Source organism: Harpegnathos saltator, unplaced genomic scaffold (assembly GCF_003227715.2).
Source record: "Harpegnathos saltator strain DR-91 unplaced genomic scaffold, Hsal_v8.6 scaffold4, whole genome shotgun sequence".
Classification (NCBI taxonomy): domain Eukaryota; kingdom Metazoa; phylum Arthropoda; class Insecta; order Hymenoptera; family Formicidae; genus Harpegnathos; species Harpegnathos saltator.
Genome location: NW_020230205.1, coordinates 846,412 through 917,500, shown reverse-complemented (window position 1 = coordinate 917,500; position 71,089 = coordinate 846,412). Strand labels below are relative to the sequence as shown.

Here is a 71,089-nt window from a genome sequence, read left to right as displayed (position 1 = left end):
TCTTCATAGAACCTGATTTCGCATCTGCTGCTGTTGGCTGTTTTGTTCTACATAGGAAGCAAATTTGTTTGATTGAATGGAGAACAGATGAAAATTCGGTGACGAAGAGCGATATTTCTATTACCACGACTGGAAACACTCGTCAGCTCTTGAGATAACCAAGAACAATTACTAGACTAAGTAGCAACATCTTTGGGAAATAGGGATTTCCCTGTTCCTGATCGAATGGCTAAAGAAGAATTTCGAGTTTTTTTCGTCTGCTCTCCAGACGACAAATAGAAAATTCAATTACCGAACTGAATATCCTTTTTTCACGTATTAGATATCCTTAATACACTATCCATGATACTCGGATATCTGAATAATCTTCCTAGTGATCGAGTGTACTCGGATATTGACACTGCTAATTGAAATTGGCTCACTGATTAGCCTGAAAAATGCATACGTGCATATCTGTACTGACAAGAATGGGTCAGACACGTAGATGCTTATACTATTGTTATATCTGGTGAAATTCACAGGGCAGAACGATGAATCAAAGAGAATGCAGGCTACAAGCCTGTCATTAGTAACGTAGAACGCGGACAGAGCAGAAAACGAAGACAAGATATGATAGCCACGCGATACCACTGGCGGAATATCTGACCTGAAACAACGACAACTTTTAAGAGGCACTATCTTGTAGAACCGAACACGAGATCTTGAAGCCTTAGACCACCTAGGCTACAGAGATGCAATCGTAATTGCATAATAGCCACAGTCAACTGCTCGAGTTATTTATGAATCTCTTCTCTTCTTTTATCTGTAGTGTCAATGCTATTCGGATGTAGCCTGTGTCGGATGTTGTGTTGAACTAGACATTATGCTTATCACAAGTGGCGTTTACGTTGTAAACAAAATCGTCTAGTTCTCATTGCGCAATTGATATCCTCCATATTTCGCTGCTCGTTGCATGTGTATCGTCGCGTCTCATCGCGAATGGTCGAAAAATATCAGATTAAGGCGTGGTTGGATTAGGTTAATCGTGCTTCTTTAATCAGAACGCGACAATGAGTGTCTGTAACAAATTGACGTCTGACTGATATCTTTAATGACATCAGGACTCGAGACCACTTCCGCTGTTCATTACGTCGCGAAACTTACGAATTTTTATTGGCCTCTTTGGAATTCCTAAGTCGATCGCGCAGATGAAAAGAATTGATACGGTCGTGCTTGAACTCGTATCAGATAACCACTCAGATACGTTCCGTGGGTTAGGGGGTAGCAAGAATTCTATATATACTTTCTTAGAACTTGCTCCCGACCGATATACTGCGCTTATACATCTATACACAAATATACCCACACGCACTTGAGGAATGCAACAATCTAAATTATGATCTGTGTAAAAAATAATTATTATAACTGATATTATAAATTAAATGTGAATCGCACGAGTATCTAACAAATAAAATATCAAATATCGAGTAAATAAAATATTTATGAACTATTATTGCACTGTATTAATTATCCACACACATTTACAGATCGCGTCGCATGAAATTTACGTCAAATTCATATATCGCACAGACAGTGAAGGAAACCTGCAAGTTTGAAGATTAAACAAAGCACGGCGAGGAAACATCTGAATGTGTATTAAAAACCGAGAAGATCAATCAGACATACCGTGAACACTGTCGCGTGGGATTATCCCGGTCACGTGTTAGTCGGTCTTAACCAGCCGATCTGTCAGTCAGGCAGTCAAGGCAGTCGTCAGACTGGCAGTCGGTGACACGTTTGGTACAGGCTTCGGTGCAAATACACGCACGCTCTGCATTCTATTAAGAGCGAGGCACGAAAACGCTAGACGACACGAGGTGACATCAAGATGGGTGACACGACACGGCCCTGCGCTTAGCCTGCCTCGGTCTTACAACAACGACGACTACACGCGCACCCCGGCTTCTTCGACTTCTCCGCACATCTTTCATTGCACGACTAAAGATGCTAAACGTTTTTGTTCCACTTAAATTTTTATCCGTCTTCTAACACGTAACGGAGAGGAATTTAATATAATCGATAACTTTTACGATTGTGTCAAGAACTTGTGAAACAATAATTTATCGAGTAAAGATTTTTAAAGAAATAATTTTAGTATATTAAACAAATATTTAATATATTGAACAAACATCAAACAGCAAATCCTGAAATATTGAAAGAACAGTTCTCATCTATGTAGAAATATATTATTATACAACGTATCATGCATGTTTCGGATCCATCTTATGGCTGTAAATGTTTAAACGTCATGGTTGTTGCTCCTCTGAGATTACTGCACGGTATAAGTATAATAAATAACGTAATGCCAGTTAGCAATATTAGCAATCAGTTGCGACCGATTGACTGACAGAAAGACAGGTAATCAACGACTAAAAGTAATTTCACAAGATTTCCAAGCAAGTATGCGTGTCGTCGTTCAGCCGTTCATATCAGTGATGACAGTATACGGACATCCGGTTATAATCCAGATAAGCAAATCTTTCCGGTATTTTCCAAACATCTAGTTATCCAATGTCACCCAGGGATACTCGAGTACCGTAATTGGTGTCTTTAAACATGTATAGTATCTCAATTAATTATAGTATTATTTATTATTACGCAGTTATTTATTATTTTAGTACTCACAGTTTCTTAAAAGACGTAACAGACAAAATTAGCCGCTGCACAAAAAAAACAGTTTGATTAAATCAATGTGACGAACCAACGAACCGAATGCATTTTGACTGAAGATAACAGAGTTTCTAGTTCTTACCAAACCAAATTCAACCCTAAGAATCAGAAATTCTGTTCTCTTCATACAAAATGCATTTGGCCCGTTCATTCCATCGTGTTAATTTAATCAAATGTATTTGTTTGTGTGCGAGATTCAATAATAGATGGCAGAGATGAGCACAACTCGAGCGTCACCGCCGATTATTTGAGAGCTCGGTATTCGAGCAATCTGACGCAGAAGCTGTTCAATTTATACCGGCAACGCTGCTTCACACCGCGATGATTATTCTTACTTGGGCGATATACTTACGATGAGGGTGCCTTGAGCCTCTCCGTTGCTCCTTGACGAAGGTGAGAGTTCACCACGAAAATGCAAGAAGAAAATCCTTCGCGTCCTCACGAGAACGAACGTAGGAAGTGTTCCCATTGCATCTGCTTAAGATCCGATGCGATTGCGAAATTTATTACCTGGAGATATATAACGCAAGCCATGCGTATGATTACGGAAATTCACGTTACAATAACATATTGGCTCGTACTCCCCTTGATGCTTTAGAATTTATAGTGCGAGAATAACCACCAAGATCACACACGCCAGATAAAATCTAAATGCTAATTAAACAGGTGTGCCTGACACGCGTGAAATTTAATCGGGTCAGCGATTACCACGGCGCTTTAATGCATCGGAGGCATGATAATAATAAAAAGGAATCAATCACGATCGCATCGAAGATTAAATAATGTCCGACAATTCAACAATCCCACCGCACGCGCGCGCACGCTGGGGATTATTATCCTAGCACATATTTCTGCCGCGACGATAAAAACTCCTACTGCTGCGTCGTAGGCAGCAAGCAAAGCGTAGCGAGCCTATCCTGATCTCTCTTGTGCAGTATTAGCTGGAAGGATTAACACGGTGCGTCTAAGAGGCATATTTCAATCGCGTATGAGCATCGTCGGGAACTTTCTCACCAACCTTCACCGGGTACATTCCTTTACACATCAACGTGCGTTGTATCGATGTCGACGAGATACAGATAGCAATTTATCACCAGAAAAGATCAAGGGTGCACGCTTCAGAGAAACATATATTTGGATTTTTTCAGCCACGGTCATTTTATTTAACATCGAAAGAAAAGTGACGCATGCGAACGATAAAAAAGCTGGACGATAATAAATAATGGCGATTGGTTTGACTTTGTCTCAGTCAGTAGAGTTGCACGACGCAACAATTTCGGGTACTGATAAATCGATACTGGAAACACCGACTTAGCAATTCTTTTGGTCAACAACGCAACAACAACAGCAATGTCGTGGAATATAATGAGTGGATGAAAAAGGGAATTCGGTTTGTCGGTTACAAAGCAGACAGGTATGTCGGATAAACGATATGCAGACCGCACAAGTCCCGTGTTCAGACAGCCAGAACACTATTTATTAAAAAGTCACGTCGCGCGCGACCCAGCGACGTGTTACATCGGGAGGAAAGCGATAACGCCGGGTGAAGGGTCCAGTCATTAAGCCCGGTAGGAGCTTCGTTGTTCAATGTTCGCCGATTAACCATCCTCCGCGAAAGAGCTTTTCGCTCGCCCGGAAGTGTCCAGGCTCGTTGCTCAAGCTCGTGGAATAAATTTTCAGACGTATTACTTGCACTACCGTACGACTTATCGCTGATATCGCGCGCAGATGATCAAGATGCCGCGAGAACATTGGCTAATCAGAAATTACGCACTTTCTCAGCAATACTGACAAATATTTATTCATATCTGCAGCAGCGCGGGCTTCGATCTGCTGTACATCCTACTATCGTACATTTCCGCACGTGTGCTCGACTATGAATCAGCGAAGGTTTATATAAATGGCGCATTTGTTGCGCGACTTTCTTGCTGCCGTGCGCGCGCGCACGCGCGCATTCGCATGGTAGTACTTCCTGCTTAGCCGCATCTTTATCTGCACGACTCATCAACTTCTCTCCCTTGTCCCGCGCTATTAATAGCTATCCATTATAGCTGTAAATGAGCCGGCTCTTTAATATCCGCAATGACCCGTGCTCACAATGAACCTAAAAACGCACCCTTACTCGCGTAACACCTGCTGAAGCATCAAACCGGAGCCTATGTTAGTCGGAGGGGCACAAGTTATTTGGTATATTGGTCACGTCGACGATACAGCAGTACGGGTACCGTCTGAAATATTTTCATGAGAGGAAAATCGTAAAGCAGTGAAAAGGTGCGATCCATCTGCCTCACATCGAATTCAATTGTGGGATAACATTAGTTTTTTCCACCGTTCCATCCGTTCCATCCGTTTTGTACACATTATTCGAGCTTTTTGGATATTGCAGTATTCCTTATTTATTTCGGTGACTATAGTACCATATGTACATATTCCTTTTTACTTTATGCAGCGCAAATTGCTAATGGCTAGTTTGTCGTTAATATTACACTTCACTTTACCCAATCCCATTTAACAAATGGATCCGCCAATGCCAAATTGATTTACGCACACTACGTTGTCGCACAGAACAAAGGAATTGAGAGACTGAGACGTGGCTTATTTCTGATGTCGTTTGGCGACAATTTTTGCCACGCTCAGGAAATACGTGTAATAGCCGCGGTATCGTAATAATAGCGTTGCAAAATTATTTATGGTTGAGGCGTGCGGCGCAAATAGGTAAAGCAGCTGCCAAGTGACCAGTTTGCAATCCAGTAGCACTAGCCGAGGCATTAACCACGACTCGTTAAAATAATTAACGAGGGCGTCACGCGTCGCACGCCGTGGCTCTTAGTAATATGCATCGTCTCTCCCCCCCCCCCTCTCTCTCTCTCTCTCTCTCTCTCTCTCTCTGTCTCTGTGCTTTCAACCCCATCTTTTATTCAACCTTTCGCGCTTCTCCACTCGTTGCTCGCTCACGATAAAATCTACCTTTTGAGAAGTAGCACGTTCCAAACGTTTTACTTTGTACCTGCGAATTAGTACGTAGAGCTATTTCATACGCGCTGGAATTATGGACGCTGCGATTCGTCCGGTTGTGACTTATCGATTATTTCCACGAACTTCACGCTTGTTCAGCACCACCCGTGTCCGTTGTATCTCGCGCAATAACGAGTCCCTTTGACTTCCAGGTACGGTGAATGCCAACGGCGAGACGAAACGGCAAAGGACTTCGTACACCAGGTATCAGACCCTGGAGCTGGAAAAGGAGTTCCACTTCAACCGCTACTTGACGAGGCGGCGTCGCATCGAAATCGCGCATGCCCTCTGTCTTACAGAGCGTCAGATAAAGATCTGGTTCCAGAATCGGCGCATGAAGTGGAAGAAGGAGCACAAGATGGCGAGTATGAACATCGTGCCGTACCACATGTCGCCGTACGGCCACCCTTACCAGTTCGCGCCCCACCCTGGTCAGTTCGCTCACTTGGCCACATAGGACGAGTTCTCGCCCGCCGAGCTCGGAGCACACGCTGTCCGGTTCCCCGGGATGTACGGCGAGCAGAACTTCTAAAAGGCTTTTTCCGCCCTAGACCCTGCGCTACGTCACGGGCCTTGTCACGTGATTTGGACTGGGTCGAGGAGACTTCACTTCCAGTAGGACACGTGGTGCGTTCCGCTGATTCGCCGCTGATATGCAGCGACGCTGGGTAACGGATTGTCGTCGCAGCTGGAACAAAGAGGATTAGGGGCCTCCTTCTGCGTACGTTGACCTTGTATTTAAATTGTTTCGCATATTTATTGGCTCGCGCTGGCACATCCGGGAAATTAGGAAGGAGGATTCCAGTGAAACGCGCGCAAGAGAGAGGAAACGGTTCTGTCTCCCTTCCTTGATAGAGACAGACAGAAAGGTACAACAATCCGTTCCCATTCGTCTTCGGTCTGCGGACACGAAGTCACTGTCACTATATGACTATTCGAAGTTGAAGGGAAGCCAAAATTTTCTGCACATATAGCGCCGTACGCCCGATTTAATAGACTGGACGCGCTCCGAGGGGCTCTCACGCATGAGATTATAAAATACTGATACTAAAGCGAATGAGAGGCCACCTCAGCGGGTGAGATGAAACCGAATCTTTAGCTTAAGATGTAGAAATTTGCGGTCTAAGTAATTAATTAATCTAACAACAAATTAATCAGTTATCTTGTCTGGCTGCACACTGTTTCATTTTTAATGCATAACCGACGGAAATGAAGATCGGGAGAATGCCGCTCATGTACTTATTTATTGTTTCTTCTTCCGAGCATTATTCCCTTGTTCGGTCTTTTTTTTTTTTTTTTAAGATGAGAAACGTATTTATCGGAGAAAAAAGAAAGAAAACGAAAGACCAAAACAGCCCCAGGAGAAACACAGTTTCTATCTGCACGTCTTAAAGTCTCTATTTCGTAGCTCGTAAGACGCCAACTGATACTCGAACTATTCTCCGTTGAATTCTTGGATGCAGAGGTGACTTTGGCAAATTCACGTGTAAATTATGCTGGCTTTATGATATATACTAAAAAGTAAGGAACGGATGATGCGCGACGTTATATTAGTGAACGACGAGATATTCATGCAGCATAATTTACACGTAAGATTAAAACGATAATTACTACGAAGCTATAACAGAGTTATAGAGAATCATAATTACGATATTTACATCTGTATTTACATTTCCGCTATTCTGTTCTTCCTTTCGTATAAAATGCTTAGATATACCTTAATTCCTTCGTACATTAATTTACACGATACGAGAAGTCCGCGCGCGAAAAAGAACGAAAATTATAAATTCTGATTTACACGTACCGTTTTCTCACCGAGAAATGAACACTCGTGTCATAAAATGCGTTTATTTTACAATCCTATCTTACGATCCTATCGTGTGACTGACGAAACGGTGGGCAGCTGAGGCCCAACATTTTCTCTGTAAATAATTCACAGCGAAATGTAGCCAATGTCTCCCTGGAGCAGCCACGTTGTTCCTAAATTGTTGGTACGTAGACAAATCTTGCGCAGAACTTAACATTTATCTGTTTTTTTTTATCCTACCGCATCGAGCATTTTATCGCGATTGATATATCAAATGGACTACTATTGTTTCTCTCGACTCAAGATATATTAATCTTAATCCTTATAGAAATCCGATTAGTTTCTATAACCATATCTAAAGTCCGAAGTCTATACAGTAAAAAAAAAAAGAGAAGAAAAAAACAACGAGAAAAGAAAATGTTTTGTGCAGTCGAAACGGGATAAATGACACCCGCTATGTCGTGGGTGTTGTGTAATAACTTCGATGGTGCAATGTATGTGCATGCCGCGCTGGATATCTAACGCAAATCGCATGCACGTGCCACCTGATTGCGCGTACTTATCGATACACAGCATATACATAGGTGTGTGTTTGTGTAACAGAAGAAATGTATTACTCCGCATGAATCGGTAAAAAGCGATTGGATATTCACTAGTTAACCGGGAAGCGAGCGCAAGTATGTATACTAATTAGGTAGTATCTAAGTAACTGATTATCTTGTGATACGACAGAAGGAACGTTTAAAAGCAGTCGCTCTATGCTTATCAAATTTATCGTAACTGCGCATTACGCGATGCAAATTCGGAAGAATACAGGGAATTTAGTATGTCAAGATATCTTAAGCGATAGAAGCGATAGAGGGAGAAAGAGATAGAGATCAAAGGAAAACGAGGGGAGGGGAAGAGGAGGACACAAATAAAAAAAGAGATCTTTTAACTAGATTAGTACTGAATTGTACATAATTATTGAATATATATAACACGAATATCGAATGACGTTATTACTATGTACGAGGCGTTAATGAAAAAAGTCCTCTTTTATTCGTCCTCAAAGACCCTCTACAATTCGTCGTACGAATTATGAATTACCGAAAATTAGATTAAGCCTAGGTAAAATGTTACTGAAATCCGAAACTCTTTTGCGAATGAATTGTAATTGAGGAAGCAGACTGCACGATACCGGAATTATATTTGAGTCTACAATTTGGAGACGTCATCTGGAATGTAAAATAAGAAGAGAGATCATTCTTTCCTGCAACCAATGTATCTAGAGAAAAATGTAATTTTTTTCGTTATCGCCTGGTACATTATAAGGATATTTAAATAAAGTATATAGTGAGGATTTTATTATTATTATTATTATTATTATTATTATTATTATTATTATTATTATCGTCATAATGATCATTATTGAAATTCTTGATATTATCTCTATTATTGTATTGAGAGTGAGTCTGTTACTAATGACTTGGTCCAGTGTTAATATTGTATTTTATTTGTTTCGTTATTATTATTTTTTTTGTTGTTTACGCCGCGTGTCGTGCAACACGTTCCGTACCTATAAACGATGTGCATAAATGATGCGAGATTTGAATTACTCTTTTACACGAGATACATCGCGGGATACGTAGTTGTGCTATCTCGATGCTTATCGAAAATCGATTCAAAGTCGTTCGTAGTATGTGCTCGCGGTTTGACGTGAGAGGTGAAACGAAAGCTGCAGATATTTACTATTTACTCGTCAGGTGCAAAGGATGCGTTCTCCGAGTTAAATTAAGCTCAAATATTACGTTCGCGTAGCGTCACTCAAATGTTACTTCATTCCATGTAATATACGTAATAGTCTAACTAAAAATACCTACTTATTACATCTACGTAATCTAGAGCACCGTACGTGTAAGATCGTATAATTATATAATTTAAATTGTAATTATTAAATGGTATGACGTACAGAAATCATCGATGTTTCTTTCTTTCCGGATCCAGTAAGAGAATGGAAAAGAAAAAGCAGAAAAATATGTACCGCGAGTTTATCGTATCGCGGTTTAATGTCCTCATCACAACGTGCACAATCACGGTGTTATCACATGCGCGGCAATTTAAAAAATTTGTCGGATACGTGAATGCAGCAATGTAACAAAGGGAGTTACTGGCCCCGGCGGCATGAAGTACTGTCGATCATGACGCACGTCTTGTACGACGATAATTGTTGTGTTTATAATTGTCGATATGATATTTGGCGCATGTTTTTTTATTGCTCGTACGTAAAGCACGATAGTGTCGAAGTTGAAAGATTACGCAGTGGCTACGCGAGGGGTTATCTTCACCATGGTGCAGACTCTTCTTTCCTAATAACGCCTCTCGTTATTTCAGTTACACGCAAATATCTTAAATTCTACTGTGCTACTGTTATTAGTAAGATTCCGATTAGATGCTAATCCAAAATTACAGTGACCTTATTCATCTCAAATAACCAGTCCAGTCAATTCTATTATTAATACTTTGATTCGGTTTATTTGTCTGTGCATTGGCTGTATTTGTACAAACGCTTTCCCGACCGCTTCTACATTTATCATGTGCGATAAGCGCATACGCATAATTTTCTGATCGATTATTTCTGATCTGTGAAATTAATTGGCCTTCCGACCAATCGAACGATTTAAATGATATCGGCTTACGTTCGTAAAATATATTTATATATATATATATATATATATGCACTCGTCTAGTCCGCATTTTACTCAGACTGAAAGCGCCGTGATAAGAATCGCGTATCGGCTGTGCAAGGAGGCGTGTGTGATAAAGCATACTCACACCCTCGAAAACTACAGAAACAGACAGGAGTCATGTAACAAGAAGACAAGAGAAGACAAGGCTTTAACCGCAAGTCACGATCCGTCGCAAGGCTCACTGGGATGATCAGATCGTCTAAGCTACCGACGATGACGGCGCATATTCGATTGGGCCGTAGATGCACCTTTGTTAGAGGCTGCGAGAAGGTAACCGTGACTTTCAGTGTTTGGTCCGTAACGGAGTACCGTATAAATGAAGAGTAAACTCACTGTGGCGCCGGCCACCGTAAGGTCGTGACCTTTCGATCCAATTGGACTGCCTTTTTTATCGGAAAGTATCGGTCAAGACTGGTGGAGACTTAAGCTTTAAATGCACTTCACGTCACGACATTTAACTCGCTCCTTACCCTAATTGGCGTGCATGTGATCGTGTACAGCGACAAATTTAATTGCTTCGAGAGAGATCTGATTTCCACCTACGATTTCCACCTACGTGTGCGAAACGCGACGTGTGTTTTTCCTCTTTCTTCTTTTTTCTCATTATGTCGTGCTAAACATCGACATATCGGTCACATCGCGATAATTCATTCGCTTTCTTATCTTTTTCTTTAATAGGTTATTTTTTTTTAGGTATTATACGAGACAGCGAGGAAAAGCATAAGAAAGTTTTCAGACAAGATTCTCTTCGTCAGTTTATCAGGCACGAGAAAGATCCCCACGACGAACATCAGCGCATCGCGCGAACACCGTAGGTATATAATACCTCTCGCCTGCCGTCAGTCACTCAGTCAGTCATTGATACCACGGGGTGATTAATGAAGAGTCAAGGTTCAGGATCACAGTACCGTGTTGAGAGTAGGAGGGGGATCGCGGAGTCCCGAGCACGACATCGCGAAGAATGTCGATACCACGCGGCTCGAAGGAACGAGTGGGTGTAGTCCGTTCGTTGTGAAATTAAGGTGTAGGAGCAATTGTACTATGATTCGACATCGAGACGTATAACAGTACGAAACGAGATTTCGAGACGTCGCACGGAAAAAAACATACTACTCTCATCCATAATTTTATTCCCGCGTTTGCAAGGAAAAAAGAAGAGAGTGAAGAGAAAAATAAAGAACCAGAAGAGAAATCCTGTCCGTCACGTCGTACGTCGCGCGTTATATAAGATAAATTTTAATTTCTTCATAAGAGCTCATTTCTCTTGTCTTCGCGATATATTTCATCTCTTTCACGAGAAGCAACGTAGAAAAATATTCCAACTGCAGGAAACAGTTTTCCAAGTAAGCGACGAGCTGACTGCACGCGCACGCGTACGCGCACGGATAAGACCACTCTTCTACGTACTGACTGACAAGCGGAGCACGGACTTGAAGCAGGCTGTCCGCGTTCATCCATCCATGCTCGCGTTTGTTCGTTTCGTTTGTCCGTCTGTCCGTCCGTCCGTCCGTCCGTTCGTCCGTCCGTCCGTCCGTCCGTCCGTCTGTCTGTCTATCTGTTTGTCCGTTCGTTCGTCCGTTCGTCTGTTTGTCTGTCTGTCTGTCTGTCTGTCTGTCTGTCTGTCTGTCCGTCCGTCCGTTCGTCCAGCCGTCCGTCGGTGTCCGAGTTGTCGTCGTCGATACGCGCCCTGTCCACAAACGGAGCGGAGCAAGACTTCAGCACTTTTATGTACGGAGTCTGAATAACAAATCTGTCCAATTCACATGTCGACATCAAAGAAGATAATATAAACACTACATCGATACATCGTCTACAAAACCTTAATGTTTTATTAATGCGGCCTCCATTCTCTCCTCCCGTATCCACCAAGTACGTTCCATTCCATCCCCAGTTAGGCGACTCGGCGAAACCATGAAGACCTCCGCATTCACGGGCAAGAAGTGAGTTACTTGAGGAGCGTGCGGAGTAACGCACTAGCGGAACACCCTGGATCTCGCTCGGATCTACTGTCTTTCTGTACGTTTTGTACGTTTTGCGCCCATCCGTCCATTCGCGGCCGCCCGAAATGTTTTGGTTGGCTATCGCGCCGCGATATCAAGATCCTTATCTTGACACTCGGTATGTTCTTTGACGGTTGCACGGCGGCAAATATGAGACAAGGGGAACAAACGTTGAGTTATCGTTATCGAACTTGGAGATACAAATTACTAATTTTCGTTTCGCCGAGTAAGGAAAACGGAAATTTTGAAAATAAATAAACAAATTGCGATATATGTATGTGACTATGTTGATGCTGTAAAATTTCCCGAAAAATTCAAGAGCAAAATTCAAGGTCACGATAATTATTTGTGCAATTATTCGGCACTCGAGCCGTTTGTTCGACGTTTGCAATAACCGTCCGCTGAAATATCAGTTAAACAAATATTTATACAGTTCTTGCTTATATCGGATGTCTCGTGAAGTATTCCGTAATTCGGGAATCTGTGAACCAAGGCTATCTAGCGAGGCACAATTTTATTTGGAACAAGTAAGCATGAGTTGCGAACGAAACATGCAAGCACAGGTCCGTGTAATAGTATGCAGGAATGCAGGCAAGGTAGCGAAGATAGGGTGTAGGTTGCTTACTTGCTATGGGGAGGTTTAAAATTGAGAAAGAGGGAGAAAGAAGGAAGAAATGCCGAGAGAAAGAAAGAGAGATAGATAGATAAAGAGAAGGAAAGAAAGAGAGAGAGAGAGAGAGAGAGAGAGAGAGAGAGAGAGAGAGAGAGAGCGAGAGAGAGAGAGAGAGAGAGAGAGAGAGAGAGAGAGAGAGAGAGAGAGGAAAGGAAGGAAAGAGTAAGAAAGAGAGAGACTGAAAGAGGGGGGAGGGAGGGGGGAGAGAGAGAGAGAGAGAGAGAGAGAGGAAAGGAAGGAAAGAGTAAGAAAGAGAGAGAGTGAAAGAGGGGGGGGAGAGAGAGAGAGAGAGAGAGAGAGAGAGAGAGAGAGAGAGAGAGAGAGAGAGAATACTGAACCACAGTTGATGCGAGAGAAGACTGAGGAGAGTTCTGAAACTCTGAGTGACAGCCTCGCCACGTACGTGGGAGGTGAGTCCGCAACAAAGGAAAGACGATAGCCTTATGCAAATGCAACCGATATCGCGAGCAGACGCGTGCGTTCGTTGGTTTTACAGGATGGGGCCACCGGATGAGTGCGGATTTAGGATAAACCGAATAGTAGTACTACTTTCGGTATTATATCACGATTGTATCCAGAGACGTGCTCGCGCATATCTGTGCAACACACATACGTGCAACAATCGAATACATATACATTTGTACGTCATACCTAAAAGCAAGTATGATAATACTTGCAGTCCCACGTACATAATGCACACAAAACATGTACTTGCGTATGTATGCGCGACAAGAATTCGAGCAAGGATATTAACAAAAGCGGTGTCGAACACGATTTCCTTTAAGGTAAGAAACCGAGCTATCGGTTAAAGCGCCGGCCGCCTTTAGACGTCACTTGGAATTCCAAATATCTGCGAGTTTCTACGATGTAATAACGAATGACACGGGCGGAGAACAAACGAAACGAGAAAGTCTGTCGGTAGTAAGAAAGGTTCAGAGAGTTGAGAGGAATGAGGTGGTTGTATGAAGAGCGAGAGGAGGGTGGGCCGGTGTGGAATGAGAAAAGCGGGGGTGGCGCGGACGCTACAACCGAGTTCCAAAGGGTCTAGCGCTTTCCGACGAGAATTAATCATCTCTGGCAGCTCTCAATGTCCCTACCTACTACTTTCTTCGCACATTCCCAATTATACGCTTATCTACCAAATCCGCTTTGGAGCTAAAATATTAACAACTTTTCCTCAAACAATGTGGAATATCAGGAATCGCTATTAGATCCCTTATAATGAAAATGACCATCCACAGGGTATACTGCACAGTTGAATAAAAAATACATCAATTAATAATTCCATAATTATATGAATAATCTTGTATGCTTTTTTTCCCTTTCTCTCTCTCTCTCTCTCTCTCTCTCTCTCTCTCTCTCTCTCTCTCTCTCTCTCTTTCCTTTTCTCTTCACAGTAATATAGAGTACATAATATAAAATTAAGAAAATAATCTAATTAACTACAACTAATTGACTATATGATTATTATAATTTCAACATGACGACATGAGATTAAAATGTTGCATATATAAAAGTTCTACGACAAGCGAACGCTTTTTTTCGAAAGATTATTATTTAGCTGTGCGTACTATATTGCGATATTTATAAAAGAATAAATAAGTAGTGAAAAGTACGTTCTAATAAACATATTTATAGAACAAGAAGCAAGTGACACTTGGAAATTACATTGTAGAAACAGGTTATAAGAAAAAAAGAGGGTAAATAAGAAGTAACCACTTCTACACATGGATACAGGGAGGTAGTAGCACGGAATTTACGAGATAGCTACCCCACTTCATCCCCTTCGTCCAACCTTCCTCGTCCTATCCTCAACAGGTGGTCGTTTTGCTCAACTTCTGTATAGTAATTTATAATTTAATTGATTTATACTCCCAAGCATGCTCTTTGCAGTCTCAGGACGCGGTTTTAGAGGAATACATCATTTCGTTTATCGACAAATATAATAATCCTAAGCAACAGTGCAAATGCAATCTTCCTGCATGTTTTATACGTTATCGTGCTTTTCGACCTAACTTAATCTGTCAATTTTGTAACTGTCTCGTGCGTTTTAACCATTATCATAAGCTTGTGTGAAAGATTATATGCGACAACTACAATACAAATACTCATACATATAAACCTATGCTGTCATACCTTGTAAATTTTACTATATTTTGTATACACACGTCATGCAGATATATATGTATGTACATGTGAATATATAAACTGTACGTATATTTAACTTTCATTATGCGTGCACGTGTAGCCGTGTGTATGTGTGTGTGTGTGCACATACACACACATATGCATACACATACATACACATATATATGCCCGTGCACGTATGTGTATATAAATAGCAAGCATTTACTCTTATAATACTCACACATACAAGAAGAAAAAATATATAGTTTGAAGGAGATTTAAATTTACATTAGCTGATAGTATCTTTATCGATGTAACATCGGTAAATTAGAGATGCCCGCCATTCGCGACGGATTATTAGGGGATAGACAGAGAACGCTAGAATCATGAACGTCTTATCAGACTGCTAGATCGCAGCAAAGAAAATAAGACTTATCCCAATCCAACTTACTTGATGAACTCACCGACGAGTTCATAGTTCATAGATGCAGTCGACACCTGGAAAGTTTTAGGTCTTCTTGTTGTTTCTTAAGAATGTCTCCAGTTTCTCTTGTCGTAATTTGTTTGTACCTTATTCCTTTTACTGGTTTAAGGCTGGAGAAGCTCATTTCAGAAAATAACTTTACCAACTACGATATCCTTTTCACTCCTCACCCAACGCAGTATCATTAAACTATAAACATTTAAATTATAAACTTTTTATGATGAAACCATTTATATTGGAAATATAACGACTCAAAATCGTAACCAGTTTCCAGAAACCTTTAAATTATCTTAATTTTATTTAATTTTCTGTTAATAATTGAGTATATAAGTTTAAGTAGATCTTTTTACGAAAGAATGTCACGAGTAACAACAAGTTACAATCTCCAGGCCCTTGCGAAAGGGTTCGTTTGCCTTTCAGCATAACGCAAGACTTGAGTGACGGACCTCAACAAAAGCGGGGTCTTCCTTCATTCCAGAATGGTACGAACCAAGACAGAGCCACTTCGCCCGACCTTCGGGTTCTTTCTATTCTCGCGGGGGCGCTCTCGCACACCGCGTTAACCCCGCTAGCAAAACTATTACAATTCCTGGTGTGGCGAAGCGCGTTCCCCTCCTTTCTAGCACCCCATCCCGCCGCCTATCTGCGCCACCTCCCTTCTTCACCCTCGCAGTTCTCCGTAACCCACGTCCCGGCCCCTTCCTCGCCATGTTGGCATCGCGCCCGTCAAGGGAGATTTATAGCAACTCGAATTCCTCGACTACTAGTCGGCCGTAGTTGAAGGAAGAGGGGCCGAAGAGAAGCAAAGAGTGAAAGGGGGTGCTCCGTGGTTCCGGAGAACCCGGAGAGCCCTCTGAGGGTGGGTAGCTGGCGGTGGTGGCGTTGGGTGACGTTGGGCGGCCGACGGGTGGATGGGTTTGGTAGGTAGGTTGGAGGGGAAGGCACTCGTCACTCCGACGTGACGGCCGCAGAACTCGGCTGGTACTCTATCGCCCGCTCGTCTAACTCGCCGACGTTGCTGCTTGCGCTACCTGAAACCGACGTCGGTGATGGTCGGAGCGTACCAGTTTTCGCTATGCTTTTTCACAGAATAACATGGAAGAACCATGAAAACGGTTCCATCGTGTTGTTATATAATGCGGTGTCATTGCGACTATTTTAACATTCAAGTATTTAATTCTAAATGTCGGACTTAAAGGCGTTTGATGTGTGCGTCGCACACTGCATTCTTTGTTAAGTTAATTTTCCTCGATCAGGACCGGTTATTTAGTAGAAGCGATTGAATACCTCACCGCTTGATGAAAGTGGAAATTCGATTGCGAGACAAAAGTATGAAACGAAATAGTGCTCTCTTTCCGTGATGCGAATTGTACGGATGAAGGAAAGGGGAAGACAGATATCAATCACACAGGCAGTGACGGGCTGAGATTTGGTAGCAGCTTCCAAGCTGAAGAGTAGCACGGGGAAATTCAACACGCAAACGGCTCCGTCCATTCTATCATTCTTTATTTTCCTCCCACTTTTTTTCTTCTCGAACTCAAGCCATATTGATTCACGAGTTATTAAAATTCTCTATTTCTTCAGAAGAGTTTGATTCTTAAATTAAGAGAGTATTTCGATTATCAGCAGCAACGAATCATACAGTAACGCATAAATGACCTTTGTATATACATATAACTTCCACAATTTCCACATTTCATCGAAAGTTTGAAAAATGACGGTATATATGTTCTTGAATACCTTGTACATTGTGAATTCAACCAATGCCACCTTCAATGAAGAAGGAACCTCACTTCTACTTTGGCCAGTGTCAGTTACATGTCTCAGAATACTGCACCCATGGGAGTTCAAAGGTTAGGTAAGACATCAGACAGCGAGGTTGTGCACTATAACACCTGCAAATGCGATGTGACGTCTACACGCAGTGTGTCGAGAGGAATTATTATAATGCGATCTACAATATATATATATATATATATATATATATATATATATACACTAACCGGGCAATCTCACAAGATATTTAAAAGTTAGTTAAAAACTAAAAGATCCAAATATAATAAAAAATATTCCTTTTTTATGTAGTACTTTTATTAAATAACATTTATTTAGACAATAAATAACATTGTTCAAATTTATGTACCATATGAGAAGCAGGGAACAGCGTTACTGTTAATTATTTAATAAGACAGCAATGAGATGTTTTAAACTCTTCATTTCTATTTTTATATTTAATTCTATATTTTATGATACAGAGTGCCATTTTCTCAGAATATTTGAAATATCGTCGCTGTTTCTTCTAAATAATTCAATAATCTTGATCCGCAGATATGTGAACACGATATGAATGATCGAAAAATTCTAATTATCCTTTGTCTGGCACACGTATTTATATAGCCTAGCGTATATGCATTACATGTATGTTATATGATAGTTATATGAGCATATCATAATAGCTATACAGTTATTATATAATGTATTATATAATGTTATTATATTATGTATGTAACAATATATATTGGACTAAAAAAAATGGGGTTTTGTTTTTTTGTAAACTTCATTTTTTAATTTCTACGATCCATAATCAATCATTAAAATATGAGCAAATAGTTGCTAGTTAATTCAAATTAAACTATGTTAGGTTATCGGTTAATTCGCTTGTCGAATGTTCTGATCCTATTTTGTTACAAATCGGAAATTATGCCATCTGTGACAAGGACTAGACAACGTGTTTTAAATCTCCTGTAGAATATACAGTCGGTAACAATATATTAAAAGTAATATCTTTTATACCGATCAATAAATCTTATAACTTTATAGGATTTCTGAAAGATGGCGATAGAAGCAAAACGCAGCCATCATGAATCAAATTGTGTCCGGAGGAAGTGGGGGATGACGGTGACGAGAGGTGGTCCGTTGCTGGTTAAGCCTACTACTCAAAGGGTGGAGTTTGTCACACGTGACCTACGATCACCTGCAGTTGCAACATTGGCGTAGCATTGCAATTTTGTGCATTACTTATTAAAGCTACAAAAATATATTTTATATTTTATACCATCATATTTTTTTAATCAATGTGTATTTTTTATAACAGATATTCTTGCTTTTTTCTTCCAATATTAAATTGATATTTGTTGTTTTTGTTCCAAAATCATATTTTTATTTACTAAAATAAAATTTTTGATTGATTAAAATAAAATAACAATGGCTGCGTTCAGCAGAACAAAGTGATCAGTACTTCTGGATCTATGAAGAATCTAAAAAAATGCTCCAATCACAGACAATAATCACTAAGCGTTCACTGATCATTTTGTTCTACTGAACGCAGCCATTATCTTCTAAATTTACAAAAGACTTTTGTATTAGTAAATCCATAAATTTTGTTTCTAATTATTCAAATGTACGATAATGTACATTTCAGAAATTGGTTTTAAAATAAATGTTAAGGTTACAAAAAATATTTAACAACATTTTACTATATTTTTATCAGCTCAAATATATAATATTTTATCTCTTAAAAACTACTGCTGTTAATATGTATCAATTTGGCACACGTGAAAAATTGAACATTTTATACTATACATGAATTTTATATTTATACATTAAACGATTTATATTTATACATTAAACGATGTTTCTAGTAGAATATTATTATATCAATGTGTTCCACAGATGAACTACCTGAATATTATTCTTTGAAGTATGCTCATATGATATCTTAAATTTTAAATTTACATCCGTTGGTACATATGTACAGTTGCATCTGAATGTCGGTAACTTATCGTTAGAGATAAACCTTAGAACAAAGTATTTCTTGATAAATAAATCTAAGATACCTTGCGCGTTTATCGATTTCTTTAGTAACATAAGTTGTAATTGTAGAAACAACACTTAAGGGATTCTAATATCAATAATATAAAAGAAATATAAAAATTAAATATTCCTTGTTTAAAGTAATAATAAAGAATAATGAACAGTTATGACATATAATTATTTAAATGATATGTTTGGTCCGAAAATTTATCATACCTTAAATGTGATAAATATAAGGGTTTATTATCATATAAGAGTTCACATTTAAGAGTCTTATAAGGTATATATACCGACAGATATTTATTCACCTTTACCAGACGTAGGGTTAGTAGTAAGGTCACTAGTCATTAGAAATGTTTATCTGTATCGATTCTATTTCTGTTATATGACTATTAATTATTTAAAAAAACAATAATAATATTAACAAGAATAAATGCAGCACATGTTAAAAAATCAATATCGATCTATACGTACATATCGAATGTATATAGAACATATGTCTGTTTAAATAATGTGTGACTTTTCTGCGTATAATAGATGCATACGTGTTAAACCAGCATTATAAGTCGGCAACAACGCCTTATTACCAGTTTCAAGAGATGGGCTCCACGTATAGTCATAAGTGAGAGAGAGCTTATCGTAAATCAGCAACAGCGCCTTCCTAGAAGATTCGAGTATGAGCGGTAAGTGTATAGTCGGGAGCGAGAGCTCATTTTATACATGTCTAAATATGTATATATGTATATTGCCTTGTGGAATATGTGGAAATACAAATTGTTTCAACGGTTTACTAACAATTTTAATAATAAAAATTTATGAAATTTATTATATATAAACGTAATACCCATACAGCACAAAAGTTGCAACATTGCTGCAACTTTTGTTCTGTATGGGTATAATAAGTCAGATTTTGGTATTACAAAAAATAAAATTTGTAACAAATATCTTATTTTCTGCAACATTAAATTAATGTTAATATTTGTTACTGATACATTAAACATTTTTTCAATAATTTTGTACATAATTTTGTACATGTTGTAAAATCGTAGGAAAATAACGAATTCGTTCACAGTACTATCTTCTTTCGAAAGGAACTATTCAATTTCAGGTATACGAGTCTTCACGGTGCATTCCTGGACGAGATTTATGGCATGACGTAAATGTGTACTACGCCTTGACGAAAAAGTTTTTCAAGATGTTCCTAAGATGTTTAATGATGTTTAATGATGTTTCATAGATTTTTCAACGCAATGAAAAATATATATGATATAAAAATTAATTAATTATGAAGCTATGTGTGTAGCATCACGATTATTACTTTATTTTAATAAGTATGATATAGAATAGTGGTGGTGGCGATAGTGGTGGTGGTAACTGTCACCAAAGACAATTTATGTTAATGACTGTCCGTAAGCGAGGAACGCCGAGGTCGCTCGACAGAACAGTCTGCAGGTCGCCGTAGTAGCGGTCGGACACGAAGCTCCTTGCTCGACTTTCGAATTCTCCCCACTCCAGCCCTGAATTCACCACCTCACCGAGTCCTGGCTGTTCCATCCCTACGATGGCGACGCCCAGCGTCGATTCGTGCGCATTTCCATCCCCAACTCAGAGACTCATCCTCTCATGGACGTCTGTGCGCTTATCGAGAGGCAATTGTTTTGCGATAAACCAGTGTATCAACGTAAAATTGATAATGTGCTCGAAATATATTCGACTAGTATATTGGTGAGTTTGTGTATATGTTCTTATGGTTCTGTTAAAATTTATTTATTTATTGTTTGTGAGAGGAAGATGTGCTATATTTAGTGTCGTGTTGCCTCAAGGAGATTCGTTTAAAAATTCAAGAAAAATAAGAAACAATATTTTGATTCTTTCGTCAAGACACAGTGTCAGTTCAACAGATATTTTAAAGAAGAGACCAAGAAGATTTTTATCATATTTATTATGTGTCATGGAAGCATTCTATATGTCCTTGACACTGTCTATTTTTAACAGACGAGAACAAGGAAAAGCTACGCGGCGGAGCAATAGAACGATCTGCTATAATTTGTCAGAATCATCAGTTTGAAATGATGCAGGAATAATATAAAATACAATACCAACATCTCAAAATTTGAGCAAAAAGTCTCTTGATGCCGAGGTGGAATATTAGTTCGTATAGAATTTATTATTATGTATAATCATAGAAAGTGAGAGAGAGAGAGAGAGAGAGAGAAAATTCGGAATCAGATTCATTGTTGCACTTCTACTTCCAATAAGTGAGCTAATTTGCATTGAGCAACATTCGGAGCACATTTTCTGTAAAAATTATGGCAAGTATAGAGAAAGTCCTTTTTTCTTCTGTTTATATATATCTTAATTCAACAATGTAGTTAAGATATACACGATGGTACAATAATCTATTGTTTCTTTCTGTTAAAGAACTTAATATTTTAACGAGTATTTTCGGTTTAAATAGATTAAACAGATTAATAGTTAACAAATGTCAAGTCTCGTCGAATATCTAGCATAACATCTAGTATAAACATATACAGGGAGAAATCCTTGGAACGCAAATATCAGGCCGTTTTCGCGTTCGACTTCAATCATACGGGACAGCGAAAAACCAATTCAACGTTCTATTCTTTTATTTTTTTGCATAACACGTCTGAGCCGCTGTATCGACTTATTCAGATGAGAGAAATAGATATCATCGTCATTAGCATGATGTCGATAGCCGGTGAGTTACACTTCGGCACATATAAGGTACCGCCGCGGTGGCGCCGACGGTGGTGAATTTTGCGACTCCCGCATAGCCTCTTGCAATCTGGCGGGACGCCGATCGATTTGCACAGTGCTCCTCATCCGCGACACGATTCCATTTCGGTTCATTTCGTAACTCGCGAGACAGTACGCAATTGTACAATAAAAATATTCCGCACAGATCGAGATTTACGGCGCGGGAAGGTTTCCGACGGGCCCGACATGGAAGATTCGGCTCTATGCATCCTGTTGTCGCGGATAAAGAATAACTGGACTGACTGTGCGTACAAATAATATACGGCTATGTAAAATTAGTGAAATCTGATACAGATAGTGTAACCTTTGAAAGAAGCAGGAACTGCCCGTACGTTGTAATTTGCTTATCAAGTTCATTTAGATCCTCTATTTTTGTACGGTACTTGGAAGTAACGTTCACATATGAATTCATAAATAACGTGCTACGTTTCATTCATTTTCTTTTTTCACTGAACATGATAATCGGCGTTAGATAATCGCTCAGACATGCACGAAAGCTACGGGCCCAATTAAAGAGTTACTCCGGACGCATTCCATATCTAATTATCCGATCTCTAAACTTATTAGGTGTCTCCCCGCGGTAAGATTGATCTCTCCAACATGAATTCACGTCTATCAAGTAATCTTTTCAACAATCTCTAATGCAAACTACATGTATTATTCGAGAAAAATATATGCGATTGCAAATTAGTCCGAAATAATCTGTCATACGTTAATTAAATATTTCCATCGTATGTTTATCTTAAAAGTATTCATAGAAAAGAAATTTTGGAAAACCGCGTGCCGGGTACCGTGTCGTTTTGAATGTGAGTTAGGTATGTAGAAACAGTAGTCGTGAACTAGCACGTGGATGAACAAGAGACAGCGTGACACGACAAAATGTTGAATGATCGATGTCGTCCGTCTCCTTTCGTGATGTGTGCAGCCACTGTGAAGTAGCCGTGTATTTAACGCATAGCGTGGCAAGCTGATTTTACTAAGATTTCCCCCGCGGCCATGTAACTTTTTTCGTGCCCGAATATCCTTTTATACCAATCGTGTCATCACTTGTGATATTAAACCTTCCGAAATAAAAATATCAGTATCATTCATTCACTGGTCGAGCTGTTAGCATCATTTATTTATTTATGATATTTATTTATTATACGTTAATGGAACTATTATCACCAAATATTCGCACAACACGTGTCAGGTATACACACTGGTCTTTCGTTATTTAGTATTTACCAATTTTACGATTCTATCTAATGCAATTTATATTAGAATCCCGATGCATTGTACACTGATTTATACGGCATTTCATTATACCAGCGTTTGACACTTTTCAAACTCGAATACGGTAATTAAGGTTAAATTAAGGTACTGGTGTACGATAAACCAACACATTTCCGCAAGATGACGACACACTATGCAATGAGAGACCCAACGAGGCCTTGTTAATTTTACACCGGCGATCATACGGCCAACTATATTCTCACTACACTAGACTATCACATCGATATCATTCGCAGTTGACTATACAATAGTAGTAAAAATATTTCTATTCATAAATATCATACATAGGTTACAATTTCTTATCAGATGTAAATTTGAACGTATTATTTAATGTATTTTAATGTTAATATCAAATACATTAAGCTAAATGTTAACATATTACTATAAAAAAAGAATTCTGTAAACAATTTTGATGTCTAAAAATGTAAATTTAAGTAGCTTCGAATATGGAAATTACTAGAAGTTTCCTGTTTCTTCCATAACAAGAAGCGACTTCACTGTCGGCGTTTTTCTTTTCTCAAGATTGAGCAGGTATCACGGACCGTTGTAGGTAATAGATCTCGAATAATGGCGACCAATTTGACCTTCGGTTTTGTAGCCAACCCGCTGTGCGCATTTCCAGCTTCTTCGAAGTTTTAGTCTTTGTGTGACCTAACATGTAATTTCTATACAATTTATAACCATTGATGCTTTCTTGATCATTTTCGCGACACATAATAGGATTTGATTGTAACTATATTTTATGAACATATTCATACAAACTCTATAATTTTTTTAATAATTTTGATATTTGCATATAATGATATTAAAGTCAAATTACTATTCCATATAACTATAATTTCTCAGTCATTCATATCAAAGTGCAACAAGATAACATAAGAACTATATATACATAGAAAGAGAGAGAGAAAGAGAGAGAGAGAGAGAGAGAGAAAGAGAGAGAGAGAGAGAGAGAGAGAGAGAGAGAAAGAGAGAGAACAAGAAAGAGAGAGAGAGTAAATTTTTATATCACTAGGAAATTCATTGTTCATTTCTATTCGACTTATCTCGACCGAGCATTAGATTACTCTGATAAGAGTTTGTTATCATAGGTAGATTCACTTATTATCACGGCACAAAAGTCGTATATTCCCTATAGATGCTATGAGCCCTCACGTGAATTTCATTTCAGGATCGTATAAAATGGTGCTAAAGGGGACACAAGGGGGAAGACGAAGAGGAAGAAACACGAGGGGAGAAGAATGGTGCTATGGAATGGCTAGGGGAATGAGAGGAAAGGGAAAGATGCCGGCTGGCAAGCAGATGGTTGCCCCGTTTATTGGTTTATTCGTCGGTTCAGCCATGACGTTCCGTCTAGCCATGAAACAAGACCGGAGGTTCTCCTTGTGTTAGAGAGTATCAAGTAACAAGACCACGACTACTCTTTCTATTAAAAATGCATCCAAGAGCCATTTGCTCATGTTGCATGTAAGTAATTTTGAGTATAAACTATACGTAACTTAAACTTTATTTTTATTTATTATTCTTGATAACAGACGAGCAAAGCAAAAAAATGTTTTATTTATTCATTTTTATTGCATTTAGGAAGGAGAAGATAATGCTCATACATCGATAACTAGCATTTACTTATTTTACATATTTGTACCTACTTGGCGCCTGAGACTGTATCGATTATGATACACAGTCGCACTTTATAAAATACAAAGTGCGACTATACATCAAGATATAAAGTCGATATAACTAATGATATGATATGATGTTTATAAGTGATACCTGATCATATAAATAATTGATTTCACTTGCTTAGTAATTACAGCTTTAAAAACAATTTAATCATGATGATAGGTACTTTCATGAGGCATGCTTTTACCATTACTATGCATACCCACAATATTTATTACAGCAGTTAAAAATAACTTTGCATAAAATATCTTTTACATTACAAAGAAAAGTAATCAATTGATCATGCCCAAGGTTTGTGAAGTTTTTGATGAAGCACAAATATTCTTATTTTCATCTTTGCAAATTATCGTCGATATATTTTAACCATATTGTATATATATATATATATATATATATCAGGTTTTATATTATATACACACACATACATGTATATATATATATATATATATATATATATATATATATATGTAGGTATCATGCATATTAATTTTGAGATAGATCCAGCTATTTTGTTGAAAGTTACTTAACACAATTAGCCGAAAGTTTTTAATAGCATGTTGAAATAACGGCACTTATATTAAACATTATGTGCAGTGGCGAGGATATAAAAGCAATTTCGGCGGTGACGTGTAAACGTGCAGGAACATATAGATGAAATCCAGTAATGGCGTCCTAGGGGCGGACGAAATGTTCGGGTCGATAGAAGGAAGGCTACCCACGGAGCTCAAATACTCTCTCATCTTATTGCCGACAATCATCCCCACCAACAGCTCTTCAGCGACTCATTGTTAGAGATATAATCGGCAATTATCTGAAAGTGAGTATATATAACTTTAAATCTATTTTTATATATGGAATAATTTACGTAAAAACTGTTTATATAAATATATACCGACTAATATAATAGCTTTAACATCGAGTAACAACTATAATCTTTTAATATATCTAAATATACATGATTGTCATCATGCAACTGTTGATTATTCGACGAGACGACAAAAATACGTATAATTTTATCTCGTTTAATATACATAATTTTATGTACTTTTCTTATATAGGTTTTCTTTTAGATAATGATTAAAATATTCTTACCACTTCCTTGAACAATCAATAGTCATGATGCACGAATATGTCTACGCAATGAGAGTGGTTAAAAGACGTACTAAAGTGCCTCTAGATGTTAAAATGTTAAATTATGTGGGTCTGTATACAATTCGAAGAAAATTATGAAATATAATATAATGTATAATTTAGAATAGATTTAGAATAGTATAATTAGAGTAATTTAGAATTTTTTATCTAGAGAATTTTTATGTTCTCGTATGAAGATAACTGTGTCGGTAAAGTCAATTGCATGATAGCACAATGTTAAAAATAATATATCGTTAGTGATAAAAACTATTTATGAAAGTAAAGTAATTAAAATCAGTTTTCGACAGAATTTGCATAAACTTTGCTTATAATATTTATACGAAACGTTATATAGACCTATATTACTTTCTTTTTAAATTTTTAAAGAAAATTTCGGGTACATCTTCTGAAGTAGAGATGTTTCTATATGTCAATAGCTAAGTATGGTATTACAAGTTAAAAGGTGAAAATATTTTGAAATCGGATATTTTCATACTCCTTAATCCGGATCAAGGTCCGAAAGCCGTCGTTTAAGAGGATTAACATCATCAGCCAATTTGAGGGAACGACTGATATATTTGCTACAATGGGAAAATCTCGTAATTTTCCCCAGAGAAAAGAACAAATTTGTAAAATTCGTAAAATATTATATTATATTATTTCTTGCGTAAAATGATTATTTTTCATTTTTCATTTTATACTTATATCGAAGAAAATTTTTTTGCTTTTTGTTTTTTCCATGAAATATTTTTGCTAAGAAACACTTATATCGAAATATTATTGTTCATGAAATATACTCCGCATTATTACTCTATAATATTGTTAGTTTTCTTAGGATTATTTTTGCATTTCTTTTTTAGTAATTGCATGCAAACGATCTGCTCGCTCGTGTCATGACCAAGTAACCTGGAAATGAAAGGTACGTCGACACACGTACAGGAATAAAAGGAGCTGTACCGCTAAGAAGACGAAGAAGAAGAAGAAGAAAACCAAGGAGAACGCGACCTTGCTACATTCAGCTGTGTCATTCTCAAGCCGTTAACGCTCAGGTGGTTTCGATCCCAGGGACGAGCATCAATCATCATCGGTAGTGCAGGTGTAATGTGATCATTGTCACTGAGATAACCCAGTACGATATTCATTTATGAAGCGTGTTAAGTGACATAACAGAGTTTATCTGTAACAGCGTATCTAAATACTTTGTGAAAGAAGCGACTTCAATATTAGTACCTTGATAACATGCAATTTGTTGGGGCAGATCGTTGTCGGATCAAAGCCATTACGAAACAATTATTCATTCATATTTAACGAAAATGGAAAGGTTTTATGATGTAAAAACATAGTAGCGGAGATACGCTAATTAAAGTTAAAACATAATTGCGGTCACGCGAATACACAGAGTAAGGAAAATAAAGAATAGCAAATTTTTCCGATTTATCGAGAAGATCTAAGGTAGAATCAAAACTCGACATATATTTATTTATATAGTTATATAATTGTTAAATTTGCGCGTTAATACAACGAGAAATGTAAATATAACTTTTCTCTAATCCTTTATAAAGTTCTTCTTCTATAAAGTAACTTCTTCTTATATAGAAACGAAAATTACGATTAAATAACAATGAAAATTATTATGACACTTATATAAGAACGAAAAACAAAAGTTGAGCGAAAATAAATCCTGCCCTGCTTTCTTGACTCGGCATATCTAAGCTATGACCATGCATTTCGTAAGCTCGCGAGCATACTATTTTGAAATTACATTCTGCCAACGATATTTATTCCTTGAAAGCAAAAAATACAATACAAAATAATAAAATAATATAATAAAATAATAAAAAATACAATAAAAAAATGTTAAAAAAATAAAAATATATAAATTTGTAAAAATGGTTACGCTATAATATCGATAAAATACGTAATATATTTCCAGTTTAAATGTTTGTGGTAATGTTTATTTTGACATAATAATGTGTGATATGTTATAAATTTATAACGAAAGCAGATAAAGTTGTACAAAATATTACAATCATGAAATTGTTTCAATCAATGTCAATAGAAATTAGTATTAATAGGGAAATATTTTCAGGTTCCTAAATGGTACCTGATGTGATGTCTACTGAAGATCACATACTGGGCGGACAACGAAGTTAAGACCGGCACGTATATATATACATATTTGTATGCAGTCTAAGTATTTTTAAATAGATAAAAAATTAATGATATTTAAACAATGTGCCACACAAGAAAGCCCAGTTAATGCTCTACATCTACCCTGTAGATCCGAATTTGTTTGATAAGAGGCGACAAATTCGGTTCTAGAGAGGTTTGTGTGGTGCATACAGAGCAACGGTGATCTTTAAATAAGTATAATCAAACAATAGATCGTGTAACAAATTATGCTATTTAACTATTACTAATTATTATTGACTAATAACATTATATATATATATATATTACATTATATATAGTAAGCGATATATATATATATATATAACATGATAACTATAACTATAATAAAATTTATGATATATACATATACCAATTAAGACTTGCAAAATATTTAACATATAGATATAGCGAGACATCATAACATATAGATATTACAAATTCGAACATCGAATTTATGTAATTTGAGTTTTACATTTTAAGTGTAGAAATTATTTTTGTTACAATTTAATGTTTGTTAACTATTTCCGATCAAAATATTTCTTCTATAGTTTTAAATCGTTGTCATTTATGAAAAATACTTAAACTGTTCAATTTGAAAAGTTGATACAATATATGATTTAGCATAACTAACAAAAACAAACGAGGATATTGTATATTAAATACATATTTAATTTTTTTCGAAATGAAACCCGAATGTTACTTATAAACAAAAGCAGAAAGAATTTCTGTACGCACATATTACACGATTGTATACTAATCATCGATAATGTCTCGTCACTTGCTAAATTTACAGTCACTGTTAATCTTAATGACATTAGTTACACGTGGAACTATCACAGTGACAGATTAGCTGTTATAAGAGAGATTGTACCGCTTCCTCAAATAATAATTAATATTTATGATTCACGAATATCCAGACAAGATGTACAGAATAGAAAATTTTCTGATGATCCTAAATCTTTAATAAATGAACAGGCATTATTGCGCTTAATATACAATTAGATATGTCGTTAGGGATATTTTTGAGTTCGTTTATGCATATGATAGAAGAGTTATTAATAGCAACAAAAAAATTGTGAATGTAAAAAAGAACTAATGGACGTCATTACGCCCATGGACTTGGTTGCATGCACATTGGTATATCGCCAATGATGAACTGCTACGTCTAGTGTGACCTGTTGCACATAAGTTCACTCACACATCGTATTAAATTGCACATTCTCCTCGTAGTTTATACAGGTTAATTCAAATTTCATTTGCATATCGTATGGATAATTGATATCGTATGGAACAAAATATTCATGAGACGTTAATTTTAATTTATATGTGTGTGTGTGTGTGTGTATAACTTAATTTACAAAAAAGAAGTACTTTACATTATCTAACAAAATTTTTCTAATAATTTTTTTAACATAACTTTAACATCAAAAAGTTTAATAAGCTAATTTTTGTTAAATATCTTGCAAAATTATTACTGATTTATATTATTATTATTTGATTATTTATATTTATATTTTTGTTACTTATATTTATTATTTATATTATTGATATTATTTTTATTATATTTATGTTTATTATTTATTTTTATATTTATATCTTTTGTAGTATATTTTCTTTTTAGTTCTTGCATAACTTTGTGATTTAATAATACAATTTATAGAATTATCAATGTAATATATATGATAAAAATACGTATGTCCTTTTGCGATATTTTTAAGCATAATTTAAATGTAATCAATAATATATAGCAATTTACAAAAATTAGTTAATATAGTTAGTATAGTTAATATAGTTTCGAAGAGTCTATTTTTTAAAATGTGAACATACACATATACTTATATTACTGTGAAATTTCAGCTATACCATTCTCTGAGCTGAATACGCACCTCAGACACCTGCGAATATTTCAAACTAAAGAGAACGGCATGTCTTATCCATATCATCCTGTATGCCATATTTTTAATACCTTATTTTTTATTAGGAATCTTCATTAAATGTACGTCTATCGCTAACGAATACGAGATTTCTTGAATCTTTCTGTAACGACTGAAGCAAATCCATTAATCTCTGATCGTGTTCATATTAAAATGACATACCAGTCGTTACGCAACTACTCATAAGTGCTAATGAAGTGCATACACAAGTGCAATTACCAATCGAGTGGACTGCCCACTTTTCACTCGTAATATAATCTAGTGAATAAAAAATGCACGGTTTCATAATGACACGGCGAGGAAAAACGCAGCCATCTCGCATAGATCAGCGATTACCAGCCGATGGTTCGCTGAAAGTTAACATTAGACATTCTGTAAGCGTTCGTCATAGCATATACATAATTCCGCATAATTTTTATCAATAGGTATCTAAAAGTAAATATATTTTTTTATTACATGGATTATACCGTGAAGAAACAAATTGTGAAGAATAAATTAAAAAGCACATAAATAGAAGAGAAAAAATTAACACGCATATGATACCGACAGTAAATTGTAATATTATAGTTTTAATTACACTCAGTTTTTTTCATAAGACAGATTCAACGTTAACTCAAGAATCTTTAAGTGAAAACTATTCAAGTCTAATGTGCCAATTGTTAATTATATAATAATGCAATTTTTTTTTCAACTACACTAATCATATACAATGATTGGTTTATAATTTATCCTTCAAGTTTTTTTATTTAACTTATCACGGACGGTCATTCTATTGACGTCATCGTTAGACAACGAATAAAAAACTGAATCTGATAACTTTAATAGATAATTAACATCTATTCGATAAAAAGAGACATGAAAATGCGGGCATAAAACATTTCTTTGCAAATAATTATTTCGAAAACAGCTTGTATTTAAAAAATGATCATTGAGATTGAGTATCAAAATAATATGTAAAATAATCTGTAGTAAGCAATCTCCTCCCTCCGCCCGTGTATGGTGATTGGACTTTCTTAATTTCATACGTGACCAGAGAACAGTAATTTCATTACATTCATCAGTGTTATTAAAAAGTCCTCCAGGGAATAAAGGGCGAATCATATCACCCCGCTACGGGAGTTATCGCCTTGAATATCAGATCGCGATGTTCACCGGACGTTTACGTCATCAGGACTCGCCATTCTGGTTCGAGTAGCATTGCAGGATGGAGACAAACGGCCGCATGCCGCAGATACGGTTGGACGCGTTTACGTACGTTTCCAGAGATCTTCGCGCAGAGTCTCGTCTCGAGTCTAAATCCACATTCGAATGTGCGAGAAAACATAGCAAGATTAATGATTTGCGTGACACGAGGGAGAGGGTGCTGCTCGCTCGTCTGCCTGCCTGCCTGCCTGCCTGCCTGCCTCATGCCTGCCTTGCCTGCTTGCCTGGCTGCTTGCCTGCCTGCCAGCCAGGCAGCCCGTTCGCTCGGTGGCCGACGGCGGCTGCGCCACGGTGTACTGGGAAGAAACGTGAACCGCGGCAATAGCTTTGCCACTTTTCTCCCGGCGCATTGTCCGTATTTCTCTGTCATGCAGTAGCAGACCGTCTTACGAAACTATTGACCCGATTCTGCGAATTCCGCACAACTTCGAACAACGTTCCCTCGTAGTCGGTCGGGGAGCATTGATCAAGGAAGTGTGGCTCGTGTATGATTTTCTCATATTTTTTCTCATTTTTCTCATTTCGTTTCACACAGAAAGAGAAAAAAGAGGATCGATTTTTATTTTACACAAAGGCACACATGCGCTGCTGGCTGATCGCAATGCTCGATTCGTGAGACAAGGTGATCGCCACCGGGTGATACGGATTAAGATAACGCGGGCAGGAGCAATGTTTTCGCGTTCGCTCGAAATGTCGGGCAGTATATTCCCGGCCATAATTACCAATTTCATTAGGTGGAGGCAGCCAGGCCTATCGATTACGCGAAAAAGTGCTCGGGGTGGCGCGAAAAGGGGAAGGGGGAGACAGGAGGTAGAACAATATCTTCGTCGCTTTTTGCAATATGCTAATTATGTCAATTATGATTTATATCTATTCTTTCTCGGCTTCTAACGCGCGGTTATCTGATTAGTTTTCGTAAATTACATCGTTCCATATTTTCTTCGCAGTGGTGATTGATGAATTCCGTCCGATTAACATTCCAGCTTGACACGAGGTGCTCATTAGCTGCCGGGAGTGTGCCGTGCATTTAAAAATAAGAATCTTTTTCTCGTATTAGCGACAGGTCGAATGCCTTCTTTTCGATATGATCGGAAACACTTATGCATTTTAACAATCATTGCTTCGATTCTTTGTTTTCTTTTTTTCTTCTCAAACATGTTCGATTATTGTTAACTGTCTGTAACTGAGGATCTTGACATGGCATATAGCGAATGTCGGACGTGCTTGGGTATCACGTTAGTGTTACACTGAGCAGCAACTGAGAAAAGAATTGGAAGGGTTGAACCGAAAGGATTGAACGAGTCCTTTGCGCAAACAATGCAAGACAGATGTCCGATGGATTCTTGTCTCAATGACTGATGACATCTCCGTGATCACGAAGGGACCCCCAACATTTAAAACGTCACTTCGTCGCTCCGGGAAATAAAACCGGGCATTAAGAATGCAAAAGCACGTTAGGTACATTCTACATTAACGGTCGTTATCCGGTCGGATATCCTCGCGTGAAGTTACCGACGATCACCGTCCAATTTCGACGCTGACATCGATACTCCATCGAACACTGCCGCCGAGTTTCCTCCGATCTTGTTTGTAAGTCTCGTATAACTGTCAAATTAACGCAACGTATGAGAATCTGTTGCACACGAGAGAATCGTACACGACATGTTTATTCAAGATAGCCCAACATCGTGAAATCACGTTCGTTCTCGGCGCGTTTGACTGGCAGTCAGGTGGACTCCGTATTTCAAAACTGTAAGGTTAACACGTCCATCAATTTAAAATTGTACTCTGGAGGGTATAACGAATCTATGGACGATAAGGTACGCCGTGGCGTAGGTCTAGACTGGTAGACGTACCAAGAGAAGGAAGGCGGCTTTTGATGCCTCTGGCCTTCGGTCCAGCCGTGCATCTTGTATCGAACACGGACAGAAAGAGGTCGGCATAGATCTGACGCCCGCGATGAGCGCCGCTGCGGTATAATATTAATGATGACTGGCTCACCACTTGGAAGAGGCTGTCTACTTGGTCTATCCTTCAGTATCTCTTCTTTTTTTTTCTTCTTCAGGCACGGATGCAATTTATTCGTAATCGGTTTATGCACGTACTTCACCCCTATTAATTTGTCTGGCGTTGATAAACTTCCAATTTATGCCCGAGAGAGTCTCCAATTTTCTCTCTCGCATGTGCATTTGTTGCTGCAGTGTCGCCTTCTCTTCACTCGGTTTTTATTAATTATCTCCCAACAGAACCAGTTAATTGAATTTCTTGATTATACTTTCCGTGTGTTACACTTGTCAAATTGCATTTTAGATTCCATTAGATCGGTGTATAAACTTAATCTATCGTCGCTCAAGAGTTTCTTGTGTTACTCTATTATTTCTTTCATTGCTTTGTCAACCTAAACAATCATAAATGATATATGTTCTATCTCAAAATTTATATCATATTTAGCTTCTATTGCATTGTGCGATAGGTAATTTTTGTATATAATTATGTAATAATTATTAACAAATTATGCGCACATACGAATAGAAATTACATAACAGTCATGTACAAACTTGTCTTATCTTGAACTTAAAAATAACTTTGTGAAATAATAAATTTAACTTTTTATAAAATTGCAACCTGCAATCTTCGACATTTAGCTACATATGATTTCCGAAGTTTTCACTTTCACGTAGAAATTAAATTTTGCGCGTGGCTCCTAAACACCATGCTTTCTATTTTTTTCGGGTTTATTGCTGCAACAACGAACCTGAACATTATAGCGGAAGAATATAATAATTTTGGAGGAGATGCGAGCCAGGCAGAGCAAATCATATCCCGCGGGGAAAGATGGCCGTGGCCCTGACCACCTGCTGCCTCTTTGATTCCGCCGCTAGAATCTCATTTAGCCGTGTAATCCCGATGTTCATTGACGATGGATCGTTCCGTCTGTGCCGGGCATTGTAGGTGTACTAAAACGTCTTACGTCTCTAATATATCATCGATTGAGAATAAAGAGTAGATCGGCAAAGTACGCTATTACCAGTACCGGAATACATATCCGGTCGAACAAGAAACAAAATAACGCTATGATACCACGTACGCCATTCACGGTGCACAATGCAAATAAATATACTAAAACTTGCACTACAGAGTTCTGTCTCTTGCTGTTTTAATATCTAAAGGTTATACCATATTTTGTGCTACAATAAGCTACATTGTTCTACTATATTGTGAAGTTTATAAAAACTTAAGCAACGTTTACTGCTGGTAAAGTATGAAGGAACCATAATATTATCTTCGTCACTTGCCACATAGTGGAAAAATTGAAGCAACGATTGAAAATTGAATACCGAACTTGATGAGCTCTATGAACTTGATAACAAAAAAAAGACAGACATAAACTTAGTAATTAAGAAAGAAAGGAGCCAACATATTGACTTGTTTAAGGTGACGAGTTATTAAGCGCCGCAAGTTACACCTCGTAGTTCTCGATTTCCGTGGAAGACAGTGATTCGGCTTTCCTGGCTGCCGACAATGAATAGCCACTGATTGTTTGCGCCGCGTCACGGTTTTAGAGTCGTGTTTAATTCAATTTGTGAGTGACTTACGGTGCCTGCCATTAGTCATCGTGCAGCGCACGCCTCGTAGTCGACTTCTTCTTGCCCGCGGAGGACTAACCTGAGTAGTAATGGAAGAAGAGACTCCTTACTTTACTTGCATCTCAGATGCCGCAATCGATGCTGCACCAGAATGAACATCATCAAATGAATGGTGTGTAAATAATCTGGCCGTGTATGTGTATACGTATGTGCACGTGTGCATATATGTGTGTGTGTGCTACAATTTTTTAACGGTTAACAGGCTAATGACTAATAACGGCTTAAATCTGAAGGAACTTCAGTGCATTCCTACATCTCACAATACACTTTCCTTGATTCTACGCTGCGCAAGTAAATACGAGACTTCATTCACCGATCAGAAAAGGAACAAGATCAGACCACCCAGAGATACACTTAAGCACGGATATATTTACGTTACTTCGTGCTATTTGTTGACAAACTCGAGAACGTCGGAAGATAACCGCACGAAGGAAACCGAAAAAGACGACTATATCGTCGGGGCCTTACCACCTGCATTTTAGCCGCCGCCGCGGAAAGCCAAATGATTGGTCCCACAATGAGACGTGTCGACTGAGGATGCCGCTCATCAAGTGAATCAGCAGCAAATGGTAGCGGGCTAATAAGTGCTATTATTCCGTCGCCGTGGCGTTATGCACGTGGTACCGCGGTACGTAAATACGGAAGAAGAGAGGAAGAAACGAGAAGGAGAGGTACTGTTACAGTCGTCACGGACTGAAGAGAGAGAGAAAGTTACTGTTAGGCGCTGAACTCCCTCGTCCAGCCGCCGATGACCAAGCACATTCGCGCCCAAGTCTAGACTCGCTGGATCGCCGGTCATGCACCAATCCAGGTTGCCCCGAGCCACGGTTGGATGACTATCCACGCACATTGCCCGCTTTGGCAGTCCAGTTTTACTGCGCGGTATTCGAACTTTTCTCACTATGAATATAAACCGGCGTTATATTAATATCCTCCTACCGTTACATCCAATCCAGTAATCCCGCAAATTTCGTCTCGAGGAATTTATGAAAACATCCCGTAAAACGGCGAGACTGCAGGCACAGTGTCGTCATATTTGTGTACGTTCGTTTTTGTCAACATATGGCAGGTCGTTCCTTGAATAAAAATATATGAAACAGCGCATGTACACGCGAGAGGGATAACAGAAAACAAGGGGAAATTTACGATGGGCTCTCAGCAGAAAAATGTCTGAACATGATACCCTTGCACATGCACCGAGACTTATCTACGCTGCGGTGCGATATGCACTATACGACCCTACATGATTCGATGGTAACCGCTCTATCCAGTATTAATTCGATTATTTACATAATGCAATGTAATAACGAAGATACGAACGAAAAGAACGAGACACGCGACCGTTGTTCGATCGTTCCGCGGGAGTCGTCATCAGAAGAGACGAAGACGAGAAATAGAGACAAGGACCGAGATCTAGATGGGAGGGAAAGAAATAAAGGAAAGAGGAAAGAAATGAAGGGCTGTCAGAGAACTACGAAGAGTGAAAGCGAGATGGAAGAGGACCAAAGGAGAAGAGGGATGCGATTGCAGAATGGGGGCGAAAACTGGAGAGAAAGAAGAAGACGGAGACCTAGGAGGGTATTAGCTGGTCTGAAGGGTGGATGCGAGGAAAGAGAGTTCCCTCTTTCTTATATATTTTTTCTTATATTCTCCGGCGTTCCTTGGGAAAAGTTTGTTGTTTGAAGGAGCGCTCTGCCTCTCTCTCTCTCTGATCATTAATCATGCCGAGTTTTGGTTTGACTAGCAGCAGCGTCGGCATGGCTTTCTCTCTCAACCCCCCCTCTCTCTCTCTCTCTCTCTCTATATATATATATATATATATATGTATATATATATCCCTTTTGCTCCTCTTGTCTTCTCCTCTTCCCTTCCTCTCTCTCTTTCTCTCTCTCTCCCCCCCCTCTCTCTCTCTTATTCTGTATTTCTCTTTCACTGCTGTGCACTTTGCCTCCTCTCCTTCAACTTGTTTCTATTACGTCGCGTTCCTTGAGCTAACCTCGAACCTTTCTAAGGGAAAGAAAGAGGGTTGCTGGCTAGACGGCAGTGGGGTTGGTTCGCCTCTACCCCTGATCTCGGTCTTCCAATCTCTTTCCTTCCCGTTAAACCTTATTGCATATCCCTTGGTGAGAGAGAGATCGCCATACGGAAATATCATAGAAGGGTACCGCGCCATAGAAAAGGAGACCCTCGCGATTCGTACTTTTCTTAGCTTCTTAAAAGCGCTGTACTGCCAACTGGGACCATTTCTTTCCGCGCTTTCTACCAGACCTTTCTCCGAATAATAGATTGTAAATCCCTTAATTCTATCCAACGGTTTGCGCATCGCGTTCTTATTGCACGATAATATGTTATCGTTACTAATATGTATCGTTGCATTGTGCTGGAATATTTCTTCCGAAGCGCGGAAAAGAATAGGTAGTAAAAAATGTCACTTGTCAGGGCAATTTGAACGATCGTCTTTACGTACCAATTGGCAAAAGCGTCAAAAATATAAAATATAAAACGTGTTTTAATTTTAAATCTTATTCAACTATCTGAGACCACATTCGCGCAGAGATATCGGGATCGGAGGAAGAACGAAGTGAAGCCGTACCTGTGGATCGGTACCTCGAAAGTTACGGGGTCCCGCTGCAGTTGATTAACGATGTGAGCGTCCAGGTCGAGGTGGGTGGCGCATGCCTTTGTGACAGCACAGCCGCTCCTCCGCTCCTCGACATCGCCACCGTTGCTATCATGGATTATTATAACTTGTACGTTTCATCTGCCTTCTTCATCGGTCGTTCGGTAGACATCGAAATGGTCACCGGTTATCGTCACGTCCGTTTATCTACGCGCTGATTCGAAAGTGAATCTAACGTTGTACTTTCCGTATGGTATGCGTATGTGTGTGTGTGTGTGTGTGTATGTATGTATGTGTGTGTAAATGTTTAATAGAAATAGCTATGAAGTCACATTAATATTATTATCCACATATGGAAAAGTAAAAACCTCATAGATATTAATGTATAAGGTTTCTTTACGAATAAATAGTGTGACCGTATAATGCAAAATTTATCACTTCGTATACTAAATCCCATCAGCATAGTATTACATATTACAAACATGGTGGTTCGTTGCTGATAAAAACAGCGCAGGGAGAATCCATTTTGCGAAACGAGTTGGGTCTAGTAAGAGGAGAGAAAAGAAGGAAGGCGGGTAAAAAGGATAAGGGTTGATCTGACGAGGGTACCTACCCTATATTGGCAGGCGTGGCTGCGGGCTGCAGGGTGCAGAAAAGTTTCGAGGGATCGCTGATTGGTTCTCTCCAACAGTATCGACTGAGGGAGAAAGTGCAAAATCTCGTGAACGTGGAATCTATGGGGCTGAGGTGTCGAAGAAGACGCAAACGTATGTATCCCTTGTACAGAAGGAGATACACGATGTCCTTACTCGCCCCTTAGCGGAATGTACATCTACATGTACACTTTATATGTCGATATCACTTAGAGTATAATTTTCTCATTCTCATTTTTTATGATATTTTACAAATTACATATTCCGCTAACTGCTAAAAATAAATTAAATAATTTAAATAGGAATAAGAGAGAAAGAAGGAGTCTAAACAGCTTCGAAAATAATACCTTATACGGCGACAATTGTATATTAATTATCTGCAATATTTTTACTGCAGAAACAGGAAAGTAAAACGCTAAAATAAAAATAGTTTATAGCAAAAAAGTAAATAGGTAACATTTATGGTAAAAGAATTAATTAAATAGATAGAAAAACAAGAAATTTAAGGATTTAAAGTAGATAAAATTGCAAATTTAAGGATTTAAATCTTTGTAAGAAAGTAATATTCCAAATTTAAAGATACAAATCACCTTAAAGATTTAAATCTCCTAAGTATTTAAATCTCCTTAAATTTGTTATTTTACTTATTTTCTTACAAGGATTGAAAGAACTGAAATGCAAATCACACATATACAGACATTAGCAATATTTAATAATTGCAGTTTGAGTAAAATGTTTTGCCGTAGCAAAGAAGAATATTGTTGCATTAGAAAAATGTACAATGTACCACAGATAATAAAAAATAGTTTGCACTTGATATGATTTTTACGTTACATCAACCTGAGAGTTAGGAAGGACAGAAAGAGATAGATGGAAAATGTTCGGCTTAGATAACGTCATTCAGTATCGGGTTTGCGAATGAAGTTGAGTATGAGGGCCACCAAAGTTTTCTGGGTGACGGCGGCTGAAGGGTGACTAGCGCGATTGCAAGCCTGTGGATGGGTGATTGATTTACTTTGAATGATTAAAGAACGTCGAAGAAGGGCAAAAGAATGAGGGCGGGCATGGAATAATAGCATTCGATAGACTCATCAAACTTTCTCAAGAAAATTTTAAAGTCTTCGCCGAACTCGCAGTAGAATGAACGGAATGTCGTAAATGTCGATCTTTTTTTACACTGGTGACCTCAAAAGAAGATTCATATATCCTATATGTACGAAAATATTAATATGTGAAAACAAATTATTTCTATTCTTACTGTGTGCGATATAAGTCGTTTTAAATTTCGAGGCTACATCAAAGTGTACCTAGGCACGCGCCTAGGTGTCTATGCATAAGTGCGTTTTTAAAAATTCAACGAAAACGCACGTATGTTCAGAAGGAAATAAAAGAAAACTTTGAAAAATGATCTTATGTGTCACTTCCAGATTTAAAAAATTCCGCTATTCTTTAGAAACTTAACTGAAAAGGTTCTCTTTAGACCTCTTTGCCAGTAGGTGACAGTGGTAGGTCAGCAGAGCACGGTAGCTATATTGTCTATGAATGTTAAAGGTTTGAAAGTCTACTGGACCTCAGTGATAAAAGAGTTGACAAGATTCCTTCCTTCGAAACGTATTCTTTCTTATAACGGCTGCCCTTTTAAGAACGAAAAATTTTCTGTAAAAGATACAGACAAAGAGAAGCGAAAATGTGCAAGTCACAGCGGACACAACGTTCGATATTTCGCGGACATTTGCGAACGGAATTTTCCTACGTAGCTTACGAGTAAAATTCAAATAAGATAAAGCTCGATAGACCTATCAGGAGTATCAAAAGGGAGAATAAGAGATAGCGGTACCGCTTACGGAGGGTTATTGTGCATCCATCGGTTACGGCTCATCAGCCGTTGTAATTCCTATCTTCGCCTTTCGTAAGGAGGATCGAAGGTCCCAAGGCGCCAACTTTATCCTCTCCTTTCGTGTTTCTCGCCACTTTCTACGCGCCGACTGCCATATCCTGCGCTGCCTTCCTTAACTCTTCAAATTGCTACTAAACGGCAAAAATCGCTCAGTCTGCGGTCCTTCGGCAAGCGAATGGAATAAACGGTCCCTCATGGCTCATAAAAATAATCCCTAACTCCTGCAAGTCTATTGTATGGATGTCATTCATAGGCCGATCTTATATTTCAGATAGTATTATGTTCATTCTAAGATGCTAGTAGCTAGTGCGATATCTGAAGGTAAATTTAAGACGATCTCAAGTATACGATCGGATTGTGAGTACTGCCCTATGTATAAGTTTCTTTGCACGCGAATGTCAAGGTAATCCAAGCTGACTTCACTTCACTTAGTGCAAAGTATGTAACAAAGGCCACACGCATTACTATCGTGAGTTACATAAGTGCACAAACATGGCGCTGGCTGTATGCAGAAAATTGACGTCACGATTATCAATATCTATTTTTAAACGATCTAACACACAACTGGCGGGCTACATGTGTGACTTACCGGTAAGGCAGGATCATGGTTTAATTTGAAACCATTAATGCGAAGCGAATCGATTGCGATTTTCTGTCGAGCCCATATTCGCGACAGACTTTTTGAAAAATGAGATACCCTTCTCGTTTCAAAAGTGGTCCTAAAACGCTTGAAAAAATGCCGACAATATAAATCCATTAATCTTAGGCACGCTGTCGTGTACTCTTTCTTCGTATCCCGCCCTCCGAACTTTCGTCCCTTTGGGACATCCTTTTGCACTTACCACTCTGGCAACAACACTTTTCCAAAATGTTATACCTTACTTTCTGGAAAAATGCGATCTGCAACCGTATGTGTTTTAAAGCAGTCTGTAGGTCACTCGAATGTTATCCGTAAGGCTGAAATTCGCGGGAATTGAAACTGAAATTGACGAAAGTTAAATATAAAAATATATGGTAGTTTTCACATAGACATCTCATCTGTAAATAAAAAGCACAATTATGAATATTTCAATATAAGTTTATCATTCGATTTATACAATTTCTTCAATTTTTCCTCCGACACAACTAAAACGTAATTGTAATTTTTTTTTATTCAAATGTATAATTCGGTATAATAATATTTTTTTATATTTTTTCACATCTGCGCTATATTATCTTTAAACCCTAATTCTTAATCGTCAGAAATGTGTTCCGTTTCCAAGAGACTAGTCAAATCGAATCCTTTCTAAGAATGTATCTTGTAGTTCGAAACCATTAACAAAAGAAAGTTCTAGTTCTGCTAATCGTGACACCCCCCATTGTCCTTTTCCGAATGACATGTCAAACATTTGCGTCGCATACAAACAGATTCTGAAATAACAAAACAAAGGGCATCAAACGGTTAATAGTCCGAATCATGGGGAGTAAGCGATTTTTACCTGGTTACTCCTTTTCTTTTTCCGCTTCCAACGATAATTCTTTTCTTGATGTGCTGTTCCCTTCAAGGGCGATGCTACTGTAATACGAAAGCTTTTGTAACACATTGACAATGTTGATGTTAAGAGGAAGCTTACATATTGTTCGCGATAACTGTTGTTTTGTTGTTTACGCACAACGATTGTGTTTCAACGAATTTTATCGATAAATCTCACCTCATGATTTTGAGAAGCGTAGAAGCGGTTTAGCGCGAGATAAAACGCAGTTGAACCGTCGTGTTTTGCGAATTCGTTTCCAACACATTTCACGAACACTTAGCTCAATTTACCAGGAAAAGGAGCAACCTGATACATCGAGTCAGGTCCGGCGTTTCTCCACATCGCGAAAGCGACGTAAATATAAAATTACTCCACGCGTCTACATCGATAAAAGAGCGAGTGAGAGATACGAAGCGCACATATTTGAGTTGATTATTGCCATTAGCGTAATAACGGCGACTCCGCGTCTTATTTCTCAGTAAGTTATTACTTGTGTCAAATGCTTTTTATTCGTGCAGCGTACACCTGTGCTTCCGCGCAAGCCGCGCATTCCGCGCGCATACATCGCCGACTGACCCCGGATTTGTTTGAGGAAGAGCGCCGAGATTATCGAGAGAGATCGGCGCACTAACGACGCTTCGAACTGCTAAAGTAACAGGCCACTTTTGTGTCTGCCCGCGCGCCGTCGACATAACCACTCACGTGCACTTTTTTATCTTTCACTGTCTTTTCAAGGAAGCTGGAAAAGTACGCCGCATATGCAAATTGCTTTCAAGCGGCGATGTCAGGTGGTAATTGTCCGAGGTTACGGGTCGGAGGTCACGTTAACATCTTTACCGCAATGCCCGGCCGATAATTATCGCACCTCTAGTGGCTCTTCATCTTCTCTCATCCCGTAAGTGGGACTACTGTTGGCCAAGAAACGACTTGCAGCTGACACTTTCACTAACACGCCGCTTTAGACATCGAACTTGGAGCACTCGTCCAGTTGCTTGATGAAAGATGTCATGTTCATGGTCATCAACGAGACTTTGCCAACGTCGCCGCTCGTCTAGTTTTTGTTGCCCTATGTGGTTTTTTAAGTTACTTTTTTCCAAAAACATAGGAATGTCTTCTTAGCACTCTCTCAACGAATTGTTCTTACGACGCGACTGACAAGTGAATATTACTCTTTCAGAAATCTTGTATCTAAGAGAAGTTGCAATTTCGATGGTAAAAATGTAGTTACAATTTTATTTATTACGATAGTGCGACTTTCTATTTGCAATTTGCCTCTTTCACGTGCATCACAAGAAAAACTGTAAAATCATGAAAAAACCAGTAATATTTTTGCGTTGTTTAGCTGAGGGAGAGAGAGAGAGAGAGAGAGAGAGAGAGAGCACGCGAAAGGAGCTATTTCAAAAGTCCTCCGAAATACCTATGGCGTCAAATGTGTACTGGGATGTCCCCAAGGGGATGTGGTCCCCTTTTCATGTCGGCAAGCTCGAGATCGTGACTCAGCAGCGGAATCGAATCTCCAGAGGCTCATGTTTCTCGCCTCGAACAGATCCGCTGCCAACACCTTGAACTAGAACGAATACGGAAAGAAATAACTTTTGCATTTCCTAAATTTTTAGACCTGAAACGTTACGCGTGAAATGCGTCGCGAATGATTATTCCTGGAGGAACGATGCATCACGATTTCGTTGTGAGTATGATCACGTTGGTTGGCAAATATTTTGAATATATATTTAATTGGGAACACGCGCGACGCGAATCATTGATCGATGATTCTCAGAGGGCGATAAAAAAGCGATTATTGCGATGTCGAATCGCCCTGTCAAACCAAACAGCAACTTAAGTTACGTAGCATCGTAACTTTACTTATACTGTGCAAGCGTATAGCAACGACTGTTTGACTGTACAATTACTCGTAACAAAGGCTATTTCTTAAAACAGTTGTAGAAATTAAATTGTACGTCGAAATTGAAGAAAAAAAGTTGCTGTTTATCCCCTTCGATACGGTGACCCTATTCCCCTCGAAATATCTTCTCCGCGGTAATTCGACTGCAGTTTCGTGTCTTTAGCCAGGACGATTAATCAGCGGGCACCTCGCCAAAAATAATTCCGGAAACGCAAATTCGCGCAGCTTCAATATCAGAGACGATGTTCCTCTTTCATAAGCGATCAACAAGTTGAATATAACTGAAACGCCGTTAATAAAGCGATGAAAATGATAAATCGCAACGGTTCCACCCCCATCCGAGCACCGTATTGCGTTATTAAAACTTTACTAATGGGCAATAATAAGCACCAGCCTCGGCCAAGATTGATATTAAATCGTAAACTGCTTCGTCCTCATTTATCATTATCACGATATGCAGGTCCGTTGAACTCTTTAAATCTTAAATCCACAAAGGATTTCTACCGAGCGGATTTTTACACGTTACAGTTCAGGAACGATTGTTTAGAATATCATTGCCGTTTCAACATTTCCATCTCGAATACTCAATATGCGTGAAATTAGTTGAATCGTAATGTAGAACTTAACCGACCGACTCTTTTTAGCTTAAGTTTTAATTTATTATCCACAAAGCTGTTTATATTATTTTAACAATTACCTTAACATCGTAACAACGATGCGCTTGCTGATGTCAGCTTCTCAAACATGTGATTTTTCTCAAAGACAGAAATATCGACCATCCTCCGCGCGAGGACAAAAGTTCATGACACATGACAAACGCAAGCGTGTGATCCCACGATAATCGTCATCCAGAAGATCACACATTCGCCCGATAGTCGAATGAGCTTGCCGTTGACGAACCAGGTCCTCTTCAAAGATATCTGAGGGTGTAAAAGGGGGTGTCACGCTGCTGGACCGGGAAAAGTGATTGATCGTGTTTCGCCGAAAGACAAGAGCAGAAGACTTGAGGCAGAACCGGAGGGAAAGAAGCGAGACGACGAAAGTGGAGATAGCGTAAGATGGTGGTAGATGAGAAAAGAGACGAAGATAGAAGTTCCCGAGCGTCGTCGATGATAAAGACGAGGAGGTTGTGTCGCAAAACGAGGAGACAACCCCCTCTACGTCATTCAGCGATCCCTTCAACCCCTCTGGACTCTTCCAGATTCCACTCAAAGCTCTGCTTCTCTACGTGAAGCGACATGAAGTGGCCATAAGAAAAATAGAAATAAGCCGTGGCACATCCGGGCAAACGAAAAACCAAGTCGGGAGAAGGAGAGAGTGAGAGAGGGAGAAAGAGAGAGAGAGAGAGAGAGAGAGAGAGAGAGAGAGAGAGAGAGAGTGAGAGAGAGAGGAGGCAGAGAGAAAGAGAGAAATCTGATAAAAACGAGCGACGCGTTTTCAGCTTTCCGGATTTCGATCCCATTCGATTCTATATCATTTCTACTTTCCTGGTACTTGACGCAATAGCGCTGACACATTTAATCAAAAGATTTTCAGCAATATTTCGTGCGAAACACGAGAATGTGAGTTACCACTATCGCAAAATATTTTCAAAACACACGGTATTATGTTAAGCTCACCCAGTCTATGTACTACAATGTCGTTCTACGATATTCCGATACTGTTATTTCCTCGGAACGTTTATATAGCACAGACAACGTAACTTAAATTTACCGTGCTGTATTGTCGTAGCAAAGCAAAACACAGTGAGTATGCTCTTTGCGTAATGACTCGGCGTTTTATATTCTCTATGCCACGCAGCTGATCGCGAGTGAACGTACTTGACCGAGCACGCCAAGACTGGTGCATTAATATGTGAGTAAAATAATCGAGCGGTAGATCTATTACTATTAATTAAGTTGATTCTAATTCCTTTCACATAATATTGTTGGATGCCTGTTAACATTCTGGAACTGTTTACTACTTACTTACTAGGCTGAAAGGGACAATGATTATCAACCCTCAATTGAGAGGGGATAGTTTTTAGCAAAATATTACATATTACTTTATATGATTACATATATATATATATATATATATATATATATATATATATATATATTCATATACATGCTATACACAGAAGCAATTTCGGACACACTAGAGTATACCCACCCACGACAGGAAGGGAAACATCCATTACAACAGATCGATTAACATCTCCGTACAAATGGCGGAATAATGAGCTATTATGGTAATATTTGCTAGTCACGACAAACAGTACCCAAATTAGTAACGAGATTACCTTCGACGCGATATTCAATATCAACAGTATTAATGTATCTTACCATCGTTTCTCTTAGCATTGACTTCGGCCATAAGATGGATTTCAGAAGCATGGAGGCGGGTTAAGGAGATCCGTAGGAGTGACTCCACGGTTATAAGTACCTTCGAGTATGCCCCATAAGGGAACAAGATCCACTGTTTCCGTGCCAGGGGTTGGTCTCATGCCACTGCGGAGTGGGGTTGACTCTGGAGAAGACGCATGACGAGGAAGGGGGACGCGACTCTCCGCATCGGTTCAAAGCCAGCCGGCACGAACGCGGAGCTGGAGGGAGTTAGAAGCAAGCAGAGTTGCCAGACGAGTTTCTGCCGACGCAGGACGAGCTTGCTTTCATGGCTCTCCGGCGAGGTATCTCTTCTGACTGAATTTCTACATTCGTGAGCAACTGTTCATGCACGACAGTAGTGACGAAAGTGTAGTGCGTAAACGACCACCCGCCCATTTGTATCAAATGTAGATCTGGATGAAGATGTTTAATTCACTAGATCTTTTTTTCGTAATGTCAGCTTGACACTTATTTCGAACTCAACTCAGTGCGTCCGAGTGGTTGTTTATGAAACAAACAAGTGCGTGTTGCCGAAAAACGAGACAGTTAGTGGCGTATGTAAAAGTTGATAAACTACAGATGTCTGGTATTCGGTGACAACCGTGAAGTATAGAAGCGAAGCAAGAAGTTGCTGCACCTGCCGCAGTTGTACTCGCGGCGCCACTCACGTGTTGCATGTGTGCCTTGGTTATCCATCATGGTCGCGAACTAGGAACAGCTCCGATTGGTCGGTTTCGTGGTCACGTGGCATGGTAATTGGGCTCCGGTGGGCGGGAAGGAGCGAACGAGGTCGTGGAGGATCGCGAAAGTGGCGGAAGGAGAAGAGAGAATAAGCAGCTGTCCACCGGGAGACCTGTGCTCGTCGTGGCCCCGCTCTTCCCATTTCTTTTCTCTTTTTCTCCCTCTCCTTCTTTCTCTTTTTTCCTCCTTTCGAGAAAACGTCACCCCTTTTCGCAAGAGGCGGTGAGGTGTGGACGATGGACCACAGTGCAGTGCTGTGCAGTGTGAGCTTATGAGAATAGATACTAACACGAAATGGTGTACCGGGTCGTAGTCATTGATAAATAAAGGCAACGCAATAAGAATGCGGAAGTGAAGTGCGCGATCGTCTGAAATTATTTTCTCTTTTCCTCCCCTGAACACATCGTATGTGTATGTGCGCGCGCGTGTGTGCGTTTTTCGCAAGGGGGTACTCACAAATATGAGTTCTTTCCTGATGAATCCATCCGCTGCTGGTGGATATCATCACCACCAGCATCAGCAGCAAACTGGGAATCATCACTTGGCCGCCACGTCTGTCATGGTCGATCCGAAGTTTCCTCCCAGCGAGGAATACAGCCAAAGCAACTATATACCCTCGACTGGGGCGGATTTCTTCGCCGGCAGCAATAGCGGTCACCACTTGAGCCATCCGCAATCTCACCAGCTGCAGTATGGCTATCATCAGCATCACCATCAGGCAGCATCGACTCCTTACGGCGCTTCTTCCGCGGTACAATTAAACGGCGGGTACACAGGATACGGCGGATATTACGGGCCTCATCATCCTCATCATCAAGTGCACGCAGTCCATCATGCCAGTTTACATCCTCATCATCATGCGGTGGGTGCCCTGGCGATGCCGCCGGAAGCTCAGCAACCTCCGCTCACGTGTCCCTCGTCGATACAAAGTCAGCAGCAGCAGCAACAGCAGCAGCAGCAACAACAACAACAACCCGTACCGACGTCAACTGTCGTCGGCTCCACTCCTTTGTCGCCGTCTATAATGCAGAATCACGTACAACCAGACGCCCTTCAGCATCATCAGCAGCAACATGAGAACAATGCTTGCAGTCCAACTGGTTCGGGTCAGTTGCATCGAGATAATTCGCCTGATCTTCAAACGCAACAGTCGTCCTCACAGCAACCTCAGCATATACAAAACAGCCAACAACAGACTCCTCAGCAGCAGCAGCAACAACACCATGTGGAAGATGGTATGGATGCAGATGATATGGAAGATGATCAAATGATGGACGGTTCACCGGGAATGATGGAGGAGGAAGAGGAGGATGAAGAGAACGGAGACCGCATGATCTTCCCGTGGATGAAAAAGATTCACGTAGCAGGTGTCGGTGAGTCGATGTTTGTAAATTATTCCTCGCAGTTATTTTCGCAATTTTACGGAAATATACAATGCCATAGCTTTAGACACTGGAGCTTACTTTCAAGCGTTATTTTTGTTGTCTATATTACAATAATTTATTTCATTTTATCATACACTCTCTCGGTTGTAACGTGCATGGGACTTTTGCTTCACATAGCATAATATTTGTTATTTTAGAAATTGTTCTTATTCAATAAATAAATGTATAAACATGTATAGTTTAAATGATAAGATACAAGATCGTCTTAATCTTGTTGCATCCTGTAATCAACAAATACCATCTATTATTTGTTATATGAGAGGTTACATTTTGTCCTAAAAGATATGATCGGTCTGGAAGAATTCATCCGTCGGCTCGGTGATATAACCGTGCCTCGTATGTTATAATTTAAAAAACATCATGTATTATGCATATATTTGTTAGAATTTACTCATGATAATTCTTAAGGTACATTCGGTAAAGGTACATTCGGTCTTAATTAAATATAATTTAGTCGCAATCAAATGTAATTTCATCATAATCATAATCATCATACAGTCGGGGAACGAATGAGTAGTTCCTCTCGTAAAAATATGTCGAAAATTTACAATCTCTCTTTTCTCTCGCACAAGGCTTTGCTTGCGACAAAAGCAATTTTGGGTATTCACTGAATACATGTATATATGAATATATGTATACATAGCTACGGCAGAGATTGTTTAATAACAAGATGTAATGAAATCGTGCCAAACCAAAATATAAGTACCATAAAATCGTTAGAGATCAAATCGTCTCCAAACAATATTTATAAACACATTTGAATAGAAATAAAATGATAAATAAAGACGGATTTGAATAGTACACGCACATATTTAACGAATATTTGCAATTGATTTTCTCGAAAACAAAGCCTCGTAGAATCATACTTTTTTGCGTGAGGAAATATCCAATTTACAATTGCGCCACGCCACGGGTCTTGTAGAAATCTGTGATTTATTACAGTAATTTTTAAAGATTATATTATTCAGAAAGATTCTGTTTCACTTGAATAAAACTAAGGACGCGAATACGGTTAACATGTTTTTACTTTTGTCCATTGATTCTCATTCATGTTTGCTATTCTAAGATGAAGAATGAGTATAATTTGAGACATTTATAAATTTGTATAAATACTTATCTGGTGACAAAAGCGCAAACTTTAGGATACATTCTTCTTCCGAAACCTTTCGTCCCGAACACGATGCCGAGGGTGCGTGTTTGTATGTCTAACAGATAGATACCGTATTGTGTGCGTAAGGTGACACTTTTTGGATCGCCAGAAGACTTATGAGCTGCAATTTATCGTTGCACCTTGTGATCACCTGTGTAAGGTTTTACACAGCGGCACCTCGTACTATAGATGAATTCGGTTACGCCTAATACGTCTCCATCCTTCACATAGTAGCGAACATGCGCCACAAGAATGGGATGTCCACAACACAATTCAGCACTGTGGGCAACAATAAATTTCGAAATTGGACACAGAGATTCTATCGTATTTTAAGTAGATATTCATCGCTGTGTAAGGTTAGTAGTAGCGCTTGGAACTTAGAATAGATGCCGGTAATAATGTAATGCCCCTGATCGTTATAATCAAGGCAATTAACGCGAATGTAGTTCTCCTTTCATAATTAATCAGACAACTACTGCCAGAACTAATATACGCGTGCTTCCCATCTCGGTGAGGATAAAAACACATTTTGAGCGTAACCCCGACACGCGCGTATATTAATTAATGTCTCGCAAATTATAAATGTGTGGCATATCTGTAACGCATTTGTTCCGAAGGTTTGTAATTTTCATACACGCCGCCAAGCCAAAAACTATTTTGCAGCTACATAAGAAATTGCTAAAGGTGATTTTTGCTACGTAATATGCCTTCAGAATTAGACTGACTCTGCAGCCACAAAAATTTGTATTCCGCTTAACCGCGGAAAGTGCTGCTCATTCCAGCTTGCAAGTATTTCCCTTGAGATCGTTATACCTGATAAAATCACCGCAAAACCGAATGCCCATAATTCATGCTTCCAGGTAAAATTTCCGGCAATGAAAACTGGTCATTTTGTCCGGCATTTAATGCTAAAAATAATTGTTATCGCGTGTAAAGTAAATAAAAATGTAACGTTTGCTCAAGTTGATATTGACCATAAATCGTTTAATTGAAAGGAATTATTCATCTATAATTAATACAAATATATTCGTACATAAAAGAAAACAGTATAATGCAAATTCAAAAATTTATTTTTGAAGGAAGTTGCTCGCTAAACAGTAACAGCAATTGCAACTGCAATAATTTCTCGCTGAGGTCCGAAATTAGTGAACCCTAACAATATTATAGTTGTAATTATACCGTAATTATTTTTAATATTAAAAAAATTGTACTTATAAGTATAAAATAATATTTACGATAAATTTGCAAATTCACAATGAACTATATGCGTAATGTTGCGGGAAAGCTACATTTTTCACGGTGTTACGCATTTGTGCAATTTGATGTTCGAAATCTCTGGACATCGGTATGCTCGTCCGTCGGGCTGTCAGAAACTGCAATCTCTACCCTTTGCTTGTCGAAGTATGGTCGCGCCGGACGTCGATGTTAAAAGGGGCCTTCGCGAGCGACGGTCAGCTCGGAATGGAATGTGTCTGAACAGATTCTAGACTAAACTCGTTCTTGTGTTTCCTCTATCGAGCAGAACAGACCACCAAGAATTGCTACTAGCATGACTCATAAATATTAACATGCATAGAGTAGTATATTTTCGAATATATTTGTTCAATCATTTCCCGTACATCAACGGCACATCTGATTGTTTTCTTCGTCACACTAATATTTTACAATTATTATTATTACCGTATACACCTGCGTGATTCTGAGTATCTCGTGAATGTTCCTGCCGATCGTTAATCAATTGTGCAAGCTTAGCTATATTTTTTAATGCATCCAAGAAACTTTGACAAACATGTCCGATGCGATAATTATTAAATAACTTAACCTTGAAACTAGATTGATGGTTGTGAAGGATGATCTATTGTGGACTCGCGTATCTGTAGATGTTATTTAGCGGGAATAATGCACCTGTATGTCTCGCACTTTTTATCCTCGTGAATTTGCATATGCGTATTCTGCCTCCGCAACTTTACCGTCGTATCTAGCGGATTGATCAGATTACAAAAGTCACTTCAGCTGACTTTGATGCCATTCAAAACAACCGTGACGTGACAGATGGTCATATAGTATAAAAATTTTATTCGCATAAAATATCTCTGTCGACGTCAACGTGAGAAATATTTAACAGATAAATATACAAAGTATATTGAATATTTTTCTATCGAGAGTTCTTCACGTTTTTGCACCTTTGCGCTATATTTTAACGCTCACAAGGAAGATTTTCATAATCATAAAACTTGTTATTAGATTTCTAAAATTGGACACACACGAGACATGAGAGAAAGAGAGAGATTAGCCAATAATAAATGTAGACAAAATCTTCTCATGATAAACGGGATAATAATATAAGGTAGTATAAAAAGTATTTAATCATTAGCAACGTCATGTTGATTTAATAACGAAACTTTTAAATATCTAAGCAAAAAACCTGCATTTATACAAGATGCGATTGTAATTAGAATACAATCACAAAGGAAGTGACTCCTCGTAGAAAAGCAAGTAAAAAATGTAGAGTAAAATATTTTCTTTTATAGTTTTCTCTTCTAAGAAACTAACTTCGCACGAAATTCGAAGATTCACGCGCGTCAAACATACGTGTGCTGTTTAAATTAAGTATATTTATCGTTCTATGGATCGTTACTTCTATCTATGCTTGTATACGTGAACTCATGATGTTTAGATGAAGTGATTTCAATTGGTTCTACAATCTCATCTTGTTGTATTTAATAATATTGAGCTTTATCATTCGACAGATACTCGATAAATACTCGCGTGTTTAGCGATTAGTCAAACTTTATTCTCTTGAGATAAACATTTTATAAGAAAATAATGTTATTCTATATTTTCAATTTATTTATGTATGAATAATCGTTCCTTTTCGTGATACGATAAAGATCGACTTTTGTTATATTTTTTGTGTGTGCGTGTGTATGTGTGTGTGTGTGTAAGATAGATAAACTAATATTAAAATAAATAATTAATTTCTCGGATATGAGTGAAAAGAACAAACAGGACGCGTGATAAACAGAAAATTATGTAACAAGATTGCTTTACCGTTTCCTGAGAACATGATGCAATTTTATAAAGCATTATATATAATGAATATTATATAAATTTTTATTATACATATTTATTTATTTATTATATTTCTAGTCAGATAAAAAGTGACATCTTTGAAAAAGCGGACATTTGACAACGTTTGTAATCTCGTCACATTAACAAATTTTCATTCCTATATTTTCGTTACAGCGAATGGCTCGTATCAACCTGGAATGGAACCAAAACGACAAAGGACTGCCTATACTAGGCATCAAATATTGGAACTGGAAAAGGAGTTTCACTATAATAGATATCTAACGAGACGACGACGGATCGAAATAGCGCATACCTTAGTCCTGACCGAGCGACAGATAAAAATTTGGTTCCAAAACCGCCGTATGAAATGGAAGAAAGATCATAAACTGCCGAACACGAAGAACGTACGCAGAAAGAACGCAAACGGACAAGCACCATCAGCAACGACGAAGCCCGCGAAGACCTCAGCGACGCGTGCGAAGTCGGGCACGGGTAACAACAACAGCCAAAGAAAAAACAACAATTCACCTTCCAGCGGTATGGAGAATAGCCTGGACTCCAATATCGGTCTCGATATGGGCGAAGTTCACGGGGTCAGCTCCAGTCTTTCTCATCCCAGTCTAACTCATCCTGGCTTTCAAGGTCACCCTCATCCTCTGGCTCATCTCCAAGCGCAGCTGAGTCATCATCACGTGGGTGTAATGATAGAAGGTTCGTCGGGAGGATCGTTGGGACACATAGGTTCCGGAAGTATCAGTCCTCTTGCTCCGGCTACCAGTCCTTCCGGATTGTCGCAAGTGTCAGCTCCTGTACCACCGTCGGCGATAAAATCCGATTACGGACTCACGGCCCTGTAACATCTATTTTGATAGACACACACACATATATGTATATATACATATAATTTTCAATGTTTAATTGACGATCTTCCGCCGCGGACAATTCATTGCTTTCCTCGCTCCTTTGGATATTTATTGCAGATTATATAAACAGTTTGAGTTTTTCTCTATCGAGCCTACTAGTATGGCGAGAGAGAGAGAGAGAGAGAGAGAGAGAGAGAGAGAGAGAGAGAGAGAGAGAGAAAGAGATACTGAGAATAATTCGCATACAAATACGATAAGTGTTAGATCTATATGGACTTCAATATAAAATGAAAATCCATACAATGAAAACTGCAACTTCAATAAAACTATTTTTTAAATTTATGATAGGTCAAAAAGTATTAATTTCATGACATTGTAGGAACTGCATTTGAGAAACAGATTATAAGCGTAAGGGAGACAGTTTCATAGAAAAAGCACAGAAAAGCAAATAATGATTTTCAAATGAAACAAAATAGTATTAAATATCATACTTGAGTCGATTAATAATAAATTTGTTAGGGATATTACCAATTTGATTATTGGAATACTCATTTTTGTTTCATTTGATCAGGCAACCAACTTAATTTGAGAATCTTAAATTTTGTATGTATGTGCATGTATGTGTAAATTTTTTATGATACATCAATTAATAAACATCTAAAAAATAATCGGAAGCCATGTCATTGTAATAATATGTAATAATATTTATTACAATATATGGTAAAATCATAATTTGTAAATTATCATGATTTCTATGCCATTAGCAATCATAAAATCTAACCAAAGATTTCTGATGTTGCGCATTTTGATTTATTAAAAATGCTTATTAATAATAAAGTAATCTTAATCCTGTAATTACCGATATTATTAAATATACTATGTGGTGCACGCAGGAAAATATTCTGTAGTGACAACTAGAAATTTTCTGTTATTTTCGGTTATTGTAACAGAAAATTCTATTTCGCAAACCGAAAAACCATTCACATCAACAATTGCTTTCGATTGATGGAATTAAAATTTTCGGTCTCGGAAATATAGTTACCACAGCAGAGTATTTAGTTACTTTCAGAAAAGGCGTAGAACTATATTCGTATATGTAAAGAGAAGCGAAATCTCAGTTATCGCGACCGAAAAAGATTCGTTTAAAAAAGTTGAATGACGCTGTCAATGATGTGATTTTGAATACGGTCGCGCAAGTATTTTCCGCCTTCACTTACGCACATAAAGATGTTCTGTTCATTCGTGTGAAGAACTTGTACCCTTGACAACATTAATATTCGGTTCAAGTGACCGAATATATTTCTGAGACAACAGAAACCTTCTGACAGAATTTCTAAATTGTGTTACAACTAAATTTTCAGTCGATTCCTGGGAAACGGAAGGTTTCGGTTGTCGTAACTGAAATTCAGTTATAATCAACCGAATAGTTTTCTGCGTGTAAAGAAAAATGAATATACAGTGAATACACGTTAACAAATATTAGACGGATTAAAATTATGAAATTCAGCGTCATCTTTTTTGAATTCCAAAACTGGAATTTGAAAAAGAAGTAATAAATAAAATGAATCATGCTAAAACCATATACATGCGCGCAAATGAAATCGTGAGGTCGGATGTGAAACAAGACTTATCAAATAATATATTTTTTCATAGATTATTAATTGCTGAATTATACTCATAAACGAATTTCTTAACGCCTTTCTTATATTTCTTAATGCTTTTCTTATATTTCTGAATAACGGAGTATTTCTTGTCAAAACTTCTGACTTTCAAAACGTAAATAGCCATTCACTCATTATCCGTATAATGATACCAACACCCGAAGAAAAATTAGTATTTTATGAAATTGATATTGTAAATATAATTCAATTCCGTGTATGTATATATTACTGTAAAGAAGTTCTATTGCAACATGATCGGAATAGTGTTTATATTTCGTATATTACTGTCTAAGTGTCGTTATTAACGTTTTACATTATAAGTGAAAACAAAAACTGTGTTTACGACGAAAATTTTGGTCATTGTAGTACAATAGCAAAGTGTTTATCAATAATTTCAATATATTTTATGGCATAATATTATCCTGTAGAAAATATACTGTCATCCATTCGAAGTAATTTGATTATTATTTTAAAGTCAAATATTTTTTTAATCTCTTTAAACACTTAAAAATATATAAATTAGTTTTAAAAATTATACTCAATTCTATCTTTCTGTAAGGCACATTGTAAATAATTCGAAATGATAGTATATATTTTTACCGGAAAAGAATTGAGGAATGACCAATAATAATTAGGACACAATTGCACCGTGACTAAATCGGAAATTGTACTATTAAGCAAGTAGTAATCAAATAATTAATGCACAGAATCGCTGTGACGATATACCAAAACAATACTACTAAATATAAGAAGTAATATTAAACTTTAAGGTATAATAATACCTTAAACAACCGAGTTCGTGTAATTAGTAGAAAGTAAGAAGTAAGTGTATGAGTTTCGGAAATGTTCTGTAAGTGTGACATATTATATCCTTTGCTATAATTATTAATTGTATATAGCATTGTATGATAAGCACCTAACTGGGCACACTCCGATGCTTATGTTTATATCGCTCGTAAAGATTGATGAAATACACAATCATGAAGTGAATAAACGAATAAATAAATGTTTCGTAATTTACAAAAACATCGTGTTTTTTTTTTTAATCATGTTCTCTTATATACCCGAATTAACGATTATTTACTATATTTTTATATTGTAGCATTTTTTTACCTTGAGTCATTTTCTGTGCTTCGATATCTTTACAATTCCTCTAAACTATTTATTATTCTGTCAGCAAACGCCGCTAATCAGCTAAGGCTAGCACAATTTGTTATTTTAAGTTGACATTATCTCTTTCTTATTATGTATATTCTCATTATCTTATATTCGTAGTTTACCGTTTTCACTCTAACCATAACAAGAGTTAAACCAAGACCAATATTCTACATAAAATAAATTAAACAACAATAAATAAATTGTTCACATAGATAACTTTTTAATTGATATTTCTTTACAAGCGCAATAAAGATAATACAAAATTTCAATGCATAATCGAGCAAGAACGATAAAAAATTATTTGTTTCGTTATTAAATAATTTAGTTGATCGAGTTAATAAGGATTTATTTTATAGATTGGTGATTCAATCACTACAAAATACAAATTATTTAAAATAAGTTTTTTTCAATACTACGTTCATCTAAATTAAACAAGTATTTATAAATTTGTATCTTAACTTTGCACGACTTCTATAATACTCACATACACACATTTATACTTAATTACATATACACATATACATATATACATACACGCATACACCTAATATTTAATATATACTTAATATTTTTCATATTGATATTAAATCAATATTATTATATCATATTACATATATTAACATCCTTACATTGGCCAATTGTAGTGATTATGATCTAATGAAGACTAGGAATTTGTGAGATGGTCAACAGTATCATACCAGATATACTTCAACTTAATAGAAAAATGAGCACTCTTGAATGCGTACAATATCATAATTTACAGTTATCACAGAAGCATTATGGTGTATCATAGATATCCACTATTTCTTGCGCCCCCTCCTCTTTCCATATAATTGTGTGGGCGCCCATGCGTGCGACGTTGCCGTGGTGGCGCATGCGCGAGCATGTGCGTGATTGCCGCAGCCCGGGACAGGGGAAATCTCGCAGCAGCTCGAAAAGAAGGGTGGCACCCGGAAAGCGAATGGGGGGCCGCTTGTACAGCCCTGCCTCCGCCCATGGCATGAACATCCCAGCCAACTACCTAGATACGTTGCTACCAACCAGGTTCCAAAGTCAGACATGTCTGGTATAAGAGCCAAGATCGCTCCTTATATACGAATTTCCTATTAAACTATGAATTTTTTATGAATTTTTCACATATAATACGTAGCTATGCATATAATTCCTATTGGCATAATTTTTCACTTATTTAACAATATCGGGTTTGGCTTTTAAACAGAAAGCAAAAATTTAGCAGGAAGAAGGACTAAGTCATTTTCTCGATTGACCGCAGTCATAAAACGCTGTTGCATTTTATTCTCTGTGAGTGAGAAGTGATTTAATGAAGTGACTTAATGGAGCAACAAAAATAACTTTTACCAATTTTGCAAATCGATCAGATGTAGCATAAATAGAAAAGTAATGACAAAGAATTACGTCTGATTCTTATAGATTCGACTGAGTTTTTAATCGTATATACCTAATAATACGTAGTTTTGGAATACGGAATATGTGAAACGCACTGTATGATCTTTATTATATCCTAAAACGTATACGCTCTATCTATAACGCAAGACGATACGATCAACAGCAAGTTTCCTGCAAGCAAGCGGGAAGGAAGTACACAAGAGCCGCTAATTACCAAATCTATATACTGTTGTCTGCTCGTAGGTAGTGTAGATGAACCGTAAGTTCCGATGTTAAACACCTTCGCTAACTTCTCTTGGATGTGGATTAGCTGTAAATTATTGTAGACATTTTGGTCAGTCTATTGTTCCGAAGCAAAATTGATAACCGGGTTAGTATATTAGAATTACTAGCATTAAAAGTTACTTGCCTGAAGTTCCTGTGCAAGATAACCTCATCTGACCATGGTATTTCGTTACAATGAGGCGATTAATTTTTAGTTAATTTAAGACATGCAATAATTTTTTTATTAATTTACTAAGCTGCTCTTTCAACTGGGATATTATGCCATATTTTTTATATATTAGTTTGTTATTTTTTCCCGAAGGGTCATCCTCTCACCGGTTATACCGCAATTCGCGAGACACTCTTTGTATTTGCTTGTAGATATCTAGCCGACGCATTTCTTGACCTTCTTTCCGTCCACTGTCGTTACACCTACGCATCGCTCACCGTATTCGTTGCCTTAAGACAAATGATGCATATATGCTGGTCATTTCGCCCATATCCGCATCACAATCGCTCCGATCTACAACCTGTATAGCTCTGAACGTAAAGTGGGTGGTCGTGGAATTGCTCGTTTAGCGAGTGCAGAAACGGACAACGAGAATTTCGCACGAGCTGCATCGTATCTCGTATCTTTATACTATCATCGAAACTTAACCATTGCACGACCACACACTTCGTATTGAACAAATATTACTATCGATATGTATTCTCGAAAAGTTTAATAAGGACTTGCAGGTGATTCTTTCAATGCACGATTATTTTATCATGATGATAATTGAGAAAAAATATTAACTTAAATATTTTATCATGGACATTGCTCAAATAAATTAGAAATACAGTTAACGTAAAATTATTGAAATTTAAATATTACCAGAAATAACTGTAACATTATTTGCTAAAACAAAATTGATTTTAATAAAAATTATCAAGAATAATAATAAAAGTTATAACGAAAATTCTAAACAAAGAATTATATTGCATCACACTGAGCGATCACCGAGTAATTAAATATGAAAGTAAATTGTTTGAAACGTGGAGAGTAAAAACAATAAACCCTAATGTAGAAATAATATTTTTATGTAATATTTAACACATTGTATCAGACATGCCAAACGCATTTCTTAAAAAGAGTGAGAAGCGAGAGAGGAAGAGTTCGATAAAATTAAATTGCGGTTACTCACGTTTGAAAATTCCAAAAATGATATAAGATAGATCTAGTGTGAAATACGCTGGTCTCCATCAGATGTAATTGGAGGGGATTAACGAGTCACGACTCCATTTATCAGCCACCGTAATTACAAAGCATCTCTGCGTCCCACCTCCTGGACAAGCTACCCTCGCCCTCTCACGCGCTCACCGCTTCGCTTTCCGCTCGACGCTCGCTCTACCGACTGACTGACATTCCCCAAAGACAGTTTCGCATCTCAAATACACAGTCGCTTGTAACTAAAGATAACAGGCACCACCGTGTCATCGAAGGGCGCCGCCGTGAAATTAGATTTAAATCTGCCACACAGACGTCCTAGTAGACGTCGCGCGGAAATGTTTGATCTCTGAGCGCCATTAATTGTCGCTTCCCGTTGAATGGAGATCGTAAACGGATAAGGAAAAGTTTCGGGAGTATTACGAACGGATCCCCTGGTGGCTTATTTTGATTTCGAGAAACCAGATAATGAATCGGCTGCCACAACACGCAGCACGGTAGCGATCTGGCGACACGCGTCGATGATCGAATGGGAGGCACCAAAAACTGACACGGACGGCTACGTCCATCGCTGGAATTAATTAAAACGATCGGACCAAAAGAGGCATGTATTTTTATCTACGGCTACGTCTCGCGATGACGCGGTCTACCGCCGAGGAGCTAGATATGAAGGAGAAAAAAGAATACGCCGCTACTGTCATCACGTTCCACCGCAGATAATCTTCGACGCCAGTTTCAGTACATGATGTCGTATATTTCTTACCGTTACTTTCGTTACATCCATCGCGACATCTCATAAATATCACTCGGGTATGTAGTGTGACGATGTGAATGATATTAATATAAACACGTGATCATTAAGCTGGCACAGTTTAACGATCGCGACGAACTTCCTAACGAAGACGAGTTGTAAAATTTGAGTGGAATTTATACTTGAGAAATATAAATATATAACAATTGAACATTTCATCGAACCATGCATCAGCATAGTTCTTTATGATATATATCATAAAGAACGGTATATTTTCTGCTCCTTCGTGATAATGCTACCTCAAGCTCGCGCACCAACAACAAACACCACGAAGTGCCACTATTACGAGAAGCCGTCGACGGTACCTGTCGCTAGTCGCTACCTCTGTATAGAAAAAGAAAAAGAGAGAATGAGAGGAAGAGAGACGAAAACAGAGGGGGGAAGAGAAATAGAGAATGAGAACGACGGACTGGGCGGCGCAAAGGCTTCGGCTCGCAAGCCGCACGTTCATTAATCTTGATCGGATCAGTCGAGATAGCGGCGAGCTGTTTCGGAAACCCTCTCCTACCACCCTTCTCATCAAGTCCCCTAGTACCATCGCCTCCACCTTCTCCTTCACCTCCTTCTCGTCCTACGTATCCTTCAGCTTCTTTTTCTTCTGCTTCTCGAACTCTTTCCTACAGGATCCTGCCATCGGATCGGTTCACCCGAAAGTTAAGAGCGAGGAAACCTAGACGGAACAGATCGACAGTGCGCCGTAGCGAAAACGCCCAAAGATTTTAATTCCCGTCCAGACGCTGACCAATTTCCTTCGTTCGCACATCTCCGAATCCTCAGAATTCCCGGAATCATATAACCGTGTAACCAGATTCAGCTCACGGATCTACGCGTTTGTCGAAATTTTCAGCTACCTCATGCGACTGGCGATATGAGCTTGCACTCGTGCGAAATGTAAAGTCTAAAGCGTAAAGTAAGCTACGTTGATCACAGAAAACGTTATCTAACAATCGTTGTTATCTAACAATGTTCCATTTTTTCTTTTTATGAACTTCTTGTTACCAGTTGTAGCAACGTATAGCTGAAGAACAGATTAACCAGCCTCGAAAGTTCCTTGTTCAAAAATATATACTTATCATTTTATTTATATAACTTGCGACTATTGTACGATGCTTGTTCGCACACTATTTGTATATAGTTCTAAATATTAAAACATTTTGTTCCTTTGTTCTTTACAAACAAATCGAAGATATCGAAGAAACGGGCAGTTTACTTCTCGGCAGATTGCATACCAATCTTCCTTCCTATTCCCTGCTTATAATTCATTAAAATTCGTTTTGCTCTCTCGTCTGAAAACGTGATGGATCTTGTTTTCAATTTAGTAGAGCCCCAACTGCGACTACCATAATGCTCCGCACGAACTACTCGCGGAATAGCAATGAGCCTCTACCCTGGTTGACAGCGAACTATGAATTGTTATGATGATCAAAAAATTCATGCACGGAAATTAATTAGATTACAGTAATATTGAATATATCCGCTTCATTACCATTTGTTTTACAATAATAATAATAATAATAGATATCGATTAATTATTATTAATCTACAAGATGGAAAAGCAAAACTGTATTCATCGATTGATTCAATTTAGTCTTTTCGTAATAAAATTTTTATTTGAAGCTATTTTCTTTTAGAATTTTAATTTTCAATATTAAATATCATAGAAACTGTTTCGAATTATAATTTTGTATAGTAAAGATCACGCTCAAGTTTAAATACAAAATAAGATATCGATATTTTTTTCTATCTAATATTTATATACTCTCTGAGATAGTTGAAAAAAATTTTCAATTTTCATATAATAAATCAATTTTTAATGCTTATTTATGTGGTCTAATGGTAACAAATGCTTTATGTTACTGATTTCCTAAACTGTTTGTACTTTACTTAAGTGACCGCTAATAACACAGCTTTAGCCTGCTATAAGCATCCCTCTTCAACACTGGCCGAATTGGGTATTAACACCCTTCATGTAATTAATCCTATAATCCTGCAAATGTATCTTGTGCCTCGTGGTCAGAAAAGGAACAATATTCGTTTGGTACTTTGATTAAGGTTATTTAATACACATATATACATGCTGCAACAAATTATATAAATTTAAAGGATATTAAAGGCTTATGATATAATGTTTAAAACTTGAATATATTTAATAATTAATCGTAACAACAAAATACTCTTTGCGAATATCGCGCGATCAATTCTTTTTTAATTTGTAATGTTTATTTTGCAGCACAATTTAATTTCTTCGTCAATCGCATCCGTTAACAAATGGCTCAGGGTCATTGAAATCAACTCACGAAGTTGCCAGATAAAAAGGAACGCCGCACATTTTGTGACACGCAGAGAATCGCCATTTCGAGGTCCTATTCACAGCTGCTCTTTTTTCGTCCCACTCACCTTGATCCTTTGTAGCAGCCTATTTGAACTACAAGGCATCGACAATGTAGTCACGAGTTGCAATTATTCACGCTAAAGAAAGTCGTTCAAGAAATGCCTCAATTGACCAATAAAAGTACACATTACCTAACATAAAAATCCGAAATAGAAAATATCTTTTACGTTCCTTAATTCAACGAAACTATTATATTCGATTTTAATAATATGAATTAATTGATCAATATCTTTCCTAAATGTCTACATATATTCTATCATTAAATAATAAAGTTAAGAAAATACGCAAATTATAAAACATAAAGCATTCAACGTTACGTTTTTAAGAAAATATATAAAAATATATAAAAATAAACAATTTTTAAAGAAAAAGAGAAAGAATTGCTTCCAAATCAATTAATAGCACGTTTCTTCAGTATGACATCCAAAAATAGTAAGTCGATATGGTATGTTTCTCACGAGTCTTTCGATGAGGATTTCGCACCCCTCAGACACAATCAAGAATGGTTCCAGGGAACGCCCCAAACTATTTCGTTCGGCATGTAAGAGAGTATCCTGTGAAATTCATAGTTAGGGATTGGACAGCGTCGTGCAAAGGCAGGACCAATGTCCTTTCACCCTACTGTTTTCGTGCTTTTCATTTCTTGCATCCGTCATAGCTGACAAATGATAAATTCAAAAAGAATTCAATTCGTCTCGTTTTTCTTCGAATTAATTCTAAGAAATTATTAAAATAATTATGGTCTCGGGCCTCGGTTCGGTATAAGTTCTCGATTTCAGTATAATCAGTATAATCAGTATAATTCAGTATAATCAGTATTTTATAAAAAAATATATCTTATAATTCTCTCTTATATGTTCTTTTTCTCCCTCTACGCGTATGTAATAACAAGTAAATAGATTTTTCGTGTTAACGCGAGTGATATAAGTGAATTTTTGTTACGTGATAATCGACTAAGCACAGGTTAGAAGGCCCTTGTTACATCGATCGATTCCCCTTGAATTGCCAATTTTATCTTGTTATCCGGATAACGAACGAGTCCGTAAACACAGCCTGATAGACGCTTAAAACAAACCCTTAATTGAATTCACACTTAGTCACTCCGCTTCGCTCACAAAAGAGCAAAGTCATCCGATACAGATTTTTTTCCGCCTTCTACATCCCCTTGTTTTGAACAACCTACTGCATTGCTACTACTTAAGTGAGATGCGAAGTGAATAGTAAATTAAATATCAAATTGCTTCCTCACGTTATAGAAATCTTCGTATCTTTTATTTTATACCGCTCCGAATTTTTATACGTGTATTTTTTCGCGACTTGGCACCGATATGGTTCACCGATATAACACGACCAAACCCCGCTTTGCATTTAGATTAAATACAAATGTATACGTTTTCCGCAGGTATTAGTTTTGTTACGAATACGCTAAGAATAATGTTATTTTTAATATAAATGTGCTAAACAAAAATGCTCATATTATACCATCTTATGTATGCAGCATTCTACAAAGTCTTATCGTAGTCGCTATTCCGCGCCCTCCTAGCCGGGTCGTTACATTATTCATGTTTAATATCATCAAGTATTTCATCCTCCTGACTAAAAGCAACCAGCCAGCCACCACCGGTGGCGGCACTAATATTGCCAAGAGGGATGGACTCTGATGGACGGACAGCAACGATAACACCTTCGCACGGTATGTAAAAGAAGCTTTTTTCAAAGATCGCCACTGAAATATATTTAAACCTTTCTTGCTCCGCAAGTCATTGTGCGTTTTATCGTTAACCTTCAACGTTGATAAACTTAATCAATCACAATTACTGTCGTCCAGTTGCTTCAGTCATATTTGATCGGCTTGTAATTGAGATATTCACGAAAACAGTCGTAAATAATTGGATTATGTAAGAAGGATATCAAAACGTAAGGTAAGAGTTTTCATTTTGGTTCATAATAATAGGTAATTAATCAAATGTTACTTCAAACATCGATGGTTACTTCAAATATAATGGGCGTTTCTTCATTTTTGTAGAAAAAATACTCTTTAAAGGGAAACACGTTATACCGGCGAGTGCGAAAACGCCACAAGCGCCATAGGTACGCATGTATGACGGCGAAGCTTTTAATTCCGACCGTGTCAAACAAAATGCGGAAATAGAGTCGAAGGGATGTGGACACTTCGGTAACGTGGCACGTCGTCAGCGTCTCGACGTCGCCGGGGACGAGTCGCCGTTCTCCGCATCCCATCAGACTCGCTCGCTCCCGTTCCAATCTTCTCGGTGACCCGGCGAGCACTATCCACTATCTCCCCCTTTTCCGCGCTATTCACCCGCTCCCTCGCGCAGAGGGACCGACGGCGATGGTTCGGCATCATCCAACCCCGATCCGAACTCGCCGACAATACGCCGGAAATTTCAGCGCTCGTATACCCGCGCTACCAGCGAAGCTGACGCCGGCCGCCGCTGATTTCCGCGGGGAGCACACGGTTTGACTGTGTGCGGGTTAGCATCGGGACGATGCCCTGTCGAAATACATGCAATTGGATACTATTACCGACTTGTTTTGCAACCTAAATCGCGCACACAGTCACGATCGATGCCACGCCCAACCGTCGATTAGCCCTCGAAGTTGTACACAAAACGAGATAGATATTCGGATTTGGATCTGGACGTGATCGGGACGTTATTCGTGTCGAAAATAGCATCCTATTCCTTGAAAAACCTGCTGCTTCTGATCAAGTCAACTTCATTATGGAATACGGTAAAAAATTAATAACTTTCTTATATTTCTGTATAATTTTCATATTTTTGTAAATATAATTTGTAAATATAATTATTTAAAGATTTCCGTATGAATGTGATATATAATAGAATAAAATCTACTAACATTTACTGAAAATTGTCTCTGAAATAGACCTTTCACCTCTATATTTTCCAGCTTTTAGCCCACTATTAAGGAGCATTATCACCACCATTAATCAGTTACCACAGAATTGTTGATCAAGTGCAGGTCAGAAAGAACGAACGCTCACAGATATATCAAAATGACCAAATGTGAAAAGAGACATCGAGGATAAAGTCAATGGTTAATGCCATTTACCATTAGTAAGGGTGTGTCGAACGAGAGATATTTATCGACGCCTTCACGAAATTTTCTTCGCGCAAAGTGCTCGTGTTTTATCTGATATTATTAATCTGATAAAAGTTTGATGAAAAACACGAATCATTCTATTACAAAATAAAGACGCGCTTCACCCAAGGCAGATTGGCAGGAAGTACATCGACAGATTCAAAGTCATCCTAGACCGATCAGAGAATGACTGATTTCTTTGTCAATTCTTGCGGTATTCTCATGTTCCTGTAAAATTCCTTCATGGATATCTTCATTGCATGCAACTTTCGGAAGCGTAGGAATAAAGTTGAAACTTATTTCTACATTTAAGAGACAAAATAGCAATATTCTTGCAATACACTACTCGCTGCAATATTTGTACCGAGCACAGAGCAGAGAAGAAAACTAACCTCAAAATTCAAAGTTGACATAACAATAAAAGCACATAAAAGCACATATTTAGTCGGTGTTTCTTATTTCATATAAATCACATTTTTTACCCTTTTTTATAATATTCACAATAAACTTTTTATCCATCGATCTTTTTTCTTCTATCTTAAGCATTAACGGGAAGCCAACTGACTTCTCGTGGATATCTTTATTCTAACGTACAACACCAGCTCGAAGCTTCTAGAAGTAGGAACCAGACTGTAACATATAGGTCCAACGTCGAATAATCAGCAGCTCACGCGGCTCGCCAGTGAAAGAAGAAAGGAAGAAAGCTACCAACGAGTCCAATCGCAGACGCGGTATTGTGCTTGGGCGGTTGCAGCGGCAACGGCAGCAATGCCGCCGGTATCAGCGGGGGTTGCTGAAAGAGAGAAGAGAGAGACGGTTTCGAAGAAGGAGGCGGAAGACGTCGTCAAAAGAGGGGAAAAGAAAGAGAGAGATAGACACGGCGAGACAGAGAGGGAGAACGACGAAGGGGGAAGATGGGGGAGAGAAGAGAGAAGAGTAGTACGCTGCATGGCTCTCCGTTACGATCATTAATCACGTTCTCGTGTCACGGCTAGCACCACGCCGCCAGGGGTACCTTACTAAGGGTATACGGCGGTGGTGTGGGGCTACTAAGGGGAGGGCCAGGATGCTCCCGCTCTTCTGATCACGCTGAAGACCGAGAGCAGCCAGCCTCCGCGGAGACAGGACGATTACCATTATCGTCGCCCGCAAGAACCGAGCACGCGAATGATATTGCACGGAGTATTATCGCACTCGTGCAAACTGCAGACGATACCGAAAGAGATGATTCCTGTATTTCATTAGAGTCACGTCGTTATACGCGATAAACAGACTTACGTATTCCCAACGCGAAATTATTATATGCTGTATGAAAAAATAAAGATGAATAGTCGATTCAGCAATCGTATAGATTGCTGGGCAAAGTTAAGGGTTTCTCTTTTCCATCACTGTGAACAATTTCCATCGTTATAAGCATTGCTGCTTCAAATAACTTATATCGCTTTAATCGGAGGAATTAATTATTAGCTATAATGAAGAGCTTGTTAACGTGCTGAATTTCCTCCGATACGGAAATAAAGTAACACTCACCGTAATTTCCTAATCAACGTTACTTGTCCTTGCCAATTGCCAATTGACAGCATCGAAACACTGTCGATTTAGACATAGCTCGGTCTTTAACTCTTTACCCTTGCTCAACAAGGGACGCTCGTAAATAAGTGGCTGGCATGCCTTCATGCTCCCGCTACGGAAAGATTTATTTGCATGTGCAAGTACTTTGCAAGTTGCCGTGACGGAACGTGAAAGTTAATGAAGGCTTCCTTCCTCGTGTCTCTGGGGAAGATGCCATTGCTGTTTCTCTTCTGATAATTTCATTGAATTAATATCACTTATCGGATAAAATGCGATATTTGCGATCCCTTAAATCGATCTACATTAATCTATTAACGATAAACCTTGCGATCATTCGAGATATCGAGATTCTGCTGAACATAACACCGAGAAAAATAACATTGATCCTGTCTCAGATATAAATACGTTGATACGGATAATAGAATAAAACTAAATCATTACCTTCGGCATTATTCATGGAACACGGCAACGGGCGGTGAAGGATGAGCATGGTGTGCGTGATTCCAGCCCAACTCCTAATTACTTGGAGATAAATATCACTCGACGCTTGCGAATAGCGTGCTCCTGCAGCGCTGTCTGAAAGATCGTCAGTCAAACTCGCCAGCTGTGGTTGGATGTTATCGCAGCTTGTCGTAATCTTCAATTATACTGATTTTGGGCTATAGATGCATTTAAAATATCAAGTAAAAAAAATTTGACTTAAACTTTCTCACACTGATCGAGGCTGATATTAATATTTTGCTTTCGCAAATAATGGCGGCCAATTACAATTCCATTAGACTCCATTAGATTCCATTTTTAAACATAATCTAAAATTCGATCGAAATGGCTTGCTCGAATTACTACCAAACAAGTATATGTCTCTACTTGATAGTAATACTCTCAGTATTGTTCTCGCAATGAAATTAATAGTGAGAGTAAGCTCCAGCATATAACATTAATCCTTGTGGTATTAGTGACACGTTGAAGAGCTAAGCCGAGATCTCGAAGAGAAAGAGGGATGTAGAGAAACTTGAGATAAAGAAAGAGAGAGAGAGAGAGAGAGAGAGTGAGAGAGAGAAGGGGTGAGGAAGAGTCAGGAAAGGAGAGCATCGAGACAGCGGAGGACGAAGACACTAAAAGTTCAAGCCAGGTTTCAGGTTTCAGGATAGCAGGATATTACCTTCAGAATAGTAGACCAAGTAGGAAGAGACGAGCATGGTTGGGGATACTTAAAGAGACTCTTCAAAGTATCCACGAAGGGAAGATTTGTGCCACTCAGCTCTCTCTTCTCTTTCCCTCTTTCTGTATTTTTTTTTCTTATTTCAGTCTCGTGACTTGAAATGATTATCATGAATTACTCTAAATTCTGGCAGCATAACAGCAGACTTATGTTGTGGATATATAATCAACTTGCAGATATGTAATGATCAAAGTATAATAATCTTTCTTCTATCGATCCTTATTTCTCAACTATTGTTTAATAATTTATCTAATGTTTTTTTTTATTCTGTGGCAGATAATTAAGTTAGATTGAGCATACAAAGTAGCTATAATGCAATTTATCGCAAATATTTTTTTTTTTTAGACAACCATGTTAACGTATAACCCGGTAGTATCTGGATAACGCCGGATACCACGACAGCTGATGGGGACAGAGCTCGTGGAACGATCAATAATATAATACCACGTCGCCGCCGGTACCACCACGCTATCACACCATCAAACATCGTGCCTTCCATACATCGTGATCTGCTTGCCTCCAGCCTTTTCATCTACACACACGATATTGGACACTTTTTTTAGAGACATGTGAACATGTGAATTTGTATGGACTGAACTCCAAAACGCATATTTTTTCGTAAAATGTGTGAATAAAGAAGCTTTATCGCAAAATTATTATTTCTTTGTAAGTGAATCATAGAAATTTTATTTTACAGAGTAGTGCACACAAACTTGTATCGTATTATATAAATGTATTACTTGATTTAACTTTTACTCTATTCTAGGTTATAATATTCAATACTGAATGCAAAATAGAGAATGACGAGACATTATACCACGTATATAGGTAAAAAAATATCTGTTAATAATAGTCATATTATATCGCTTCTTCCGTATTCTTTGGATCCTTTAGTGACACCTATTGTCGCAAATATGTAACAACAACGAACAAGTAAAAAACAAAATTAAGTCCACTATTGCATGTTAAAATATATTTTTATGATGTATAAAAACGTTTCTATTTTTCAAATCAAATCAATTTGTCGTAATAATTAAAATGGTTTCGTTAAACTTAGTAACTACAAATTGATATTGGTAAGGTCGATAAGAAGATTTCTGACGTACCATCACATGTATGTGATCGTCGTACTGAAAATTTCCGCTAGAGCAAGTAATCACCATAAATGCTGACATTTATTAAGAATGGTATTCATATAGGGCAATACATTTTTATAGTTAGATATTATATTTAAAATCATCTTAAGTCATCATCAGATGATATATGAATCGTTTCATTAATTACAAAGCATTTAAAAATAAACTTGAAACTATTTTAAGTATAAAATTGGACTATAAATACCAGTTATAATCCAATCATGGATTTACAGTCATCTCAAGTTCATCCTAAGATAATATAAGAGCCATTTAATTGGCTACACAGAACATCTGACATAAACTTAAGATTATCTTAAAATAAAATCAGACTATGAACATCGCTTTAAATATTATTAAATAAATTATTTGCCAATATTTTCATATTTTCTAATCTTATATTTAGGATCACCTAGTTTTAAGGCATCATCAATTATTTATGCTTAAATAGATTTTTATAGTTAACTTAAATTAATTTTTAAGATAAGATTGTTCCTCTTCCCATATGTATTATCCCTGTTTATGATTAATGAAAATCACTAAATATATATATATATATATATCACATTACATATTACATATTACTACATGTTATATAATATTTATAATATTTAATGTTATAATATTATGTATTATAACATTAAATAAAATGTTTAAATTAGAAAAAAGTACAACACACACACATTCATTAGTTGTATCTACAAAATAAAAATTATGTTTCTTTAAATAAATATATTATGTTGGACACAATAAGATTATATTTAATTTCTCTTTTAAATCTTATTTCTTGCTTGTTAACTATTTCACAATATTAACATAAAAAGAATTGCTTATATAGATGTATGTTCATGTGCTATGTAATAATTATTAAAATCAATACCATGATAAAATATAATTTTGATGTTGATTAAATTAAATTAAGAAAAAATAATATGTATAATAAAGATATAATCAAACAATACATACGCATATAGACACGTATGTAAAATTAAATCTTTTTGTCAAAATAATTTGTTTTTATAATTGATGATTTTAAATGCAAAAATTCTTCCATTAAAATACAAGAAATGATAATTTTCTTTACTTATTTATAATTTTAACGTACTGCTATAGACTTGTAAAGCTATATAATATGACATAATAAATCGAAATAACCTCAAAAAATAAACAATAAATACGAGGTAGCTATAAAGTTCATATTAAATATTGTAAACACTATTTAATTTATAATGAGTCAAAAATGCTATAGAAGTAAACGGCTCAATAAACTCTAATTTAATACCGGTACAATGACCAATAAAATTTGTAGAAATGTTTTGTCTTCTCAACAGTTTAAAATTGATAATTATGATGTTATTGACAAATAACATCATAATCATAATATAATAAGCTTCATGTTGCCGAATCCGCAAAATAAATAATATAATAACGTCTCAGAATATTTTCTTAATTACTAAACTCCTAATCTAATCTAAACTAAACTAATCATATCTAACATAACCTAATTCTCATACTATCTCCTATCTTAATCAATATAATACGCTTTAAAATATATATAATTTCAATTTAAAATATATATAATTTCAAATAGTAAATAATATAATAAAACTCTTTAACAATTCGATTACCTTTAAGTCGCTAAATTTCTGACTTCTTGCTAAAAGAATCTATATCCTATTTGCATATGATAAATAGTGTTCAATAAAAAAAAATCTTTGAATAAATAAATAAT

At 37.7% G+C, this 71,089-nt stretch overlaps 2 protein-coding genes and 2 long non-coding RNA genes across 5 annotated transcripts in view; 3 read left to right on the top strand and 1 right to left on the bottom strand.

Moving 5' to 3' along the window:
- Positions 1–8,866, top strand: part of LOC105188820 (Sex combs reduced) — a 24,609-nt gene extending 15,743 nt beyond the window's left edge. Inside the window, exon 3 of the mRNA XM_025301024.1 lies at positions 5,877–8,866. Within this exon, the coding sequence (XP_025156809.1) occupies positions 5,877–6,181 (305 nt within the window). The 3' untranslated portion in view covers positions 6,182–8,866. The remainder of the gene's footprint in view (positions 1–5,876) is intronic.
- Positions 8,867–20,821: 11,955 nt separating this feature from the next.
- LOC105188809 (uncharacterized) lies at positions 20,822–27,660 on the top strand. 2 transcript variants are annotated; one of them, XR_850220.3, is made up of 4 exons: positions 20,822–21,082; positions 24,582–24,877; positions 25,688–25,910; positions 27,085–27,660. It is a non-coding gene; the product is annotated as an uncharacterized LOC105188809 (long non-coding RNA). The 2 variants fall into 2 exon arrangements; XR_850218.3 differs by lacking the exon at positions 20,822–21,082 and adding an exon at positions 22,075–22,379.
- Positions 27,661–41,560: 13,900 nt separating this feature from the next.
- LOC112589085 (uncharacterized) lies at positions 41,561–42,094 on the bottom strand. Its single transcript, XR_003113236.1, has 3 exons — positions 42,042–42,094; positions 41,829–41,905; positions 41,561–41,760 (listed from the first exon to the last, which is right to left on the bottom strand). It is a non-coding gene; the product is annotated as an uncharacterized LOC112589085 (long non-coding RNA).
- Positions 42,095–46,398: 4,304 nt separating this feature from the next.
- Dfd (homeotic protein deformed) lies at positions 46,399–53,616 on the top strand. Its single transcript, XM_011150446.2, has 2 exons — positions 46,399–48,250; positions 52,719–53,616. The coding sequence occupies exons 1-2, from the start codon at positions 47,338–47,340 to the stop codon at positions 53,399–53,401; spliced, it is 1,596 nt and encodes a 531-aa protein (XP_011148748.1). The 5' UTR covers positions 46,399–47,337; the 3' UTR covers positions 53,402–53,616.
- The last annotated feature ends 17,473 nt before the right edge of the window (positions 53,617–71,089 follow it).

Coding starts and splice junctions, on each gene's coding strand:
- Dfd (XM_011150446.2), top strand. CDS start 47,338: ATGAGTTCTTTCCTGATGAATCCATCCGCTGCTGGTGGATATCATCAC. Junction 48,251..52,718: donor GATTCACGTAGCAGGTGTCG/GTGAGTCGATGT, acceptor TTTTCGTTACAG/CGAATGGCTCGTATCAACCT.